At 37.1% G+C, this 56,427-nt stretch overlaps 8 protein-coding genes across 10 annotated transcripts; 3 read left to right on the top strand and 5 right to left on the bottom strand.

The window, feature by feature from the left end:
* Positions 1-3,377: 3,377 nt before the first annotated feature.
* LOC141445558 (uncharacterized) lies at positions 3,378-5,705 on the bottom strand. Its single transcript, XM_074111394.1, has 2 exons — positions 5,673-5,705; positions 3,378-5,348 (listed from the first exon to the last, which is right to left on the bottom strand). The coding sequence occupies exons 1-2, from the start codon at positions 5,703-5,705 to the stop codon at positions 4,743-4,745; spliced, it is 639 nt and encodes a 212-aa protein (XP_073967495.1). The 3' UTR covers positions 3,378-4,742.
* A 749-nt stretch (positions 5,706-6,454) lies between these two features.
* Positions 6,455-8,724, bottom strand: LOC141445560 (uncharacterized). The gene is made up of 2 exons (XM_074111395.1): positions 8,620-8,724; positions 6,455-7,327 (listed from the first exon to the last, which is right to left on the bottom strand). Exons 1-2 carry the CDS (start codon positions 8,650-8,652, stop codon positions 6,725-6,727), a joined length of 636 nt encoding a protein of 211 aa, XP_073967496.1. The 5' UTR covers positions 8,653-8,724; the 3' UTR covers positions 6,455-6,724.
* A 1,835-nt stretch (positions 8,725-10,559) lies between these two features.
* LOC141444732 (uncharacterized) lies at positions 10,560-13,619 on the top strand. The gene is made up of 2 exons (XM_074110352.1): positions 10,560-10,751; positions 12,619-13,619. The coding sequence occupies exons 1-2, from the start codon at positions 10,716-10,718 to the stop codon at positions 13,138-13,140; spliced, it is 558 nt and encodes a 185-aa protein (XP_073966453.1). The 5' UTR covers positions 10,560-10,715; the 3' UTR covers positions 13,141-13,619.
* A 1,747-nt stretch (positions 13,620-15,366) lies between these two features.
* On the top strand, positions 15,367-29,729 carry LOC141444695 (small ribosomal subunit protein mS39). Its single transcript, XM_074110287.1, has 16 exons — positions 15,367-15,517; positions 15,604-15,786; positions 15,868-16,096; positions 16,444-16,667; positions 17,018-17,114; positions 18,823-18,984; positions 19,423-19,597; positions 20,101-20,231; positions 20,774-20,892; positions 22,225-22,309; positions 23,245-23,386; positions 23,823-23,931; positions 24,990-25,188; positions 27,588-27,766; positions 28,394-28,492; positions 29,645-29,729. The coding sequence occupies exons 1-15, from the start codon at positions 15,492-15,494 to the stop codon at positions 28,476-28,478; spliced, it is 2,145 nt and encodes a 714-aa protein (XP_073966388.1). The 5' UTR covers positions 15,367-15,491; the 3' UTR covers positions 28,479-28,492; positions 29,645-29,729.
* Positions 29,730-30,494: 765 nt separating this feature from the next.
* Positions 30,495-39,252, bottom strand: LOC141444687 (uncharacterized). Its single transcript, XM_074110279.1, has 3 exons — positions 39,020-39,252; positions 31,287-38,398; positions 30,495-31,140 (listed from the first exon to the last, which is right to left on the bottom strand). The coding sequence occupies exons 1-3, from the start codon at positions 39,065-39,067 to the stop codon at positions 30,738-30,740; spliced, it is 7,563 nt and encodes a 2,520-aa protein (XP_073966380.1). The 5' UTR covers positions 39,068-39,252; the 3' UTR covers positions 30,495-30,737.
* Positions 39,253-40,759: 1,507 nt separating this feature from the next.
* Positions 40,760-45,473, bottom strand: LOC141444703 (uncharacterized). The gene is made up of 5 exons (XM_074110299.1): positions 45,115-45,473; positions 43,004-43,127; positions 42,593-42,745; positions 41,322-42,518; positions 40,760-41,232 (listed from the first exon to the last, which is right to left on the bottom strand). Exons 1-5 carry the CDS (start codon positions 45,184-45,186, stop codon positions 40,886-40,888), a joined length of 1,893 nt encoding a protein of 630 aa, XP_073966400.1. The 5' UTR covers positions 45,187-45,473; the 3' UTR covers positions 40,760-40,885.
* A 1,773-nt stretch (positions 45,474-47,246) lies between these two features.
* On the top strand, positions 47,247-50,099 carry LOC141444708 (uncharacterized). 2 transcript variants are annotated; one of them, XM_074110318.1, is made up of 6 exons: positions 47,247-47,374; positions 47,692-47,767; positions 47,879-48,030; positions 48,344-48,513; positions 48,696-48,955; positions 49,983-50,099. In XM_074110318.1, exons 1-6 carry the CDS (start codon positions 47,321-47,323, stop codon positions 50,069-50,071), a joined length of 801 nt encoding a protein of 266 aa, XP_073966419.1. In that variant the 5' UTR covers positions 47,247-47,320; the 3' UTR covers positions 50,072-50,099. The 2 variants fall into 2 exon arrangements, with proteins under 2 accessions (XP_073966419.1, XP_073966410.1); XM_074110309.1 differs by having other exon boundaries at positions 47,333-47,767.
* Positions 50,090-53,029, bottom strand: stas (Transmembrane protein stas). 2 transcript variants are annotated; one of them, XM_074110332.1, is made up of 5 exons: positions 52,654-53,029; positions 52,438-52,567; positions 51,814-51,942; positions 50,874-51,211; positions 50,090-50,593 (listed from the first exon to the last, which is right to left on the bottom strand). In XM_074110332.1, exons 1-5 carry the CDS (start codon positions 52,811-52,813, stop codon positions 50,424-50,426), a joined length of 927 nt encoding a protein of 308 aa, XP_073966433.1. In that variant the 5' UTR covers positions 52,814-53,029; the 3' UTR covers positions 50,090-50,423. The 2 variants fall into 2 exon arrangements, with proteins under 2 accessions (XP_073966433.1, XP_073966441.1); XM_074110340.1 differs by having other exon boundaries at positions 52,774-53,027.
* Positions 53,030-56,427: the final 3,398 nt, after the last annotated feature.

The following is a 56,427-nucleotide window of genomic DNA, read 5'->3' on the forward strand; positions in this document are numbered from 1 at the left end:
TATAGGGTTGGATGAGAAAAAAAAAACACCCCCACTTTACGTCTATGGGAGGTACCCAAAAAAAATTTTTTTTTAGTTTTTTTGTTGTACTATTTAGTCGGCATATTTTACATATATATCCATGCAAAATTACAGCTTTCTAGCATTGATAGTCCCTGAGCAAAGCCGCGGACGGACGGACAGACAGACAGACATGGCGAAACTATAAGGGTTCAATTTTTGCCATTTTGGCTCCGGAACCCTAAAAACGATCCATAATGTATGCCTAAACAATAAACTTTATTTAACAGCAAAACATTTTTTTACACGGTAACCTGTAGTACCTACTAATTGACGTTTTGTAATAAATTAAAAAACAATGTACTTTTCTAACTACGTGGATCCCGTAATCCCGCTTCATATCCATCTAGCATACTACATTAGACAAACTATGAATGTCATTTGCCTCCAGCGAATACCTACCACTGGTCTTCAAATAGAGGTAGATAACTATAATACCTACATGAAACAAATATGAATCTGCATTCGGGGTGCACCTCACCAGATCGAGCGCAATCGACCTACATCACGCAAGAAAGCACGTCGTCTCTATTCATGTACCAGTACGGCTTTGAAATCATTGTTTACGAGGCAGCTTCGTGTTATTATTCCGATTGCATTGATTGCGTAAAACTACGCAGTTGCAATGAAATAGCTGGTCAGGACAACCTTCGATGAAAATTAATCCGAAATACAGGCTGTTACCCTTATTAGGGCTACTGATTACTAATACGATACAAGCCGGAAAAAAAAAAAAGTTTTGTATGGAAGTTGAGTCACAAGAAGACTTTATCTCCGTACAATATAAAAAAATAACCGAATTTCAATGTTTTTCCACCTGTATCGTAGGTATTAGTTTTTTTTTTCATAGATGATTTAATTTAATTTATTAATAAAACTTGTATTTGTATATTGTATTGTAAATTATATTTTAACCAACTTCATATTTGTTTGCGTACATATGGCAAATAAATTATTATGATTATGAGTAATCACTAATCAGTAGCCCTAATATGGGTTACATTACAGTACATTATACATAGTACAGGTTTTTTTTTAACATCCTATATTTCAGCAACAGGTGGGTTAGTTCTGTAGCAAATGTTTATCAGGATTTTCAATAGGCTAGTCACTAGCCGCTAGTGTCTTCAAAAAAAACATCTAGTCCGTCAGCCAGGTTAGGTCAATTGAAAAATAAATAATGAAGATATAGCCAGCTAAGGTTCAATGTTACGCCCAATTTTTCGACACTTTTTAGCAGGATGTGACATCACTGGCCCCACTACCGAACTTTGACGTGCTTCTTCTTTGTCATTTTTTGTTTAGTTGACGAAAGAAAAAACACTTGTCCATTTTTTTCTGATAATCTACGGACTAAATAGAATAACATTTTTTTTGGCTTATTCATTTTATCCACCCTAAAACAGCCACCCTAAGGTTCGGAAACGCGTGTCCGTCTATCCACCCCGTAATGGGAATTCACATAATAATTCCGATTATCCACCCCGTTGACCCACGTCCTTTTAAAACTAAAGTCATAACTCCCTTGGGGAGAAAACCTATACGTAAATCCATAGTTGCTGCGGGAACAATTGAGGCCATTGTCCTTTAGTATACTGGAATGGAAACATCATCGACGAGCTAGTGTGATGAAAAATAATGTAAGCTTGAAAATAGTAATATATCAATAGTTCTTGCAGGAAGTGGGATCTTGAGATAAAACCAGACCTTTTTGTGTGATTTGATCACACGGTATCCCCATATCACACGGTGCAGATTGCAAACCTTTGCTACCAAAAGTGCCCCATATTAAAAATAAGTGTTTCAACATTTATTCACGTAACGGTAGATTTATTCGCGTAGTAGTTTATAGTGCAAATGGTCAGACACACAACGAAGTGACAAAGAAGAATAAAATAATAAATTAAAAAAAAAACCCGACTGCCTTAAAAAATACTAAAAAGAAGAAAACAAGTCTAGTGGGCTATGTACCCAGTGTCACTCGCGTCATCAAGACAAATCCAATGACGTATCATTTATCAAAATCGGTTCAGCCATTGAGTAGTTACGAGAGGACATGGGAATAGACATACATACGCGTCAAACATATAACCCTCCTTCTAAGCAGTCGGGTAAAAAGTGAAATGATAAAAGTTTCGTTTTGTCGTTCCGATGTACGGAACTCTAAAAGAGTGCTTTTTGCTTCCAAGAATCAACACGATTCTTAGAAGCAAAAAGCACTCTCCTCTCGTGTCACGAGTTCTACAGGCACTCAATTTTTTCAGATTTTTTTTTTGTTGCCCTAAAGTTCTTTTGGTCAACGATAGGTACTGTTCAAGTTAATTGCCTTATCCTAATTACTTTCACATAATGAGATACCTTACTACATGAAAAGACTTGAACGTTCGTTTTATATTTATAAAATATATAATTGGTTGTGAATTTGGTATTGACTGATCTAGGTTACTTCAGGCTCTAAGCAAATGAAAGCGTAGGTTAATCACACGATGCAAGTGCCGGTGCAAAGTGGATAGCGATTACGGTAGAGTAGCTGTGATGTTATGAATAATTTTATTTTGTTTAAGAATATTATTCGGTTTCGTTTTTCACGATTAGTGCAATCTAAGTCTCAAAGTTTGTTTGCATCATTTTGTACATTTTAATTTACGCCGATTTTTTATCCATAACCTACTCAATAACATTTTGTTTGTCAAATATCTCAGATTCGATGCATATAAATGTAAGTGATGTCACCAAGAACCAGGAAAGGTATAGTAAAAATTATACATTTGTAAGTAGAAGTACGTCGGATACAGATTCTTTAAAACCCTTTACCGTCCTCTTGTTTACCTGTTACAATTCTAGTTATTTTTAAGTATTTAGACATGCTCACAGGTAACTACTATTTAAGAAAGTGCACATTATTGCTACGATACTATTGCAACCAAGAGCCAACTCTGTGTATTTACTGTTCCATAAAGCGGAAGTAGCAATTAAACAGCGTGTTCTCGGTGGCATTGAAAACAATACCGCCACCGGGAACACTCTCAGGCTCTTTCCCCAACACCGACCTAAGAAACACCCGTCTTGATCGTCAAATACCAAACCTAACACCATTTAACAAAACTCATTATAGTGTTTAATGTTCGCGGAAGCTCGTAAGTGTATTTGGATGATTTGCTTGACAAATTTGACCTTGATTCCGCGCTGACTCTCAAGATTCATTGTATGGTCTTCATTCACTTTTTTCTTGCCGATACGATCTTGCTCATGGGGAATGAATATAACTACGTGAAATGCTGATAATTGATGTGTAGGTAATAAGTTAGACGAGAAAATTTAATCAGTTTATTATTATTTATTTAGATTAAAATTTTATTATTTCAATTTTTATCAGCAGCCATTGGTATTATTTGCGTTTTGGAGACCAAAATGTTTAGTTTTGATTATGTTTCCATACAAGTAGGTATTTACAAAAGAAAGTGACGAAAAACCTACTGTAAAATATAAATACGCGTTTTTATACAGTCGCTTTCGTAAATATCGAGGCTGTCTCGGTGCTATGTTTTTTTTTCTCTCGTCTACTATGATGTCCTATTTGGCCTATTTCATGTCCAAACTGTTTTTATTCAATGACATATCTCAATTAAATATGCATGTTTACTTCCGACCAGCATTACTGTCAATCCCAAATGATTGATGATTGCAAGCACTATAAAAACTATTTTACTCAATTATTGTATAATACTTTACCTCAGTAAATTTGCAGTCGGTGTTAAAACATTTCAAGTGCGTCGCATCAATGATTCTACTTTCGTGGTGACCAGTTTACCAGAATTCGACTATGACAACTACAAAAACATGATTAATTTTAAAACAACTAAAGGGAAATCGTTGTCTTTTAACGACGAAACCTTTGAAGAGTACGACTTGACCACTATCCCTATCGGTGAAAAAAGAAACAAAGCTAAAGTGCCATCGTTGTACATAAACAAAATAAGAGATAATTATTTCAAACATTTTTATGCCACTTTGAAGAAATCCAATAAAACCACCAGCTCATTGACACCTAGCTCTGTTACCGATAAGCCCATTCTGGCTAATAGTACTGCTATTGCTTTGAAAAATACTAATTCTGGCTTAAGCGCGAATATTGAAAAAGCAAGGAGGCTTGCTTCTGTGTTGATTGGGGAAGGTCAGTATTACACGTATGCCAGTAACAGGATCAAAGTGAAGATGGATGGTGCAAGAACAAAAAAGCAACGTAAAGTTCGAAAAGTTACTCCTGTGTTCAGCATGAAGCGCAAAAATAGTTGAGGTATTCCAATGAATTGACAACACCACACTTTCATACATTTATCTATATTCAGTAAACCATTGTTCGACTATGTTCTGGTGTTTGCTTTCTTTTAAAGAGCGTTATCTGTTATTCAATTTACTATGTCCGCATGATTAAAATGTCGTCTATTCTATTGTTTTATACATGCATCTAACAACAATTATACATGCTATTTGTTTAATAAGTATCTAATAAAATAATCAACAATAAGTTACCTACGTCTATAGACGCATTTAAATTGAATTCACTAATTATAACGCATTTTCCCTAACCGTCTAGAAATGCTTACATAAAGACTTACATTTATAATTATGATCCTTTTTCAAAGCAAATTCAGGGTTTTCATATGACGCTGAACATTTCGTTAAGACGTTGTACAAGTATAGCTGGTTGTGCATACAGCGCTAGATGGATTAAACACTGACGTGGAAGGGCAGGTATACTCATACTGCAGATAAGTTCCATTAGATTCCGAAACGCAGTAGTAGTAAGTCTGGCAGGTAGTGTCTGCAGAATTAGCAAATCTTCCTGCAGAACTGCAAGTAAAAGTGGAGCTTGAAGTGCAGTTATAGTCGGATTCGCAGAGAGTCGTGTTCGGGTCAAAGTATGTATCATCAGGGCAGGTATATGTCGTTTCTGTATACGATCCATCAATTTCAACACATTCGATATAAGAACTGCAGTTAGTCGAGCTGGGATCAGCTATGTATCCATCCGATGTACAGACAGAAGTATTTGTCGTGGTGGTTGTTACATTGCATACATAGTTAGTGGAAGCTGTGCATTGGGCTGAGTTTGGGTTGAAGACTGAGGTGGTCGGGCAGACGTAGTTGTAGGATAGGTAAGTGCCAGTACTGCTGTCGTATACGCAGTAGGTGTAATTCTTGCAAGTTGTGTCGTCTGGGTCTGCAAAGCGGCCTGCTGAAGTGCAGTTCACTGCAGCGTGAACTTGCCATGCACAACACAGCATCTAAAATAAGCATAAGAGCAAATAGGGGGATTAGATGTCAAATATTTTACTTACATAGAAAAATATACCTCTGACGAATTAAATCATTTGAACGTGATATTTTGTCAAAAGCTTTCTAACACTGAAGTCCGTTTCCATATATCAATTATTTAATCGGTTATAAAAACATTCTGACATAAAATTAAGTAATTATTGTAGTTACTACTGATGTAGTGTAGTAGTAATGTGGCGAGAATATATGTGTAGTAAGTTTTAATTTGAATATATAAATCAATTAAAAACAAAATAAAACAATAACGGAGGAGGAAAGTAGCTATAACTTACAAGGAATACTGCAACCCCTGTCCTGTGATCCATTTTGCGAGTCTTAATAAAATCGTGAGAGTTTTCGCATTATATACTATCGCGAACTATAAAGTTGATATCCCTAATTTCCAAGATACCGTAAATGGCTTCAAAATTGATGTTGTAATCCCCCATCACACACTATTTAGCTGACCAATAAACTGACTAACGTATACAAAATTATGTCATCAAATGTGGCATTATGCTGGCTTTACTGGACTGGAAATAGATTTTTCCTCAACATTTCTCCCCAGCCCAGGCCAGGCCAGGCCCTAAAATGATTCCTCTTCTTCTGCATACCTAATATGATATGTATCGGTATCTGATGTTCTAATGCCAGCCAAGATGTAGGGTGTCAACCTACAGTGTGCTCTCTGAACCGTGTGTCACTAAAGAACCTTCACATTCTGTCTGCCATTGTGCTACGACTGTAGAGTCGTAGTACCGTAGTACCTATGTGCCCAACCAATTACATTTTCAAATTCAATTTTTCAGCCTTAAATGGCTTCGATCTTGCTACTGTTTTCCTTATTTCTGATTATCATTACTATCATGTCATCGAAAAAAAATCTGACTGACTTAAACCTCGTCTCGTTAGTATAATCATACAAGTTTACTCAGCACTAGCCACCATATCTCGCGCGACTGAAAAACTGGACAGGATTTGTTGGGTTTCATGGGGTCATTTGTTTACGATTCGATAAAATAATCCCACAGATATCAAATTGAATTACCTATTGAGGCAGAAAAGGTGTTTAAAGTAAACTGTCAATATCATTTATTTATAATATTTATTTCATATTCTATATTATTATTTTTACAAGTAAACACAAATCTAGCATGAATTTGACTTTTATAAAATATGTCACATAGAATAAACCAACCACCTTCACATCCTTTTGTAAATTGTAGTGTAACACAATCATTGTAAATACAATAAATTCCTTAATTGTTTTAGGTAAACAACTTAAATTCTAAGAATCTGTTTCCTATAAAATTGTATGTATTTAATGTAGGTACGAGTATGTACACTAGTTACAGGTGTAGCTTGATGAACATATTTTTGAAACAGGATTAAATAGAGCTGGCGACGTGCATTTCATTTTTGTGCTCACATAGGTATCATTAGATGTCAATACACAGAAGTAATAAGTCTCACACGTCGTATCCTCAGGGTCGGTAAACCTTCCTACCGATGGACAAGTAAACGTGGTTGGACAAGTATAGTCCAACACACAGTTATTTGTAGCTGGATCGAACAACGTACCGTCAGGGCAAAAGTACGTAGTTTCTATAAACGTCCCACCATCTGCAACACATTCGATATAAGAGCTACAGTTATCAGTGCCTGGGTCAGCTATAAAACCTTCTGATGCGCAGACGGAAATTGGCATGTCACTTGACGTTGTGGTTAAATTGCATATGTAGTTAGTAGAGGCTGTGCATTGGCGACTATTAGGGTTAAAGACTGAGGTTGTGGGACAATGGTAGTAGTAAGAAATGTAGTTGCCGCTGGAGCTGTTGTAGACACAGAGGGTATAATTCTGGCATGTGGTATCCGTGATGTCTGCGAAGCGGCCTGCGGCTGTGCAGTTGACAGATTGCGCGTGAATTTGCCAAGCGCAGCATAGCACCTAAGAAAAAGAAAACTAATGATTATGGTTGTTACAATAAATATAATAACTTAACGCTGTAACATGTCTGGCAGTTCACCGTTTCTCCGGTAAGCCATACCTAAAAGCCATCAGGGGCTAACAGCAAAAGTCCGACCGAAAAAAAAACTGCAAGAATCTACGCCCAGCAGTAGATACTTAGCTACGTTATGGAAAGAATTGCATTACTACGAATATGGCCTCCAGGGGCGTACGGGCGTGTAGGGGGGAGCTTCTGGCTCAGGGGAAACAAGTCACATTTTTTTTTAGGTTGAATCCTCGTTGGGTTTGTATGACTTGTGTGTGTTCTTACAGTGTGGAGGTGGAGGAACTGCATGAACACGCATATTTTGCATAAGCTTAGCTATCGTAAGGTCGCGGGTGAGCAAGGAAATTATTTTAGTTCATTGAATCCTCGTGCTTGTTTTCTCGTTCACACAACATGGCTTGCGAGGTTTTTTATAAATTAATGTATAGTACATATTGTAAGACACACAATGTCCAGGGGGGCAGCTGCCCCCCCGGGTACGCCCATGATGGCCTCTTAAAAAACGAATAACGTTACAGATAAAAAAATACGTCATCAATTCAAGCTTTTTTGCTGACCGTAGGTACTTACTTTGAGATCCCATTTAGCCATTCTCTATACCTAATGTTATGTAATACCTATACCACTTATGTCTACCAGTGGAAGTGGTAAATATTCGACTTGTAATACTTATTTATCCTGAATATCTTCTATCTAATGAAATTAAGGAAAAGCTTGTAAAAAAAAATGTTGATGTCGTTATCAAAACGATTTATTTTAGAATTGTTCTTGTCAAAACGCTTACATATTATTTGAACTATCTAATACGCCTATCACGCACTCATTCTAGCTAGCTTAACATAATGTGTGCTTTGCCAGATAGGTGCGCGATGATGCATCGGAGATTCAGAGGAAATTCATAGAAGTTAATAAATAATAATAAAGCAATTGTTATTAGAAAAAATGTACCTAATTGTGAAAAAGTGCACATTTTTCAACTCTTCGAGCTTTTGGCAATATTTTTGTTAGTTATTTAGGTACTTTTATCAGGCTACCATATGGCACCGGCTGCACGTGTCTCAGCTTTTGACAAAATGCAATGAATGCCACTCATGTAAAGCCTTACTCTTAGATGATAATGCTTAAGTAAATTAAATTTGAGAAAGGCACAAAGATCCTAAAGTTCGCCATGGATTTATCTTGGGAACAGCTAATTTCACCAAATTAATAAAGAAAGCCAACTCACAAAACACACTGCAACTATTGCTCTGCCGTCCATGTTGCTTTTGATAAAACTGAACTGGAAGTGTATATATACCCCAGGAAACTGCAAATAGTGATATCCAATAAAAGGAAGGATTATTGCTCTGAATGCTATCAATATTGATGTGAATCCATCGTCAAACAATCAGTTTATGTGATGTCTAGCTAATGTGGGTCAATTACTGCAATTGAATAATCTGTGACCTGGATACGGATCGACTTTGTTTGTTTCAATGTTGGTAATATGATTTCACCAATTTCGGGCATGTTTTTGCCGTCTTAGAACTACTTCAAGATTCGGGAGACGTGAGCACCGACCCAACACCCTCAGATATTGATAATCATCGTTCACATTCATATTTAAATATCTAGGTAAAACTCCTATACTTTTAATTGCAGAGTGACCAATTGACTATGCACGAACTGAATCGGGTAGGGTAAGTCCTGCTCACGTCTCCCGAATCAACTGTATAGCTTGCTCATATATACTCTATGAGCAGTCCACTGCTGGGCCTAGGCCTCCCCCAATGAGCGCCATTGTTTTCTGTTCTCGGCTAGACGCATCTAGCTTCTACCGGCAGCCTTTCGCAGATCGTCACTCCACCTGGACGGAGGGCGTCCTACACTACGTTTGCCAAGACGCGGTCTCCACTCAAGAACTCGTTTACTCCAGCTACTCTTTCATAAGCACACGTCAATTATTCTGATTTTGGAAGAAGTTTAATTTGCTGTTCTCTCAATTACATTCTAATTTCCTTTTTTCGTTGCGAAAGTTATCACAAAACATGGCGCATGTAATGTATGTGTTTTTTGTAAAGTGAGAACCTAATAGATATTCTATGCAAAGCTAGACGAAGGGCAATATTGGCTTCAACACATAATCAATTTATTTCATTATTTGTGGAATCTAGGTGAATTTGAAGTGTATCTAAACTCAATTATCATCTCGTAGTGTTGTACTGTTTTATTCATATGTTTTAGCAGACAAGTATTCAATAAAACCATTAAACAGTGGCGCATGTAATGTATGTGTTTTTTGTAAAGTTGCTAAGATGTACCTAATAGAAAATAAAATATTCTATGCAAAGCTAGACGAAGGGCAATATTGGCTTCAACACATAATCTCACTTATTTTTTATTTATTTCATTATTGTGTGGAATCTAGGTGAGACTTGTTGAAGTTGTATCTAAACAAAACAATTATCTCCTATCTTGTGTGCGTAGTGTTGTACTGTTGTCGATATTCATATGTTTTAGCAGACAAGTATTCAATAAAACCATTAAAGATTAAGTAAGTAGGTATACATCCAGAGCATGGTACAATCACCTGCATTAATATCTGCCACATCGGTCCGTGCAAATTGTAGATTGTTCAACAAGGGACTAAAACAAGCCGTAAAGACACGAGATGTTTCGCCAGCGAGGGTGCCTATATAGTTCGAGTGTCATTATGGTTGCTTAGTCTCGGATTAAACACTCTACCTTTCACTTTGAATGCGAGGGAAAAAACGACGTTCTGTTCAAAATTACAATATTACTTTTTTAAAAACGTATGCTGTTTGTTTTCTTTGAATAGACGGAGACGGCATCACACTTATCCGTCAGTTAAAATTAATCAATGGGTGGTGAAACAGCCCCTAAGTTTAATATGTCAATGTACAGTCAACGTCATAAATAAGTGATCATTTCTGTACCTTGTCGCTTTCAATCGTTACACAATTTCGTATGGCTTATCAACATGACGTTAAAGTGACAAGGTACAAAAGTGATCACTTATTTGTGACGTTGACTGTACTTAATAAAGAACCAAAAATCACACATGTAAGGTTTGGAAACACTACTAACCTAAGTATGACTATTTATCGACATTTAAGTCATCGAATTTCTCTCGCCCTTTGTAAGGCTTAGGTGGTACTAAAGAGGCCCTCCCAGTATTCGTTTATATCTCGCTAGAGATAAATGAAACAGTGTGACGCCTATGCAAATGTATCCAATTATAAAACTAAGCTGGCATTAAACTGAATAGTGTCTTCCGAGTTACACGACTCGTTGTAATACACGCCTCGCCGTGTCCTAAATATGGCACAAATATGGATTTTCACGGTGTTTCTAATTGTGAGTACAGACCAATATCTATTGGAACAAATGCTGTTGTTTAGTTAGTCAGTGTGACAAAAGAAGGTGCTGTTAGTACCTACAGTGCCCATCTGCTTATTTTCAATTTCCTTAGATGACTTACGGCATCATATCATATTGTAACTATGTATAAATTTTCTATTATACTGTTATTTTTACGTAACTATAGTCCATTCAGGATAACATTGGACTCTAGAAGGTCACAGAAGAAGAGATTCTAAACATTTTTTGTTAAGTCGTAATAATGATGATGATGATGATGATGATGATGAATAAAAGAAGTAATAAGATGAAGTCATAATTTTGTTTACTTTGTAAGTAGATTAAATACATAATTTCCTTACAAAATAACACAATATTAATACGTAATTTTCTACATAATATTAATTCGATTTATCATAATTTCATACCTAACTGTGTTTCGTTGACTCATGCGCTCTCATTTCCTGTTTAAAAATATTGTACCTACTCGTAGTTTCTGCTATAAAGCGCAAGCTTTTTTCAATTCCAAATTTCATCAAATTTGGTGCAGTGCTTTAGTTGTGAAAAGATATGTATGATTAAAGTATATTCGTATATGATTAAAGGTCATCACATTTTGATCCAAACTGGCGATTAAAAACTATAAATAATGTACAGAATATTTCTTGAGTCAGAATATTATAAACGTTCCGATTCTTGCAGAATGTTCTTTACCTCTGCCTCTTTAGACATTTTATAGGAAGACGTTTCTGTTTTTAACAAAATAGGTTTTTTTTATTGTATTTAAATTATTATATGAAAAATAGCAAAGTTCATCTCACTAATATTCATTATAATTGCGAAAGATTGTAAGTATGTATGTATGTTTGTTTGTTACCTGCCACTTCACGTCTTAGCCGCTGAACCAATTTAGGTGAAATTCGGTATACAGATAGTACAAGTCCCGGGGAAGCACATAGAATCCTAGTCTTTACCCCGGAAAATTGCATAGTTCCATAGTGAACGGAGTCGCGGGCAACAGTTAGTTAATGAACTAATATTGACGTCTTCGATATTTTAATTAGAATTAAGTTTAGACTGTTTATTAAAAAAATGAAATTTATTAAATGACTTCCTAAAGCGTGCATTATAAAGAACCTATTTTTCTTCTGTCCATTCCTATATTGAACAGACTGTAGGTATATACAAAGATCCAATTTCTGACGGAGTTAATTATAAGATAATGGGAATCGTATCATAGTATGTTTATATTATATTACTTCGCATTCATATAAACAAATGATATTAAAAACATAAAAATATTCGGCCACAAGGCCCTTGAGCTTTTTAAGGAGCTGGGTTGACGATTGAGGGAGAAGGGCAACGACCCCGCTCAGGGTCCTGGTTAGTTCAGCAGGTCTCCATTGCTATTCAGCGGGGCAACGCTGCTGGTGTAATGGGGACCTTTGGGTTTGGCAGGACACGGGGGATCATATATGTTAAAATTTGTTGTGTTTTTTGTTTATATGTATAGTTTATAAGGTTTGACGAGGCTTGTTGCGGATGTATCAATGTGTTATTTCTTTATTTTATTTTTTATTAACGAAGCATGTGGCTGAACGTATGATATTGGTAACTTCGCATTATCTTATAATGAACTCAGCCAGAAATTGGAACTTAGTATATACTTACCTAACATTACAAACAAGTTGTTTAGTCACAGAAGGAGCCATAACAGTGCTACAGAAACCTAGTTACTCGGTTTTTTTTTTCCTGTAATAAAACGATAAACAAACTAAAACTTTTATAAGCCGCGTAAAGATGCGCTGACTTTAAGACCTGATATAAACTGTGTTGTTGATAAGAGATAACATCTCAATTACAGGGATTTTGGCGCGGTGTGAGCGAGGCGAGCGTGTGTACTGCTCGAGGAAGGTTCCCGAACGACAACGTGGCCGACTGCAAAGGCTACACCATGTGCCTGAGCGGCGCTCCGGGAGTCTACACGCAATACGACCTCTCCTGCCCTGATACCTTCATCTACAGTCACATCGACAATCAGTGTACCAACATAACCAGCTATCAGTGCTATCCGCAGTACAATTGCAGCAGTCTTGGCGACTTTAGAAACGAGAACGATCTTAACTGCACAACATACATTGCATGCATTCATGGATTGAACGAGATCGCTACTGCAAGGCTAGTAGAGTGTCCGGAGGGTACACTTTTCAGTTCTTTAAATGGTACCTGTGTTAACAGCACGCAGGTTGTCTGCATCAGTGACGATAAACCACCGATTATTCTAGATCCTCTACCAAGCCAAGAATCTAAACCCAAATCTAACAATGCAATTAATCTTTGCTCTCAATATGTGTTGCTCATAATACTGTTAATAATAAAAATGTAAGTAGTTTTAATAAAGATTTTAATTTGGATAAAATTGGTCTACTTACAGAAACATTTACCCTGTCTGACATTGTATTTATTAAGAGAGTAAAATCGTAAAATTAGATGTCATGTTATTAAAAAAAACTGATATAAAATAAAATTAAAATCAAAAATTAGTGAATGTATCCAGCTGAGGGAAAATACCAATATTAGAATTTATTGTTTTTCTTGCAACATTCAACAGGTAAACGTTTATTTAACTGTTGCAGTAGTTTCTGAAAGTTGAGTTTGGACATTTCCTGTATAATTTACAGACCCTTAAATATTATATCGAATGTAGTGTAGGCCTGTCAGAATGACGAACATACCTACCTACGTGTCCTTTGTTATTTTTTATAAAGTTTTCAATCACAGTCAAAAACTGGACAAGTAGAGTCTGGTGTATTCGGGGTCTAGACCAAAACCTAGCGCTGCATAGCGCCACTCAAAATCCACCATCATAATTTGCTTTGCTTGTCACCACACTTCGGCAGCTCTCATCACGAGACGCGCAAGCGCCTCTACGTATTCCACACGCTCTACCCTCTGGCTGTCTCTGTGCGGACTCCACTTTGATGACAGAAATTTGATCCTAAGAACTTATGTAGGACGTAGTATCTAACTAAAGGATAAAAAAGTAAAGCGATACCTATCTACAGGTACGAATCCCTAACCAGTGAGCGTATATGTGAAATCAGCTAATGCTAATGTTTTAAGTATGTCTGCGATTAACGCCTGCTTAATACCTACTCGTAGGTCAGTTATGTAGAGCTGCTGAATTTTCGCCAAAAAAACTAATATACCACATTCGATTCATATAGTTTTTAGGGTTTCGCAGTGCTCTCTATTATAAAATAACTAGATTTTGCCCGCGGCTCCGCCCGCAAGGTATTCGGTTATCGCGCGCTGTTCCCTCGGGAACTGTGCATTTTTTTCAGGATAAAAAGTAGCCTATGTCACTCTCGAGCCCATAAACTATCTCTATACCAAAAATCACGTCGATCCGTCGCTCCGTTACGGCGTGAAAGATGGACAAACACACAAACATACAAACACACTTTCGCATTTATAATATTAAGTATGGATATAGCTATGCTGTTTGAGCTTAATGGAATCGTTGTGAGATGCACTTTGGCTACAAATCACTAAAAAATATGAAAAAAAAAATAACAAAAAATTGAACCGACTGTGATTAAAGCCAAATACATATGTAGGTGAGGTAGACGACTATAGTTCCACTCCTGCTGGCTCGTGCTGAGGCACCGACTTCAAACTAGTAGAAAAATATCTTCAAGGCTTTTGAAGTCGATTCCTTTTTTTTTTAAAATTTTTTGGAGGCTTTATTGCACCTGTGTCAACTAGTGAACCCAGTAGGTACTTTAATTATTACATTTTCGTGTAAAACCAGAAGGAACTTTACTAAAGTACTTTATAAAGTTCCAAAAACGGTTTACTAATGTTTCGACGAATAACGTTTGGCAACCTGTTTCATTTCGCAACTTTTCATTTCCCAACTGTTTAATATTTCTGAAACTGTAAATATTTCAGATTTTTTATAAAGCTAACCTAACCTAACCTAAAGGGTTCCACACGATGACCCTGAAATAAATCCTGAAATATTTACAGTTTTAGAGTTTGCGAAATGAAAAGTTGCGAAATGAAACAGGTTGCCAAACGTTACGTAGCGAAAAGGCAGTACTCGTCCAAAAACCCAGCAAGGCTACTACGAAACTCTAAACTCGAAGTTCGTGTCGTGCGGTCCCTCTAACACTTATACTATTTAATACGAGAGCGAGAGGGACCGCACGACACGAACTTCGAGTTTCGTAGTAGCCCTGCAGCTATTTTCGCGCGATCCGAAAATCCTTCGAGTATTCCAACTTACGCAGCTTAATAATAATAATAATAATAATAATTTTATTTATTCAGACAACTTGATCCAAAAATTTTGTTAGTATTTCCTTACGACTATGTTAGTAGTTATAGCTAGCCAGTGAAAGGGTATTTTTAAATTGCTACGTATTTATTTCAGGTTTTAATCGGTCTGTAAATAGCGTACACCGAACTCAAAACGTAAAAATATCTGACAGATGTATTTTTCTAATTATATAGAAATGTTATGATTTTTTCAGGCACACCAACAATGCCAACCAAAATCATATTTTCCTTTTTGTTTCTTTATCTGTGAAATGAAACTAAACGTCAATGTCAAGTTGACAACTCGGTCCGGCAAAGTTATGATATGATTACGTTCTTAACAGATTTAATTAAATAACAACGGAGTCGATTATTTTCAACTAATAGTCTACTATAACAACAAAACAATAAAATATGTATTCCAACATTATACTTCAAAGGTTTGTATTATAATTTAGTTGAAGATGTTCAACTTATAGGTTATGTTTCGCGTATCTATTTACTAATTCGAAACTTAATTTCCCAGGCAATGGTCAAAGCTTGCGTGTCTGTGTCGTTATTCTTCAGTCGTTGAGAGTCAGAAGGTTCCTCAGAGCAGTGCGTCCAGCGATGGTATTTCACCGCCGCCGCGTATTCCGAGAGGACCGACCGATATTCTGCAAGCCTTAGCGGCCACAGTTGGTCCCGATCCGACTGCAGCACATTACAAGTAAGATTGTCCTATTATTAGTAATTCCACAAACAAGAATAGTTGTGAACAAATTATTAACCTATCCTTTTTAATACCTAGATACCATGATGACCCATATCTCATTCCTCTGTCAAACTACCGGAAGAGAGCTTACGCTTTATCAGCTGAAGCGGGTCGTAAAGCTGCAGCGTGGATCAGGGATCAGCACTCTGACTTGTTTACCACCCGCCAGTGGGATCCCCCCGGCAAGATGACAACTCCTTACTTTAATGCAGATCCTAAAATTGAGGCTTTTGCACCAAAGCCTATTTATACAGATGATAGCAAGGTAAGCAGGGAAATGTACATACTGAAAACTGAAATTTAATCCCATTTTAAAACTTAATATAACTAATGCACTTTAAAATTCATTTTGCTTAATTAGCACAGCAATAAAAACTGTTTGGGAACTAAAACCATTATAGTAAATAAATGCTAGGTTCAATCTAAAATATCACTCACTAATTGTCCTGAAACTAGTGCTAGCTGAAGGACTATGTTTACCCATAATTAATTACACAAAATTCTGTGATTAAGTGCCTTTTACACAAAGAAACATTTTATAATATTTTTAACTACTTCATGAGTTGAATATCCAATATTTTGAACGTCACCCTTATTATTAACCTGTTGTAGGTAACAGAAGAAGATTTAAAATACACAATTCAACATGCCCTTCTAGAGGATTCTGTAAAGGTCTTCCAATTATTAGGAGGAGCTGAGGGTGTGAGTGAGGAATTGAAGTTGGCTTTTCTTCAATTGCTCTGCTTCTATAATGAGAAAGAGCCGGAGTCAACAGAGTGGCTTGAGGAAAGGTGGTTCTCAGCCAATGCTAGAGACAGACAGGCTGCTACTTGGAGGTAACGCTTGCTTTCTTTAGTGTCACATAGGACTGCTTGTTCTAACTTTTTTTTATGTGCCATTGCTGTTGTGTTAGCCTCTGTTGGCTTTTACAATTTTCATAGCGGTGGCACTCTGCTGCAGCATTAACTACCAACCCTACCCTGGGTACCCTACCCTGGGTACCCTACTCTGCGTACCCTGCACTTGACCCAATGCATGCCAATGCCCCTACCGGAATGAGGGTCAGCTGCCACACGGGCCACTTAGCATAGGGATTGTCCAAACATATTATTTTTACTGAAAAATTATTTTGTGTCTTGCAACACTTCTCGTGATCATTGATTTATTTCAATACTCTTTTTATCAGGTTGGGAGGTTTAGCAGACAAGATATTTGAATCATTGGAGCCTAAAAGCCCTGAAGCATATTGTGCAATCATTCAAGGCATGGCTAAGTATTATCAGGTAAGTGTATTCTTAAATTGACTCACTTTTATATAATAATTCATTCCCCTTCTTCACCTGACTGCTCGAAGAATGGTTGTGTTTTTCGAGTATATATGTATGTATGTATGTCTATTTTTTTGGTACTCTCTATAGCCTAAACAGCTGCACGTTCTCGACATTTGAGGTGTCATTACATTCATGAAAACTGTGAGAGTGGTAGTCGCTGGGTGCAAAGTAGGAAATGGGGAACAATGAATCGATCGCCAAACAAGGAACTTTTCGGCAGACCAATTGTCACTATTTACTGGTGAAATATTTTCGTATTTGTACGAAACCTGCTGCGTAGTTAACTATAAGAACAATGGCAAAAACAATGATTACAAATTCTATAAATTTCAACAAGAAAGATGTTTTGTATGGGGTTGATGCCGCTGAAGTTTGACGAATTACACAAGCTTCAATGGTGCGGCTCATTATGAATTTATGATCTTCACATGTAGTTTCTTTTACATCTTGGACATATGATTGAGCCAAAACTAATTGTTTTCCTTTTATTGTGGTTTGTGTGTGGTTGGAAAGCGATGTTGTATAGTGTACTCGGAATCCAGTTTTAATAATTAATTTGGCAATGTTTAACTGAAAAAAAAATACACAAAAAGTCTGCATTACTAACAACCTACTACAGTCATTAATAATCGTCTACAATGTATAATGAAATCCGTTATTCGATTAAATTTGTTTATTTTATTACTCCTCGTGAAGACAGTCATGAGAAAGTAATTGATTGTGCCATTTTAGACGGAAAAAAAAAGGTCAACGTTGTTATCGACACTATAGATTTACATGATCGAATAGAATATGTAAATTACGATATTTCATTGAAATTATTTGTTAATGATAGCCAGCCATTTGATATTTCAAAGTCTGCCGTAATTGTAATCGCTAGTTGGCGCTCTCATCGCGCACCCAGCGAATAGGGTATAGGTATAATATTTCAAAATTGTGTCTGCAAAAAAATATGGAGGAGGAGGGAGGAGGTATCGAAAATAGTGCTCTACTCATTAATGTCTGCTTTTTGAAGTGAGATTGTTCAGTGTTGGTTTTTGGTACAGAAAAAATGAAGAATGAAAAAAATTGTATCATATACATATCATTTAATAATATTGTAAATCTGTTTTAAAAAATATATATATATATACCTCGTTGAGTTTCTTGCCGGATTCTTCTCAGCAGAGGTTTTTCCGAACCGGTGGTAGATTTTTTTTGACATTCATAAGTGCTTGTTATAGCCTAAATTGAATAAAGATATTTTGACTTTGACTTTGACTTTGATTGTTTTTTTTTTAATTTTATTTTTTCATGTGATCCCCAAGCATTCTACTATCCTAGCATGAAGTAAAGTAACTTTTGCTTTGCAATGGCTAATGTTGACGATTCATCATCATCATAATCAGCCTACAGCAGTCCACTGCTGGACATAGCTAGGCCTCTTCCATGGAGCGCCACAACACTGTCTTCAGCCCTTCGCATCCATCCGCTGCCAGCGACTCTCTTAAGGTCGTCCGTCCACCGTGCCTCAGGGTGCCCTACACTACGTTTTCCCGTCCGTGGTCTCCATTCGAAGACTCGTCTGCTCCACCATACATCGTTCAAGTTGACGACTATGGAGCTTGTTTGTGTATGCATGAAGAAAAATATTTTTTTACTTTTTTTTATCATACTACAGGCTGAGCGGGCTCACATGTTATACGTCGAGGCGCAAGAGAAAGGCATCCCTCTCTCAACTGATGTGTTCAACTGCCTATTAAGCTGTGTTGGATTTCTACGAGAGGGCTCTACACTCCGTATGGACGCTCTCAAAGATCTACTGAGGCAAATGGCTGAAATGGTAATAAAAAAAATATTAATAAACTTCTATTGCATTTAATTGCAACCCCCTTCAGAAATAGTTTACAGTAAAAGGTCGAAGTTCTCTTTGAATCAGTAAAAGATGCTATAGCATGCAATATAATATAATAAATTAATATTTTTTTTTTGTAATATGAAAAAATCATAGGTATACATTTTTTATTCGGCAATACGGAATGTAACGATGTACAGTCACCAGCACCAATAATCTGGCATAATAAAGCGTGCATAAATATCTGACATAACTCTATTTATTGGGCCGGTAGGATGTGTCAGCTATTGTTGTACTCTCTACTGTGACAAATCATTTTAACGTAAAAACAACACTTTTTTGAACATTACTGCGCTGATATGATCACATTCCAACTTTTTATATTAGAAATTCTAGACATTATACACTTATTCCTTATATTTTTAGGGAATATCCCCAAATGAAGGAACTCTCACATCATGCTTGCGATCAGTTTCGGCGTGGGGGGCTGGAAAACCCCTGCAGACACTAGCTTTACAAATTGTGGCCGAATTCAAGCAGATAGGTATACAGCCCGGTCTTTCAGCGTACTACTATCTGTTGTGCCTTTTCTGCAAAGAACGTGAGTACCAAATTAATCCATTTTAACACTGCGTTCTTGTTCTCGTAAGCTGGTTACCGACATTCCTAAGCCCCGTTCACAGTGTCCACTACAGCAGGTTTTTTCTCTATCTTCCATTGACCCATAGGGCTTACTATGACAAACAATGCCCTGCCCACTACTGCTCTGTGTAGTTTTAATATGTCGATTTGTCTTGTTCTCCTGCAGATTTCAGTATTACAGACCTAATCCTGAAGAGAAATTCCCAACATAGCTCTTTCCATAGCCCTTTAGGTCACTTAAAATAGGGTAAGCATGAAATACAAATTTCCTCTGAAGTATCATGATACAAAACTGGTAAATCTTCGCAGTCGGGTAAAAAATACTTGCATACTTCTTATTGGTGGAAGAGCTACCTAGTCAGCGTCAAAGTATTAGCTCAATATAACATCACTGGCCTGTTTATCGTCAATTTTACTGCACTAATGTCTTGACGATGATTCTTGACTGCGATATGGTTTCAGGTGGACCTCGTACAGACATTCTGTCTGCTATTCTTAATGATTTGGAGAAACGGGAAAATTTAAACGCAAGAGAAGCAACTGATACCAACTTCTTCATAACTGCGATGGGAGTGTGCAATGAACATTTACAGGTGAAAATATCAGTAATTTATATCAGTACCTATAAATCGTAGTTTTTTTTTAAACAATTTTTAAAAATTGACAGATAAATAGTTTTTTCGTAGTAAAAACCTTCTAAATATATTAGGTACCGTAAGGTCGGGGTACTTCAGCCCATTGGGGCCATTGGCCCATACGAAAACCACATAAAGAAGGATCCAATAAAAACATAAAAACGTGATCAATCAATTAACACCAACCACATGGCAAAGAGCCATATTCTCAAACCAATAATAAAAAAACAAGCCAAGAGCGTGTCGGACACGCCCAAAATAGGGTTCCGTAGCCATTACAAAAAAAATTAAGTACCTAATATTTTTCTAATGATTTCGTATTTTATACGGAATCTTCCAAGTTTAGGTATATTTTATACCTTAGGCTGCTTAACTCATAAACTACTAATAATTCTCAAGCAAACTTAGCCGTTATAGTTTTCCTTGAAAGTTTGATATAATTACTACCATCCTAATTTTTTTTTATTGCACTGAAAATAATATTTTTTAATTTTTTGCAGGATATAAATATGGCTGAAAGAGTACATGCCCTTCTTATGAAAGGTGATAACTACAAACTGGTTGGTGACGCTTACAAAGAAAGTATTTACTACCGGCACTTTGTCACAGTAGCCTGCAGGTAACCAGTCTCTTTCAAGGCGTGGTAAGCGCTTGCTAAGCTAACTTTTCAATTCCTTTTTCAATAGTTCCATCGATAAAGACAACAACTTATGTATGTTTATTTTTATTTGTCACTGTGGCGTTTCCTTTGCCAGATACGGTGAAGATTATTCATTTTTCTATAACACGTCTGCTAGCGCCTAGCGCTATCTAGTTGTGAACTAGAGAAACTGCTACGAGTAAATTCTACATCGCACTATCAAAGTTTCTTAACTCGGATGCGCAAACACAAAATTCAACTTTCTGCCTCCGGACTTCGGTCCCCAGTCTTATAACTGCCATCATCATTATCAATTTGGCACCTACCTAGAGATAGCTGTCTAATGTGGCTTCCCCCTCAGCGACAGTGGTAAGCCACTATCACTCGGCACACTAATGCGATTCGAACTTGAAAAGGCTGCGAGGATGCGTTGCGAGAAATGCGTTTATAATTGATTTTTTGGAGTCTTTTTGTATTTTTTATTTCAACTCCAAATTTTGTTACTTTTACGGGTATCCCGTGAAACCATATCGTAAATACAAACTGAGACATGGATGCAAAAAATCAATCATAATTTGATTGCTTAGTAGCGACATCTCTTGTCTGGGTGAGCGGTTAGTTCCGAAAGAATGTGACGTCTGTCGACGCAACGTAGATGTCGCTAGTGCTGCTGCTTAAGTAGCATAGTAGAGGCAAGCAACCTGAGATAATTATGTATGCATGGGAAAAATTCGTGTCTAGATTCCTGTCCAGCAGTGGTGTAGGGGTTATAGCACGCAGCACGGAATGCTGAGGACCCAGGTTCGATTCCCAGTGCTGGTCTCATTTTCTGGTTTTTCTGTGCATCCATGTCTCAGTTTGTATTTACGATAGAAATGCGTTTTCATTTACCTACCTATCCTCGCTCCGCTGAGCTGTTTCCACTAGAGCTGCCCTGAGCAAGGATAAGTAAGTGAAGCGTTTCTATTCGTTCATGACAAACACATTTCTCGCATCGCATTCTTGTATATCTCTGGTGGGAACGCATTGCAGCCGTAAAGCGCTGGGCCGTAAGCGTTTGACGCAGGTCTAATCTAACCAAACATGCGTTTGCCGCTGCGCTCACCGCGTAAGACAATGTTAGGTAACTAAATTATCTGGTGCAAATTGATGTGCGTCAATCACATTGCGTTTAACGCAGCGTTTAGCGCATAAACAACCGAGGGCTTAAGAGTATCTTTGGCGTAAAAAGCGCGATCGCTTCTCTTCTGAAAGGCTCACACACTTTATTATTATATTGATATTGTATTAATGAAATGCTTTCTGCCATAGACACGCACCGTTTGAGAGAACAGCAACCCTTCTGGACACATTGGTTCCAAATGTGTACGTGCCTGAGCCATCTGTTATGGAGGAGGTTTGTTTCAACTTGTATTTAATCTTTTTGTGATGCGTACTTATACGTATCATTCAACCATTCTTTTCATTTGTGCCAGCTTTTGTGAATCTATATAATTTGTAATATAAGATTTTTTGCTTACTGTATGTTTTGTGACTATCTTTTTGCATTTTTATCTCATCTACATGATCGTATTGGGAGGGTGCGAAGTACTAGGTGGGGGTAATGAAATCTATCGCAGCGCTCATGGTGGCCAAAAGTAGAAATAGTTCTGGCTCTGTCATCTGTCATACTCATATGAATCTGTCATTAACAAAGAAATTTGTATAGACTTTAACTACCTAATTTTAGTAATGTTGTGTTATGACGCGAGCTTGAATTATTGAACACTGTCCCTGTTTTGTTCTTAATTCCTCTACATCTCGGACATGTCAAGCAACAATTTTCCTTATGAAACGGTTTGTGGTTGAAATTTTATATTGAGTGATACTCACAAAACCGGTCTTCAAAATGATACTCATTTTGATCTGAAAACGATATTTAATTTATTACTAGCGATATAAGAACAATTATATAATTTTACTATTATTCAAAGAAACCAATAAGATAGCTTTATCTTTTCGTTTCACAGTAAAAATACAACTAAACATGAAGTAAACAAACTCTGACATAACGAAAATAAAACAAACTTTTTGAATAAATTTTACTTACCTCATTTAATTTTAATGACCAAAAATGAATTCACAACCTTTTTTCCACCCAAATCACGGTATCACAGTAATTTTGTATTATAAATTAATACGTTATAGGTTTGATTTTTGTCACAATGTCGCGATGAAATTTCAAAACGTCAGAGCATCAGAGCCAAAAAAGTTGCGGACGCTAGGTGGCGCTAATGTCGTGCACAGAGCCAATACGCTGTAGTATTTTTTTTAAACTGTTTCTTTTACCAGATAATCAAAACACTGGAAGTGGGTGGTGCGGGTGCAAGGCTAGCACAAGCGTGGTCGCAGCTAGTTGTGTTTGGACTGGCCAAGCGTGCTAAACTCGTGGAGCGACTACTAGATGCCATGTGCAACTGCTATCAGTACCAGGGTAAGCTAGTCAACTACTCTCATGAGATATTAGAGGCCATAGCCAGGAAGCATTATATGAGAAAGCGCGAGTATAAGGCCGCCGAAAATTTTTAGAAAACGAAAAATAGCGATGGCCGTCGCAAAAAAGAGGGATGCTATAAATTTGACGCCAATGTCTGTTTGCCTGTCTGTAGCATCATAGCTCAAACGGATCAATTTCTATGCGGTTTTTTTTTCACGTGAAAGTGATTTTCGTTGTGGTGGTTGTTAGTTATATTTAATTAAAATCGGTACCTACAGCCGTTTTGGAGATATTGAACATTAAAATGACAGTGTCGGGGATTTTTCAACAAGTTAGGTTGTCATATGAATATCCACTGTCAAATTAGCGTCTACATATTGAAGACTTTTCTCACGGATCTTTATCCGTAACATAATATTTATATATCTTTTAGAGGATGAAGTGAAAGCTCAAATGCGGGCTGCTGCCGTCGATGTACTCAAGTTCGGCAAAGTGTCAGAAGAACAGCAGGAAACTAAGGACTTGCGATCTCCTGTACAGAAGTAAGCTATAATATACCTAATATCCGTTTATTACTACCTACAGCTGTCAGTGTGGTGTCAGCGGCGGTGGTGGTAAAATTCCATAATAAATAATAATATATTTCACAGTTTTGTCGCACCTACCATTCGGACTTCTTGTATGCTATAGTTTTTTAAAACCTAAACAAGAGGGCGGCAAAATTTTCTTCCGCCCCGGGCGGCTGATACCCTCGCTACACCACTGACAGCTGTCACATTCTTATTGGAAGTTCCTTCAAAATGTTTAGTCCCCTCGACTCGGCTCAGCCTTAGGGAACAATATCCCGCTAAGGGTCTGTTTCACCATCCATTGATTAGTGTTAACTGGCGGTTAGGTGTGATGCCGTCTCTATTTATTTTGTTCGAATAGACGGAGACGGCATCACATTTAACCGTCGGTTAACGCTAATCAATGCATGGTGAAACAGCCCCTAAATATTATAAATGCGAAAATTTGTAAGTCTGTTTGTTACTTCATCATGCTAAACCGCTGAACCGATTTAGATGAAATTCAGTATACACATAGTTTGCGTCTCGGAGAAGGACATAGAATAGTTTTTATCGTGGAAAAATGCATAGTTCCCGCGGGTTAGCGAGAACCGAACCGGACGGAGTCGCGGGTAACGGCTAGTCTTTAAATAAAATCTTCACTATATAATATGATTATTTTTTATTACAAAAATTTCAGTTATGAATAAACCAACTCCCATATTTTAACAATTTAAAGAATATATTGCAAATTCCTTTATGTACTTACAGTCAACTACAGATCTACATATGCTCGTTTGCCAGCTGTTCGATAAAAAAAACGATACGGCGAAAGCAACAAATGTTAAATCAATTATGTCGTAGGTAGACTGTACGTCAAGGGCCATAGTATGGTCCTTGATTTACATTAAACCTCCGTTTTTGTGTCACAGAACCACATGTGTACTAAATTTCTATGTTATTGGTCTGTCAAATTCACACCTAGTGGCTGTGACAAACGTTAAGTAGGACAGACAAACAAGTAAACTTATACAATCTGTATTATTTCCCAGATTATCAGCCACAGCTCTCTGCAATATAATCGAGTTGTGTTCCGACGTCGCTGACAAGTCGGACCCGATGTGGGACTCTGTGCTGGAGACGTTGGACCGGCTGCGGCGCGACGAGGCCGTCGGTGTGCCGGCGAAGCCTGAGGCGTTGGCGGAGGTGGCCAAACGAGCGGCTACCGTGGGGAAACCGGCTATTGCTGCTGTGAGTAATTCATGCTATTCAAAGCACTTCAAAGTTCAATATTTTGATAAAACATGTCTAAAAACTATCGTTAGAAAACCTGCTTTCACCGAGCGCACCGAGGGCTATGTTAAAAATATTTTTATTATATGATGTAACTAAAAATTTACGGCTTTCGCAATTTTTACTTTATCTGCTATAAGACGTTGCTTCGTACCAAATATCAAGATTCTGAGTTCACGGCTCTAAGGGACAGTGTAGACCTCAGTATTTAATATAAATTTCAGCTTGATACCTCCACGCGTTTCTGAGAAAAAGGGTCTTGACAGATGGACGGACGGACAACAAAGTGATCCTATAAGGGTTCCGTTTTTTCCTTTCGAGGTATGGAACCCAAAAAAACTGCATTCAAATCGGTTCACCCGTTTAAGAGCTACGGTGCCACAGACAGACACACAGACATACATAGCGGTCAAATAACACCCCTCTTTTTGAATCGGGGGTTAAAAACAAAAGGACATTGCACAAGCAAAAAAGCACCCCCCTTCCCCGCTGGAAATTGTATGCCTTACCAACCTAAGCCAAAAGGCGGTATCTAAAAAAATCATCGTATCAGCCGTAGGACGTCCACTGTTGGACATAGGGCTCCCCCATATACCTATTGTGGCCTCGGTTGGAAGCGGCCTGCATCCACCGTGAACCCACGACTTTAACCAGGTCATCCGTCCATCTAATTGGCAGACGTCCTACGCTGCGGTTGCCGAGGCGCGGTCTCAACAAAAAAAAACACGGGAACAAAAAAAAATACTTATCAGTTATTTTTATACCATGTGATGTAGAATGTCTTAAGCTACACAATAGTATTAATATTTACCTCGAAAGAACAGTACAGTACAGTGCAGTACCTCGTTTGTAATTCCTTATTTACCGCCCTTAAGACACAATGTACTATTAATAAAAAGTTGCCGATACCGCTGACTACGCTCTTGGCAGCGCCAGCTCCCCGCCGCCCCACCCCACGTAGCATGTGTCCGACCTGCGCGCGCCGCGCTACTGCACGCCATGCAGTATCACACTCATTTACCGACCTTGGGCTTCATGACAACAAAATTAGTACGGGCAATGACTCATTTACCGACCACGGGTTTCATGACAAGCACATTAAGGTCGAGGGTTTTATTTGGGGGGTTGCAACCAAGGTAGCCTGCATGTTACGACACTGTTTACTAGACATGGGTAATCTCAACTCCGCGAAGTGATCTGACTCACTAGATCCAGCTCCGGTGTCGGTACCGAATCCGCTTATTGAATCCGACTCCTTTATTGACTCCGGTTCTTTCGAGCGATTATTAATTTGTCTATGGCCGATCCGGCCCGGCTCGGTTCGGTCGGTACCAAGGTCAAGGTACTGAACTGAAGTAACGATTCGTTTCGTCTTTTTAATGTTGAAAAATTCTAAATTGTGTATTTTTTAAAGAACTATGCGCTACTTTGAGTACCTACTAGTTTTCTGTTTGAAGCTTGAAAACAGTGTTAAAATGGCAGTGTGTGCTGATATTTTCAAAATAAATACATACATACATACGTGCTGGCTTTATACCAAGCGAGCGATTATTTGTTTTGTAGCTATAATAGCCTGCCTGCCTAGTGATTCGAAACAATATTATGATTGAAAGTCTGTGCCATAAGACCTATTTTTCGCTGCCATTTTTGCATAATATTTCGTGAAATTAAGCGTCGCCCGCTCCGGTCATTTTTATAATTGTGTTTTAATTCTATCTCATTTCTTTCCAATATAACCGAGCGAGTAGACCGAGTATCGACGTAGGTACCGGGTCACTCAGCGCCCGGCCAAACGTAATAAGATCCGATCCGATCCGAGCCGAGAGCGAAAGCGAGCGAGTGAGTGTGACGGCGATCACGAGCCGCTCGATCCGGCCGGACTTGGTCGGAGTTAGTAACTCCGGTGTCGATAAGATTTGAAAGGAGTCATTAAGGGATTCGGATCCGCTTGAGGATCTGACTCTTTTGAGTCTTCAGATCCGGATTTACCCATCTCTACTGTTTACGAGCAAGTGTGATGAAAATTTTTAACCAGCAACTCATGATGGGTTCTCCAATTTTTCGCCGAAAATAAGTTTCCCAAATGATTCATCTCCCAACTGTTAAATATGGACGAACGTTTTTTTTTTAACTTAGTATTTCAGGATTGTTATAAAACTAACCTTACCTATATATAGGGTTCTACAAGATAGTCCTGAAATATATACTGTAATAGTAGTAATGGTTTACAATTTCGGAAAAAAATCGTGCGTCCATATTAAACAGACAGGAAATAAATCATTTGCGAAAAATATTTCCTGCGAATAGCTAGGATGAACATTTATCCAAGTGAACACTTTTCCGTCGTTTTCCACCAGACGGCAGTGACGTACCTAGCGGAGTGCGGGTTCGAAGAAGCATCAGCAGCGTCCGTGGACACGCTGGCAGTAATGCTGAATCGTACGCAAGATGAGGTGGTCGAGTTGCTCCAGAAACCGCGGGAATCCTTGCTGGCGCTACATCCTTCCGCGGTCGTCGCCGCTGAAGCTTACCATTTGTGGGTATAATTCGACATGTCATTTTAAGTTTGTAAGATACAATTAGCGTTTTCTGCTATAAAAAAAGCTTTATTCGGGCCCAATAGTGTTAGCGATTTTGTATTGAAATTCAATAATACTATTTGCTTGTACAGTCAAGTGCAAAGATTTAGACACAGCCAAAGTTACAAAAATATGTATACACGACTTTATGCACTGAACATTAAGGCTTTGGCCGTGTCGATATCTTGACTGTAATTTGTTATGCAATTGGGCCCTAGTTGTAAAAAAAACTACTTACTTAAGATTTTAATTTTAATGTACTTACTACCAACTAGTTTAGAAAGGAAATTCCTTAAATTCATATAAAGTTTTATTTTTTGGCAAAAAAAACCTCCCATGGTGTCCTACGAAAAAAAATATGTACCTAAACAGAAGGGTTCCATTTTTTTTATCGGTTAATCATTTTTGATTGTGAAGTAAATTAAAAATTCAATTTTAAATGACAATCTAGGATACGATTAAAATTTTTGCAAAAATCTATTTAAAAAGACGCGGGATTTAGGCATTCAGGGTTAACTCCCCTTAATACTGCAGTGTATCTCCTGAACTTCTTGTTATTCAATAAAATATTTTTTCTATTTTAGGGCCAAGACCGGTGCTCCGATGAGAGACCCGGACTCAACCTCCTCATCCAGCTCTGACAGCAGCGAGTCATCCGACGACGAGTAGTGATCGTATTTAAGGTATCATTAAGTAGTTTACTCAAATAAAACGCTTAGTTTAAACCTTGTTTCATTCAACTTCTTCTGGCAAGTTTTAGAATTGCTACGCCAAATGGTTTTATTTCGTAGAAACATTTGTTAAGATACTCCAACAAACTTAAATATTTATATAGTTAAACTCGTTGCAATTTAGCAAATGAAAATAAAATAAAAATTTAAAACCTCCGACCCAAAAACCTATTTACCAAGTTTGTAACTAGAAATATCATATAAGTATAATATATTACCTTAGATTCATTACAATGGGATCAGTAGTAGTTTATCTAGAAATCCGACTCACGATTGACGGTTTTTTTTCTCTTTTTTTATCCTATATAAACCATATCACCAAAGTTTTAGTGCTTGTTAATGCTAATTCAGTAACTCAATTCCTTAGGTCTGACTCACGCTTGACCGAAACCTATTCTGGCTTGCGAACAACAATTCTTTAAAGTTTCATCGTAATTGAATCAATACTTTTGAGTACACATAGAGGACAAAAATACTTACTGGCTCAAGTTTTGCCGACACTTTCAAATGTATTTTTCTAAGAACAATACTTTAAAGATTGTTTACGAAGTCAACAACACAATGAGCGGCGACATTTGAGCTACTGACACGGACCCATTTCTCCACACGCCGCTAACAGTGCTAATTGCCCTCGAACTGAAGAGTTTTGAAGAAAGCAAGTGACAATTCGTGCGTTAGTCACTCACTGGACTTTACGAAGGAACTTTGACAGCAAATTTTATTCGTTAAAATGTTTAATTTAAAAGTTTTCGTGAAACTAGCGATCGTTGCGGTAAGTGCAATTAATACTTAGATACTTAATTAAATTTTTCTTAACCTCCGCTGCAATACATTTTTCTACAAACAAAACGTTTGCCTACTCTAATCTCTAATGATATCCATATCAACAGTGCCATCAGCGTATTACAATAAGAATCAACGTGAAACACATGAGTAATTCGCATTATAAGATTCTTGTATCAACTATATTATCTACCCGTAAGTCTTGCCCTAGATATTCTAGAACGGAAATACCAGTTAGTTAAACTAGGCTGCTTGAGCCGTTGACACAACACTCGTCCTTATTATTTGTTGCAATCTAGTTCAAGGTTTGTTTTGTTACAGATATTCAGCGGCGTTTCGGGTAATCCCTATCCGTATTACAACAACAGGAACTTTGAATGCGGCCCATACGGTTTCATTTGCGAAGGAAATACTAAGCTCCGTCTCTGTGAAGGAACTAACTTATTCGGGCCATCGTTCCTTTGCCCTCCTGAAACCATATGCAACGAGGATTCCAGTGACGTCTGTGAGAACACAATCAATTACATCGAACCGTCGCTTAGTAGGACGATACGCTGCCGTCGGAATGAAAGAGTAGCGGATCCCAACGTACCAGACTGCAAAGGCTACATCCTGTGCATCCCTAACAAAAATCGATTCCAAGGCATCAAATTCAAATGCTCAGGAACAACAATATTCAACGGTTACACACGCACGTGCTCCGCGCCCGATAAGTACAAGTGCCCATTGGTAAATACCACCCACAGCAATGAGTTCTTTATTGAAAGTAACAGGAGAATGGATAACCATCGTGACGATTATCCTTACACCCATACAGGGCCAATATTGCATCGCGAGAGACCGATCGACTGCAAGGCTTACAAGTTTACAGTGACCCAAGACAAAAGTCCGGTAAAGGCGGCATACTTTTGCCCGCCTCGCCCGGTCAGAGGCGAGAGGACCGTTCGTTGCACAGTATTCTCTAATCAATTTTGTATAACTCTGGAAAGATATGAAGAAGATCAGTTTATTGAAAGCTCGCGAGCAGCTTATCGAAAGCCACGACAAGACATCTTGATAACACAAACATAATTTGGTATATTCGAGATTTCTTAGGCATTAGGTTAAACGGTATTATAAGTTTTAGCTCTGCCTTCAATGTTGATGTTTTAATTAAAAAAAAAACTACAACTGTATCAAATTGTTTTATTATTAATAATAAACCTACTTGGTCATTTACTACCTTTAACCAATGTAAAACAACAAAAGAAACAAATTAAATAAAATGCCTAATAAATTATATCGAGATGATTACATAAGTCTACGAAATGATTATGTATATTGTAATATCTATATTAGTCTTGCAGTTACTTTTTGTAATAAATACATATTGTGGTTATTTAGACGCATGGACATTGATGGTCATACCATTTGGTTAGCATTCGTAACTATCAGCGTCTACGCACTTTTTCTTGGCCTTGTGGAACACTTCGTCTGACTCGCATTTCTTAATCTTTCTACGATAGTCCGACTTTCTGTTTTTCTTACACAAGTAATAACGTTTACAGTCGTTACGAATTGGGAATTTGCCTTCTTTTTCACATTCGAAAATTTCGTCTTCTTCGTCTCCTTTGCCTTCGGGTTTCTCTTTACTTTCTTTCTTTTCTTGCTTGCAGTCACCAGAAACTGGAAATATACCACATTTGAATACTTCTTGGTCGTCATCTTCATCTTCCTTTCCTGCGGGCTTTCCTTTTTTCTCTTTACGTTGTTTGCTATTTGAAGGGCGTCGATCATCATTACTGTCGCTGTCACTACTTTCGCTGCTGTTCTTGTTGCTGTTGAAACAAATAAAATTAAGATATTTTATATTGATAAATGTCTACAAATGATTATTTATTATCTACATTATTCTGTATTAATTAGGTGCGTTATGTCAAGGAAAAAAATATGTTAGCACTCGTAACTATCAGCATCCACGCACTTTTTCTTGCCCTTATGGAACACTTCTCCTGACTGGCACTTTTTAATCTTCCGCCGATACTCCGATTTTCCATTTTTCTTGCACAGGTAATAACGTTTACAGTCGTTACGAACTGGAAATTTGCCTTCTTTTTCACATTCGAAAACTTCGTCTTCTTCGTCTCCTTCTTTGTCTTCGGGTTTCTCTTTACTTTCTTTCTTTTCTTTCCTTTTTGAAGAGCTACTGTCCCTGTTACTGCTGCTGTTACCATTACTATCACCACTGCTGCTGTCGTTACTACTGCTGCTACTACTACTATCACTGCTCGTGCTCGTACTGCTACTACTACCGGAACTACTGGCACTACTGATGCTGCTGGTACTGGTTTTAATACTTCCATCATTGCTGTTTTGACTCAGCGAAATGGAAACAGGTTGATTTGATTTAATTTTTCTATTTTCTTCACAATTTATTGTAGTCTTATTGAGCGTAAAACCTATTTGACATTGTAATTTAAATCTGTACAAATGAGTTTTGTAGCTTACGCAAATGTAGTAGACGTTAACTTTTGTCACGTCGCTGAATCTGCCTGCTACTGGACATTTGAATTCATTCTCTCTTATGCAATGTGATAGATTCTTTGTACACAATTTGGAAATGTCACTAAACACCGTATTAGCAGGGCAGTTCCCAACGATTGGTTGACTATTGCCAAAACAGATGTAGAATTTCCTACAATCGTCTTTATCAGAATACCGGCCTCTTATTCCATTGATGCATCCGAAATTTGCAAGAGCAGTCTTTGGGATTTGTTTGCTTGGACTCTCAGTTGTAGTTATAGAGACAACCGGTCTTGGTGTTATTTTTTTAATAGGGGCTTGTGAAGTAGTTATTACTGAATGTATTTTATTTTGTTTAGTTGACATTGGCTCAACTTGTGCTAGATTGTGCTCTGTTGAATGTGTTATGGTTTTTGGTGGTGATTTTGGTGTATTAAATTTGGTAGTGTTAGTTGCATTTCGTGATAATGATAGCCCATTTTTAGTGATATCTTGTGACACATTCTTCGATGGTATAACTGTTATTGTAGAATGTCCAAACGAACTATTGTTTTGAAGCTTATTTTCTTTAGCCGCACTGTTTAAATCTTTATTAGTATTCGTCGCTAACACTTTTTCAGTAACTTGATTTGTAGCAATCGTAAAATTCGAGTGTGACTTAGAGGGGCTCTGTTTGTCAGCAGCATTCGACAAATTGTTAGATGATTTGAAGTCTGTATATTCTGTAGCTATCGTTAATTTGCTCCCAAAATTAGCTGCATCAGCGTAAAATGAACTGTTGTATTGAGATTTGTTTGGGTTAACCAAATTTTTCTCGTTGATTTGCCCAGACAAACTCTTAGCTACTGTCTTAAATGAATTAACACTTTGTTGAGATGATACAGTAGCCTCTGGGAAAATATTGACAGAGCTACCATTACTTTTAGAAGAAGTACTAGTATCGCTTTTTTCTGTAACATATTGATAGTTATTCATTGCACTGGTAACATATTTTCTTGGATAATACGTTGCAGAGTTGTCAAGCTCTTGTAATGTTTTGGACTCACTCGTTTTAGTGCCGTGAGATGCAATTGGTATAGGTTTATTTATATTGGAGGTATTTATTTCTATATTGTAGTCAGGCACAGGTACAGCCGCTGAAATCACGGGTTTGTTCAAAGCAATATTTCCTTCAACTTGGTTTTTACTTGATTCAGTAGTCATTTCTATTTTGGTTGTTTTGGTGGAGTAACCACTGTAAGTTACATTTGGTTTAAGGTTGTTAACAGGTGGAACCGGACCAAGTTTACTAACACGTGAATCATAATTGTCCTTGGTTCCATATAATGAAGATTCTGTGTTATACATGCTGGAACTCGTTTTTGTACTAAAATCATGTGGTGAAAGTATAGGGTTAATGGCCCCATTTCCTTTTTCCTTAAAACTTTCTGGGGTAGATGTTTCTGATGGTGTGTTGAAATAACTTTCTATTGTTTTATAAACATTTTTGACGCTCTCCTTTATTGAAAATTCTGTTGTACTGTCTGTCTTAGGTACTGCAGATGTTGTCATAGCATTTCCACCGTTTAAAAACAAATCTTCTTTGGTGATAAAAGTTTCTTTGAGAATCGTTTCAGTTTGAATGATAGAGAGATTCTCAGTCTTCGCTATACTTGCAGGATACTTCGCTTTGTGAAGATCCCCAGCTACCGATAGGCTATCAAGTGAACTTGAAGGTAAGTTATCGTTTGTTCTAACTATTGGAATAGAAGGTTGGATTGTCACACCATTAGCATTCTGCATTTGTGGAAGCTGTGTGGAGCCGTTATCTATTTCCGAGTAAGTGCCAAATGACAAAATGCCCATACTGTTGATATTTCCATTATTCTTGATCCGAAATGACGTACTACTTTCAGTTACAGGACTAACTGCTTCATTTATTTTATCAAGTAAAATGTTAGACAGTGGATTGTAAAGTAAGTTATTCGTATTTTTATTAGATTCAATAGTTTGCATCGGCTGTCGAGTACTGAATATTTGTGTAGTTATTTCGACGTGTTGATCCATTTCATTTTTAGTAGATACATGAGATTCATAATCTATGCCGCCGATCGTTGTTGATTGTTGTGTGAAAGCAGTCTCTGTATTTTCAACAACTCTTGGTATTGATGTGAAATAATCGACTTCATTATTTGGGTAATTTATGAGGCTAGTTTCGTGTGCTTCATTTTCGCTTACTGTGGTCAATTTTGGAATTTGGTTGCTCGCTATATTACCATGAAGACTCGCTATTTCTTCTGTTGTAAAACTTACGTATGAATTATCTTGTGTATTCAAATTAGTCAGAGTTTTATAAATGTTTCCATTTTCTTTTAAAATTGAGTTGCTTTCCGTTGCCGTAGTAAATGAACTTGCCTCTTCTGCTAAATTGTCTACCACAGTATTAGTAATTTCTGTAGTTACTTGATTATTTGATGTCAAATGTTTGTTCTTCTGAGAGCTCATGCTATTTGAATTTAGCGATGGGGTAAAGTTTTCTGTCACTGTTGTTTCAGATGTGGCTTCTGCGGTGCTGGTAAGCTGATCTGAATACACTGAATTAGTACTTTTCGATTGATTCTTAATAACCTTCTGTAAATTTAAATCTATTGAGTTTATTACATGATTTAAATTTAATGTCGAAATCGATTCCAGATCAGTCGTTGCAGGCGTTTCAGCCGTCGGTAATTGACCAGCAATGTTTTCACCTGGAATCAAATTGACTCGTTCTGTTGTGTGAAGTTCACTATTCACTTTGACTGTTTTGCTCGTGTCCTCATTTATAACTACGTTGTTAGATATTGCTACGTCACTAGCATCGACATTATTATGAATCTTAGTTTGTTCTGTGGTAAATGCTGTTTCAGTAACTTGAAAATTATTTTTAGTTGTATGTTGGTTTTTATCCACAATTTCACCTACACTTTGAGGCTCTTGCGTTGGTTTTACTGTGTTTGGGCTTAAGTCCTTGACTTCATTTATGATATTAAATGATGTATCTATAGTTAGTCCATTCGACATATCTGTTTCATCAATGTTTGTGTATATTTGATGTCCGTTACTTAAGTTTGGCGTAGATTTTGCAGTTGCAGTTTCATTATCTTTTTTAATATTCACAGTTTGTACTGTTATTGGTATTATACCAGCTACTGTATCAGCCGTAACTTCAGGTGTGTTTTGATTTGGTTGTTCATCGGTACTATTATGAATTATTTGAACGTTATCAACTGGTAATTCGTTTAATACGTCACTGTCGCTTGCTTTTACAATACTAGTAAAAGCTGTTGTTTCCCCTTTAATTTTATCTTCAGCTAGTTTTATAGTTGTTGGTTCAGTAGTAGTAGCAGTGATTGTATTAATTGACTGAACGATTGTTGTTCCGGTTACTTTGGCATTAGAAGATATGTTATTATGAAATTTATCAATATTAGAAATAGTGGTATCTGGCACAATATTATCTACCAATGCAGTTATTATCGGTTGTTCAGTGACACCAAGACTCTGCACAGCCACACCTTCTGTAGTTATTATAGCAAACGAATTGGTATCAGTTGTCAAACCTTCCTGCTTTTGTTTTTCTGTTTCAATATCGTAATTACTTAATCCCAGTGTTACTTCTTCTTGAATCTGTATTGTTGGCTTGTTAGGTCCCGTAGCAGTATCAATTAATATCTCTGTTGTTACCTTTATGTCGGTCGCTTGGTCATTCTTAATAGTAATTGGTAGTTCAGTGCTCATGGATACCGACTTTGGTGTTGCCATAATAGAAACATTTGCCTTTTCAAAATTCACATCAACATCAGTTGCTTTTGTGGTTAGAGTGCTCATATAGGTAGGCGTTTGAATTTCAATACTTAAAACACTATTTTCAGTTATCGTATCAGTCGCTGTGCTTTGCGTTCTTGTTATTGGTTGCTCTGTACCTATATAAATGGGTTTTTGTGCTTCTGTAGTGAAGTCACTGGTTTTATTAACTATCGCATAGTTATCAAATGATAAGTAATTTTTATTTGTGGTTGTGTTTTTTGTACCAACAAAAATTGGTTTTTCTTCTTCTATAATTTGTTTTGTTGGTTCATGTGTAACAGTGGTATAAACACCCGCTTTTTCAGTTTTTTTATCGATATCACTTAATAAATCACTTCTAGTTGTAGTTATTAGCTCCGTGCTCAAATAGACTGACTGTTGTGTTACTGTAGTAAAAGCACTAACAATCTCAGTCGGCGAGCTGGTTGTATTGATTTTCCGTTGTTCAACAACATTATAAGTTAGTGTTTGTGCTTCCAAAGATAAATCACTTGCTTCAGTTAACACGTCGTTACCAGTCAATGTCGTTAGTGTAACCCTTAATTGTTTTGGTGTTTCCGTAGCAAATTCACTGGGATTTTTAGTTATTGTGTCGTTGTCCGTGGCTAAGCTTTGTGTACTAAATTTTGATTGTTGAATGCCTTTCTCGGTTGGTTTTTGTGCTCCCTTAGGTAAAACAATTACTTCAGCTGCCACATTGTTATCAGCCGTTGTGATATTTTTATTTGTTATTATTTGTTCATTCCCTTGTTTATGTTGCGTTGGCGTAGCTAAATCGCTGAGTTTCTCTGTTATGATGTCAGGGTCAGTAGCTAATCTTTTTCCACTTGATTTTGGCGATTCAATAATCGAGTCGTTCAGCTTTTGCACTTGTTCTATTGCTGAATTATTTTTATTTATTTTAGGTAGTTCGGTAACAAGTAATTTTTGTATTTCCGTAGTAAATACAATAGGATTCTCAGTCAACGCGTCGTTTTCAGTGGTTAAGCTTTGTGTATTATCTTTTGATTGTTGAACGCCTTTATCGAGTAGTTTTTGTGCTTCAATAAGTAAAACACTTACTCCAGCTGCAGCATCGCTACCAGTAGTTGTGGTATTTTTAGTACTTATTATTTGTTCATTCCTTTGTTTCTCTTGTGTTTCCGTAGCTAAATCAGTGGATTTCTCTGTTATGATGTCAGGGTCAGTAGCTCTTTTTTCACTTAATTTTTGGGATTCAATGCCTGTATCGATTAGCTTTTGTACTTGTTCTGTTACTGGAATATCTTTATTTATTTTAAGTTGGTCTGTGACAGGTAGCTTTTGTGTTTCTGTAGTAATGTCAACCAGTTGCTCAGTTTTTACATCAATATTAGTTGGTAAAATATTTATATCTGTTGTTGATTGTTCATTGTTCCGGTAGACAATTGTGTCGTCAATTAATTTTGTCGGTACTTGATCTGACTTACTAAAATTTTGTGTATCTAATTTTCTATCTGTAGAAATAATTAAAGGTGCTTCTGTTGTGTAAATATCATGATCGATATAATGTGTCGATAGGTTCACAGTTGTTGGTTGTTCTGAGGCAATTATTGTTTCGACAGTTACTCCATTTTTCACATCCATTTTGGTGACAGTAGTCACAGTCGATTGATATGTTGTTATTGGTAACTGATCCGGTACATTTTGTGCAACGTCTGGATTCAAAATATTTGATTGCTCTTTTTCAGAATTTTGGACAGATGTGGTAGTAAAATTTTCTTCGAAACCAGTTATTTGAAATTGTTCTTTATCAAGAGTGTGTTGAATTAGTGCAGGTTCGGGTGTTGTGGTTTGGATGTTCATATTTGCTACATTTTGTAATTCATCTGTAGAAACCAATGTTTGCGCTGTCGTTACCGGTAGATTGACACCTGTGACAAAGCTTTCATCGGTAATTAATGTCAGTGGTCGTTCTGTTGTAGTAGTAGTATCTATCATCGATGGATCTGCCGTTACGATAGCACCACTTATATTTCTACTAGTAAAATTATATGATGGACTTGTAGATGTAATGTCTTTTACTTCTCTTACGGAATCGTTTTGTACAAAGATGTAATTATTGTTCAACGTAACTATTGGTTCCGTATTAGACAATGTTAATGTTACATTATCTCCTATTGTTTCGTTTGTAACATTTTGTATTTGGTGAAGTGGTATTAGTGGTATATGTGGCATAGCGGTAATGACCTCTGCATTACCAGTTACAATATTATCAGATACAATATTAGTTATTCCATCAAATCGAGTTGTCACTTCATAACTCGGAGATATCGATATGAGCTCAGGTATATTTGAATTACTATTCACATCGCTCGAAGAAAATGCCTCAGCAGTGACATCAACCGTCGTATCCGTCGTTAGATTGTCCTCTGCGACAGACGTTATGCTCACTGTATTCATATATTTTTCAGAATACTCTTTAGTAGTACTCGTGTTCTTTGGTGGTGAGTTAGTAGTCACTACGATTTCTTCCCAAGGCTCAGTCGTATCACTTATAACATTACTAAGTGTAGTGGATGGAGTAGTCACAGCGGGATACTCGCATTCAAAGTGATTGTTACCCTGACACACTGTCGGAGGTGGACAGGGTATAAGAAAGTCATCGATGGATTGAGACACGCCTCCTCCCAAGTCGACGCATATCATAAAATGAGTAGAGTTGACGCAATGGAAAGATTTCCCGAAGCAGTCGACAGCTGACGCCGTTGATAACAGTGCGGACAGTACCTGCGTAGAAAGATGAGAATCAGAATCAATATTTGTTTTATTTGTGGTACGGTGACCAAAACCACTGATGAAAAATGATAACTCAATAATTTGACAGGGAACAAGCTGTTAACCCATATGCAAAAGCAGGTAAGCCTGCAACTGCTGCTACTATACAGTCTACAGAGCGTGCTGAGCTATGCAAAAATCTTCTTGGGTTATAAAAACTAAAATCCTCCTCATCCTTCCTCGATACATTTTCACAATCGCTTGTTTAATACAAAGAATTTGTTACAGCTCTTGCTTTTTTTAATTTGACATCTTACTTTGGATTAGCAATGAATGAGATAATGATTAGATCAAAAAACGTCCTAAAAATACAGACATCTCAAACATTAAATCATTCAAGTAAAAATATTTAAATATGAAGCATAACGTCACTACTCTGAAAAAATCTCGTATCTCAATCAATACGTCAACAAAATTGACCCTTAAAATAATGTTCATAAAGTTCGCTTAAGAAAAATTATAGATTTTGAGGTAAGTACGAGCTTTTTTAAAAGTAGTGAATACTGCTACTACGCGATGAATATTGCATTTAGCTTTTTTATATACAACCAATACAACTCGAAGGGTACTTACCAACACTGTTCCGAAAATTTCGTTTATATTTTTGGTCCTGAAAGCCATTGCCGCGCCTCATCACCGTTCTGTCTAATCTCAGGCTATGGTTAGCATTCAGTCGTTTAGCACTATTCGTTTTGGTCGTATCTAGTCGAATGAAGGTGCTCTGCTCTGCTTAGATAATTTCAAAGGCGTTATTTACATAGCCCGAATCATTTGCATTAAGATTACAGTGACGCTGGGCAAATAAAGACGTGACACCGGATTTCCTGCGGTGAAACTATTTTCCACGGCGTGCTTAATAGTTGGAATGGTGACTAATTACAAGAAATTGTTGAGATTATTTTTCATTTGAAATGTATTACATGTAATAATTAATCGATGATTATAAGTGCCCTCTCACAACAACTACGGGACATTAATAATATTGCATGCTTGCAAACACGTTGAGTTGCTGTACTTTCACCTGCATTAATTTGCCACAGCGAAGCGTGCAAAAAATATTTGACACGTCCTACCGTCCCTAGAAATAGAATCGTATCAGATAATAAAATATGCAAGCTTTGTTGTGTCAGATATTGATGCTGGTGAATGTACAGCTGCTTGGAGCATATTGCCTCGCAAAGGTCTGCTTATAATCCTGAAAATTTAAAATTAATTAGAAGTATTTGTATTTAGTTTAAAGCTCTAAAATTATACCAAAAGGATCTTAATCTTGGGTGATGTTTTAGCCATCTATATGAATAACATGCAATCATTAATAGTTAAGACAAGATTTTCTGTAGGTACATATGTGGTAAATCGGGTGTACTGCCGTTTCGGCAAATATTTTTCGCCAAATTTCACCTCCCAAAAAACTTATCGCAGTAGTTTGATTTCCCAAACGAATCTTTAGCATAATAACATTTCGAATTTTATTTATTTGATCAAATTATCATTTGGCATAATTTTACATTGTCAAGTTTTATTATGACAAACGTAAGCAAATGTTTTCTTTTGTCTAATATTATATTCCAAAAAAAAATTTTTGTTCAAAATGACACTTCGCACACGAACCAACCACAGAAACCAACTGCTACCAGAAAAGTAGGTTATTATGCCATGCAATATTTTGGGAAGAATTCTTTATGCCAAACGATACATTTGACTAAATAATTCTTGGTAATATGAAACATGACTAAGTAATTATTTTTAAAACAATAATTTGCCAAAAAAAAATATTGACTGTAAAATTGCGATAAGTTGTTTTAGCAAATGATTTTTTGCCAAATGATAATTTGAGTAAAATATTTTGGGATGTGATACTTTGGGAAAACTTTTTTGCCCATACATTAGTAATCCGGTAAATCGTAAATAACATAACATACACACTCCATAACTGTTATAAACTGTGTGTACGAACAGTAATAAATACTTTATTTATAGTGTTATGTCACGTTATCTCATTGATGTGATTACTTCATCCTCATTTCCTCAGGGAAAATTTGTAGATCTTAACAAATATAATTAGATCACATCTGTTATTGTAGATTTTTCCACATCATTAAACCACCTTTATTGATGCAATTAACGCGGATTACGAGCAAGTAGGTAGTATTTGCTTAAAGAAATTGTTACTTACTTTAATTTGTGTAACAACCTTGTTTTTATTCAGCAAATAAATACCTACCTACTGTTTTTTTGGATAATTGCGAAGTTTTAAGTAGGTTGCCAGGTCGAATATATATATTTTTTTGTAAAAATAATTTATTTACGACGTATTTCTAAACATATCACAATCATCACTTGGTGTAGGTATAGCTTTTAAAAGTAGCATGAGTTCGGTTTGCATCACGTCAAAATGTTTCCCAAAAATAAACATTCATTAACTATAGTTAACATTAATCAAATTATACGTCTGCTGAGCATTAAAGATCTAATTTTAGTATTGTAAATCGACACCGCAACTATGATCGTCCATGTCATAGTAACAACGGAAAGTATGACGCCTAAGATAAACATACACATCTGTAAGTCACTTTCTAAGTTTGTAAACAAGCTTATACATGTATAAAACGTGACGATGAGTACAGCAGATAGTGATTCCAAAGTACTTTGCAGTTTAGGCCACTTTCTAACGCCGATGAAGTCTTGTACGGTGCACTCCCAGCAAGAACTAATGGCGCCAAAACCGAGCCCGGCCACGACGCAGCCGATGGAAAACAAGTCTTGGTTGTCTGACGCAGCCAATACTGAAACCAGGAATATAGTTGTCAATACATACAGAATATTAAACGGAAGCTAATCATGTCAATACATTTGGATGACGAATTTGACTTACCAAAGCATGCTACGGTGGATATCATCAGACCGAGAACTGCGACGTATTTAAAGTTTCTCTTCGGAGTTTGTGCGAGCCACGGCGTGCTCAACAAAAAACAAAGCCAGGTAAATCCGTGAAGTGACATAAGAAAATTGGACTCTGTCATTGATATCTTTGGGCGTACATGTGATGCTATCATCGGCAATAACACCAAAGATATCGAAGTTAAGCTCAATTTGGAAAAACTGAGCAACAATGCTGGATAAAATCTCCACGAGGATAGCGACCTCGTCAAAGGTTTGATAAAAGTATCATTGATAGTATACATTGCAAATACCAACCGCCTCCGTAGCCGGTATACTCTATACGATGGCATCCAAAATCGCCTCCTCATGCTAGCATAAGCAGATTGACAGCGGAAACTAAAGGATTTCATTATCTTCTCTCTTTGAATATCTGTAATTGGTGAAATATTATCGTACGTCACTTCAATTTCAGAAAATTCTCTATTTTCACTGCCTTCGCGCTCACTCTCTGAGTCTCTTCTAACTTGTTTGGCTATGTACTCGTCAAAATTATCACCTAAGGTGCTCAGTCTCTTGATTGCTGCACTGAACCTTTTCTTATTCGTACTTGTATTGGTTTGATTAACATTATAACTGTCTTCGTCTTCTTCGTCACTTTCTTCCGTTTCTTCTGGTATATCAGGAAGTATGTCGATTCCGAATAAATTTCTTCTCTTTTCTTCTGGACTAGGAGGCGGTGTTATTGTCGTAGTAAAATACTCCTCACCAGAGTCAATCCTCATCACTTCTTCTCTGTGCAAGTTGTCATCAGATGGACTTTTCCAGCATTTTTTGCTCATGTCATGTAATGGCAATTCGTTTGTGTAGTAATCACTGTCAGCAGCATTACTATAAACTGCATAAGTTTTAGATAAATCACTGTATCTTGAATATGAAACTGGCCTTTTTATGTTATCATCTATTTTGAGTAGCATGATAGCTGGCAAGGTTTGGAGCATGATTCCACTAAGAACTATGTGGGCATATGAGTATCCATATTGATCGATTAAGGCTGCAATAATATGAGGGAAAAGGGATTGTCCGACAGCTTGCCCCGTGAGACAGACCCCTCGAATTATGCCGAGCCGCGAATCATACGTGTCGAAAATGATAGCTTCAACTTGTGCTGATATTAGCGACGATCCAAGACCTGAAACATTATAAATCAAATTAAGTGTAACCTGGTCTACATTTTTATTTTTGGTTCTTGGCGGATTAACATACCTCCAATGATGCCATAAACAAATGGTTGTACTTTCAATGGCACGAATCCACAGATCAATAAACTGGAAACTTGAAGGAGAAGACCAAAAGCCGCCATCAGGCGATATCCGACCGGGCCGCCCCAAGAATCTGCTGCTTCGCGACACCAGCATTCTGAAATCAAATGTCAATCACAGGGTCACGATTATATTATATCTAACTTTTTAAATAAACGTCGCACGAATTGAGGATTCTGGTCAAAGAAAATTGTGCCAATTGCAACAGGTACCCACGACCCACGGCTAGCTACTATGTAAGTAGCTATCAATCGATCCAACCATATCAAGATCGCGGTGCGTTGTAAAAAATTGCTACCTACCTACTTGCACAATTTTTCTTCAAAAAACGCACATTTTTGTAAAATAACCTTACGTGTTATGCCGAAGGTTAGTATACAGAGAACAGGGGCAGACAATCCGAGCCATGTTGGAACTCCCAGCTGGAATGAGTGTAGTAACAGCACGCCGTACGACAGCACTAGATTAGGCAAGAAAATCTGCAACAGAACAGGACGTATTAAGTGTTTTCAATATGAAAAAAGTTAGATGATGATGATAGAGAATGAAGATACCAAACATTTGAAATTTCGTTAGTTTTTAAGACTTCGGGAGAGACCTGAGTTCAACGCGTAAATAAAAACTCAATAATCTCAGAAGTTAGATTTAGATATAGACGATCCGAGACATCTTCGAGCACAAAGTATCTTGCAGGTTTATCATTACGTGTGTTTGTTTTGCACACTGAAAAAAAATCACGATCGACAAGAGACTGACTAAAGATAAGAACGGGTCTGATTTTTTTATATGCTCAATCAGTAGCCATCACGGAAATGATTATTGTTGATCAATGTCAACAAATCCAATCGGTTATCTGAAGTGAAAAGCACATGATTCAATGTCGTTTACATTCTGCTGATACGCACGCATTTTCTGTTTTGTGCTAATTTATGAACAGCATTTATTTTGTGATTTCCTCTTACCGCTTCTTTTGAACAAAGTAGGTAAGACTTATGTACCTATTGATACCTACTTATTTACTGCAATTTATTTATCCATCGATTTTTGAAGCATTGAGTCAATTCAATATGTACACCTAAGTAGATAGGTATAAGTACATTGTTACCGCCGAGAAACTATTTATGTAGTATCACGGTAAAGAACGCAAGAAGTTTAAAACTGGCGCCAGTTCATATATGTAGTAGAAGCGAGAATAAGTGAGAATTGAGATACTTTACATAGTTTAGCATGCACTTATGAAAAGTGATGAATATTTTTTTTTCTCATATGTTTATAGGTACCTACAAACCGAAACCGACATCGACATGAATTAACGAGGAGTAATGTCAAGTAGAGTCCTTGACTGATGAAGACGCAACTTCACTCACAGTCTTATAAGTAATTCGAGATTGACATCAAACTGCTGAGGTCAAAATTTCTGTTGCGTATGCAAACGCCACACATTTAGGTAGTACATGTATCCGTAATGTAGAGATAAAATACCTAGATTGTAGTCAAACATTACTACCTAAGTTCTAAATAGAAATGTGACGTCATATCATGACCACTGATAAAACGATTCCAAACAAAATGCACTATCCGCCTTACTAAGAGACGATTATTTTTAATAGTACACACTTAACACGTTTTATTTTCAAATGTATAGAAAATCCACATTTATAAACGAGTAGGTACCTAGGTACATTAAATATAAACATTTTCCATGATACTTCGATTTTTAATGCGCAACATTATGCAAATAAGCAGGTAGGTATAGTCGGTAATCACGTTAGGTACATAACGTGCAACTCTTCACACAAGGTTCATTGAAGATTGCGTTTGTCTGCAATATATCACAACCAGTGGCCGGTTCACATAATTGTGCTGGGAGTCGATTCAAAATTTAATGTGTGTACATTTAAGAATTTGAAATACTAAAAGTACTAGCTTTTGCCAGCGGCTTCGCCCGCGTGGAATTCGGTTATCGCGCGCTGTTCCGTCGGGAACTGTGCATTTTTCCAGGGTAAAAAGTAGCCTATGTCAGTATGTCACTCTCAGGCCCATAAACTATCTCTATGCCAAAAATCACGTCAATCCGTGGCTCCGTTTCGACGTGAAAGACGGACAAACATATACACAAACACACACTTTGGCATATAATATTAGTAAGTATGGATTAAATTATATTGACCCGGATAACTCAGTCTTAAATCGAGTTTAGTTCGACATGTTTTCGGGCTAATTCGTAGACCTTCCTCTTAGGAGCAACGCGACTCGGCGGCTGCTTAAATATTATAAGTACCTACTGTTGACTGATTCAAGCAAGGTCCTGAAATTTTATGAACTACGACCTTTCTAACTAACTTAGGTACTCCTCCGCTACCAACCCCCTTCCCCCCTTTGCTAGCGGTAGTAAAATAACAAGGTATAGAGCAAAGGGAAGAGGTAGGTAGTTCATGAAAATATTATATCTAAGTAAATACATACGTTTAAAACCACAACAGAGAACAGAAGAGACCAGCGCCACGCTGCGCCCCGAGTTGTTGCTTCAATGTCCATCTAATTTGTTATTTTCTTGCATCTTCATAAAACCCTAACACTGCCTAACGATGCCAACCTTGCTCACTTCACTATTACGTCATTATGGATCACCTAAAGCACTATTTACAGGGTACCTATTTAATTATTTGAAATGATTACAGAGAGCATGTTGACGTATTGACAGCGCTGCTGTCCTGTTATCGAAATGCCGAACACGTAGGAAGGTACTTAGACTTTATCTTATCTAAGAGCAAGAACCCGACTTTACTTCAAGTAAATTGCGTTTTCTGTTTTCGTCAGTAAACTTGTTTTGTGGTGAAAAACATATGGCGTGTTTAAATATAGTATAGATACTGCCCTCCTAAGCCAAAAGGCGCTATCTCAAAAACAACACTTGAGTTATTATTATTAATACTATTGTGTAGTTTAAAACATTCTGCATCAAATGGTGTAAATGACAGAAAAGCGTTTTTTTTTTGAGATAGCGCCTTTTGGCTTAGGAGGGCAGTACTTATAGTAACTGTGAGCAGGCCCCTCTTCCCCACTGGGCACACTGGGCACGTGCCTACGGCCCCGCGATGCATTGGGCCCCCCTAGTCCCTACTCCATTACCAAACGATAACCGATAGCTACTCCACTCTCGCCTGAAAATCAGGCTTACCGAATGTAGCATGTTGTGTCCAATGCCTCTAATAGGTGAAAGACGGCCCTGACTGTGAGGTAGCACTAACCTCGGAGTATTAATAATCTACTATCAGCGTTTATGAGAGTTAATTCTTTAAAGCTCTACCCTATCAAGAAAGATATACATAGATACTTACTGATTGGCTTGGTGACAACGACCGATTTTATAAGTCATAATTTTACCAGAAATTGGATAGGAAGATACGGTCGAGGACATTAAATTACCTATGTTATGTTATACATTAGGTAACATTAGGTATACCTAGGTATATATATTATAACATTAGGTATAAGTACCTAGGTATTCGTACACCTAAAACATTTTATTCGCCTTGTCAAAATAGAACAAGGTTTAACTTTCGTGATTTTAACCCCCGACGCAAAAAGAGGGGTGTTATAAGTTTGACCGCTATGTGTGTCTGTCTGTGGCACCGTTGCTCTTAAATGAGTGGACCGACTTGAATGCAGTTTTTTTTTATTTGAAATCAGGTTTTCTAGCGATGGTTCTTAGACATACCTATTTCATCAAAATCGGTTTAGCCGTTTTTGAGATATTGAACTGAAGTGGCAAAGTCGGGGGCTTTCCAACTTTTCGTCACTCATAGTTATAGTTAAATACATACTAGTCTACTCGTAATCACGGCCACTGCTCTCTGGCCGAAACGTTCAGGTAAATATTATTCGCGTGTCGTGATAAGACCCGTTTATGGTATTTAACTAGAATGAGGTGCAAAATAATAGTTCCTATGTTTTCCGCTTAGGTAGGTACGTAATTTATGCAGCTGCTATGGATATTTTCATCGTTAGATATGGCGCCGATTAAGATTTTTTTGATCGTGTCCAATTCCCGAGTTTTGGTCAGTATTCAGTATTTATTTATTGCATCACCTTATACAAAAAATTATAAAAAAATTATGCCCTGTTGGGGCGTGGCAATTTTAAAATTAATTACTGTAATTATTATTAATACAAGTATCATACGAACACTAAATAGCCTGGTTAAGTGTGGAAAATGGTGAATGAGTGTGGAAAGTGGAAAATGCCCCCCATCATAAATCCAGTCTTGTTCGAGGAAACATGGTCAAGTATCATTATAAACACTAAATAGCCTTGTTAAGTGTGGAAAATGGTGAATGAGTGTGGAAAATGCCCCCCATAAATCCAGTCTTGTTCCAGGAAACAGGGTGTGGGATTCTCCCACATAGGGCACTCCACTAAAAAGCTCACGTGTTTCCTCGTTAGCGTTGAGTGTGGATGGCACGGGGGCATAAAGTGATTACCGCGACGCCCGCTGGCCGTCTCGGGATGATAGTAGCATAGAAACAAGGTAAATGTAGTATACGTAGTTCATTATCACGAAAAGTATTTTTCGATTGATCTTACGGTTTAATTAATTCCGATCTAATTCGGACCGAATTTTGTGAAGAAAATCACGCTCTCTATTTGTCAATGTCACTGTCACTAACTAATGTCAGTAATTCTTTCATTCACCATTTACTTACGATTTACGCGCAACAAAAAAGTAGATATTATATTTATAAAACCCTGTATTTTTACTTTAGCTAATGCATTATGGTTAACGAAGCATTGTTGCAAGAATACTCTAGCTCCGTTGAAAGACTTAAAAAGCAATGTATGGAGGCAGGCATGACCGAAGACGAATTTCGCCGATTATATTTCGAATCTCTTGACTCTCTAGAAAACCGTAGTCCCAGGATAATATCTACTCGGTGGAAATATATCACAAAATACCGTATTGTTCTAATTGGACTATTTGTAACACTTTGCATTGTATACAATTTTAAATCAATATACAGTACCCTAGTTTGCAATTTACAGGAATATATATATCCTGGTTTGAGGCTACTCAGGCGTATATCGATTCCTTTCATATCTTTATTCCCTGGATTAACGGGTGAGCTTGTATGTAGTAGAAAATAAACTAACATTAATACATACCTACTTTCAAAATAATTCAATACAAACATTTACAACATGAAGATAATAATGCATTTTTTTTCTTCAGATCTGTATCATGAAACATGTTTAATTCAAAACCCATTTTTCACGGTGGTTGATATGGACTGCTGGCCATGCAGCTCTGTTACTAATGTCAGAGAACTATATGATCCCAAAATAATATCAAACCAACAACATTCCACCCCTTTTATTTATGAGGCAAGTGTCTATAGTCATCCACCTCAGAGGGCCTACTCCGAAATCCGAAAATCGAAGTTTGTATTGTACCGTTTCTCTCACTCTCATATTAAATAGTATAAGCATCAGAGGGATGGAACAACACAAACTTCGATTTTCAAATTTCATAGTTGCCCTGCTGTACCTATGTAATAAATTTATCAGCAAAGCAGTCATGTTTAAATTTGATTTGGTCAAGGACTGGCTTTCTTTTCAGTCAAAACCTGTGAGCAACTTCAGGTTTTATGTTTATTTTTTAACCTTCCATTTAATGATTAAACAATTTCTTACACAGACTGAGCAGCAGGTGATTAATTTGAAAGCACTGAAAGAATTATACATCAGAAATAAAGAACTGTTTAACCAAGAATCACCAAAAGTTTTAGTCAATAGCAAATATTATTTAAAACCCAATGAAGTATTTAATACCCCAGAAGTATTAGCTGACAAAAATTTTTTTGTTTGGTAAGTTTTGCATAAATTTCTAGCCAATTTAATTGAATAAAAATTTATTTGTTAGCAGTTTAACACAAAAATCCTCCTACACTTCTGACCTTGCTTGTTTAAAATATATGTAGGTAACTTTTAATGGGTCAATTATTATGTATTATCACGTATTATTAAATATACACTTCTTTTACTTTTAGGAAATTCAACACAATGAATATTGCCAGAGTATTACGTCAAGCAATACCCAGGCCCAAAGTGGTTCCCAAGTTTGGACAGAGTACAGAACGATTTCTAATAATGGACTCCAGGCAAGAGCTCTTCCATGTTCCTGACACAGAATGCAGTTTCTCATTCCTCTTAGTGTTAAGTGGGAGTCGAACTGTGGATTTAAAACCAGCTGAAGAATGCAAACATCAGTGCAGATCATTGAGGGTGGAATTAAAGGAGACTTATTTGTGTTAGTATCACTAGTAGTAAGGCTCACAAGCATTTTGCCCTCCTGTTCTAGTGTGTTATGAATATTGATGCATACAATAACTATTCGCGTCAACTTCTGATATAAGTAGTTTCTCTTTAAGTAAAGTATTCATTCATTCATCAAAATGCATAACACACTGGAACGGGCGGGCAAAATGCTTTGTGAGCCTTACCACATTACCTACATTACCCACATTACCTTAATACATTTGGGTAAATATTCAGCGTTTTTGTGGCGTTTTTTTTTTCGTTATTACTGCTTTATTATTATCTGCCATCAGTCGCAAGACTATAATCAGATCTTTGGAGGGAGAAGGTGGCGTTTGTAGAGAGGTGGGCCATCAACCAGCTCTCACGTCTTCAAGGGAATACATTTGCCTTTTTTAGTTTTTTTTGTATTGCAAGGTCGCAGCAGCACTTTTGCAAGCGAATTTGGATGTTGTGAAAGGCGCTCTCTATATGACTTTTTGAATAGCTCTATTTCCGAGATTATGGTTGGCATTTCTAGATAGGAGCATTATTAAAATAGATTATGCTAAGGGTAAAATTTTCGCGACTTGTCCTTCCATTGTGGTAATCAACGTGGGATGGTACCTAATGACGTTTAATGGAGCTGTCAAAACGCTCAAATATTCGATTAGTTTTTTGGAGTCTTTTTGTATTTTTTATTTCAACTCCAAATTTGTTACTTTTACGGGCATCCCGTGAAACCATATCGAAAATACAAACTGACACATGGATGCACAGAAAAACCAGAAAAAGAGACCAGCGCTGGGAATCAAACCCAGGTCCTCAGCAATCCGTGCTGCGTGCTATAACCCCTACACCACCGCTGGACAGGAACCTAGACACGAATTTTTCCTATGCATACATATCTCAGGTTGCTTATTTCTACTACGCTACTTATGCAGCAGCACTAGCGACATCTATGTTCCCAAATATTCACCCATTTAGATATTGTAAAAATGTTCATAGTGATTTCTTTGAACTGTTTTTTTTTATTTCAGTATGGTACAACTGGTGGTACTGGAGACCTGTGGTACAGCCTTCATTAGGAAACAACACCCTGATTGCCCATGTGGGCTCCTACTGTTAAATAAAATTAAAACCTGAGTACCAGCAAAGTCCATTTATTAACATCAATCATAAAATTAAATAATAACTCTTAAATAAATTTGCTAAAAAACGAAAGAAAGTCCAGTCAGAGGACTGCCCACACAATATTGTGCTATGACTATTAGGCTATGTACACATTCTATGGTTAGCTGCGCGGTTTTAGCATACCTACCCTCTTCAAAGTATCGCTTGAGAAAGAGATGACGCGCTCGAGAAACCACACTGTTAGCCGTATCATGCATACATAGCCTTATGTTAATACTAATGGTATGTCATTATTTCCTTGAGGTGGCATGGCTAATCACAACTGTCTTTTCTGTTTAATCTGGTGATTAATCAAACTTCTCTCTAAGCTGTTTTTTGAGCAATACTGGTATAAGTGAGACTGAAGCGAAGACAGTCAGGACAAGAATGGATGTCCAAGACCAAGCCTCACTGGTGGAGGTGAGGGTGTGCAGTGTTTGCCCCGCTTGGATTGCCACAAATGATGGTGGGGCCACACCTGAAAAATATAGGTTTTTTTTTAAATCTCTTTTACCAGCTCTGCAAAGCAACAATACAGCTTTATGACTTATTTTTGTCTGCATATGTGCAAGTTCTCAAAGCTCTGATGAAACATTACAATTATTGACCTTTAAAATTTCTTTAGTCACTACCAATGACTTTAGTTCACTTGGTAAGCTTAACCTAGAATTCTAAATTATCTTAATATATGGCTGAATGAACTGATATAAAAAAATATAAATGGCTAAACTAATAAAAGGACAAACAATAAATCTCACCAATAAAAGTTCCTAAAGCAAATGGCACTAGAGGCACACCAATCACAGGTGCTGACATATTAATAAACCAGTTAGGTAAAAAGGGGGTGACCCTCAAAAATATAATGTAGTTCAGCAAATTGTTCTGGTGTTTTTTTACTGCCTTTGCCCACTGAGCAGCTCTTGCAGGGAAGAACCTCTTCACTAACTTCTTCCCGAGAAGGTTAGACAGGAAGAAGCAGAGACTTGCTCCGATTGCTGAACAACAGCAGACTAAAAGCAGAGCTAGGTAAAATGGAAATAGGAACCCTGAGAGTATACTCAGGAATATTGATCCAGGTATTGCAAATGTTTGCAAACTGAATAATTATTGTTAAGGATTTTTTATTAATTTTTATTTATTTATTTATTTAATAAAACATTACACCATAATATTGATGGCATAATGGCATCTAAAAAGTATTTATAAAACAAATAAAATATAAAACATGTCATGTTACTCCAGTAACTTTATTAAAAAGTTCAACAAAAGAAAGAGGTTCTCAGATCATCAGAATCTTTTTTCTTTCAAAAATTTACTTCATATATTGCCTATACTAAAGCAACATAGCAAATAACATTTAAAATGTAATTTTTGCAAGAAAAAAAATATTTTTAATTTGTGTTGCTTTTGTATTTAAGCAGCAATATGATGGATGCATGAACAAACACCTGTTCCAATTCTAGTCGTAACTAAATCAATTCACCTTCTTTGTTGCAGTAATATTCAAAATGTATGAGTTTAGAAATATACCCACTTGCTTGTTTGCCATCCAGTAGATAAAAAAAAAACTACTATTGTCTTAGACCCAGCCCAGATCCACCCATGTGGGTGTAAAATGACTTGCCACCACAATCATTAGGTTAATTGATCCAACTATAAAAATCACCATATTTTTATAGAGTTGTATAAAAAGGATACAATATGTAAATGAGGAAAACTCCACACATTACTTCATAGAAATACTTTTCTTTATACCGGTCCAATACTAGACCCAGTTGTTTGGCGTCATCCAGGTCCCATGGTAACTTAATATGCTTTTTTTCATGCCTAGAAACAAAACATCAAATAAGGGGCTGTTTCAACATCCTTTGATTAGTGTTAACTGACGGTTAAATGTGATGCCGACTCCGTCTATTTGAACAAAACAAATAGAGACGGCACCACATTTAACCGTCAGTTAACACTAATCAATGGATGGTGAAACAGCCCCTTAATATGTTACAGAGTTTGTATTTATCTTGCCTCCTCAACTAGCTTCAGTAAGCTAGTTAAGAAAGCAAGATAAACTCAAGATAATACAAACTTTTTCATGAAAATATAATTACAATTTCAAAGCATTCACTACATCCATACATTTTTTTTTACTTCTGATATTTTAACGAGGCTTTAGCACACCAGATGTGACTATGTCAGCCTCATGGGGAGCCTCATCTATACAATTATATTATCAAACTTCTGTAAGTACTAAGAAATATTGAAATTTTTGCCAATGTAAAATGAAAGTCAGATAGCAAGGTTGGAATGTCCTACTTAACAACTTACTCTTCCAAATCCGGAAATTGTCTATACAGAAGTCCCAAAGCCAGCAGTGAAGAGATGAAAATAATGACCACTAATACTAAAGCATTGGATGTCGATAAATCACTTGTACTACTTGTATTGGCAACGGCATCTGTAACAGGATACAATGGTCGTTTGAAACATTTAATGTTTTAACGAAACAAGGGCAGGACTTGAATGAAAACAAGGAACAGGTACTTGAGAAGCGAGTGCGGGTGCGAGGATGAGGTGCAGTGTTCTCAGTTGTTATTTGCTCAGAGCCTAGCTGGGAGATCTCAAAGGATGTGGTTGATATGGACGGGTCTTGAACATTTTCACCTTTATTCCTAGACGAGCGTCTACTGTCAACTGCGCTCATGTTTTCTGGTCCAGCCAAAACTAGCCCTCCTGAAACTTGTTAGTAATTACGAGACAAAATAACAAATGAAAACTTAACACCTTTTTATCATAACATATTACTACTTATATACTCATTATCATACGAATTCTATAAAATAAATAATCGAAGGAAGCGAGAAAACGCTTCTTTCAGTTCAATGCAATGACAATGACAACGTGATGACAACCTTCCTTAAACTGACATCTTTGACATTGACATCTGAGGATGACAGTAAAGCAACAGTTAAAAAGTTGTTTAAGTGACAAGTTTAAAAGCCACAAAGGAGATTAAATAAATATCGGAGATCTCGGGAACGGCTTTAACGATTTCGATGAAATTTGGTATGTAAGGGTTTTCGAGGACCAACAATCGATCCCGGGTTGCTCTTATCTCTGGGAAAACGAATGTTTTTGAGTTTTGACTCGCCCATACTGGTTTTGTTAGTCTTTGACGATGATTCCCTTGGTATAGGTACTTGCGCTACTAAAGAACTCGAAGAGCGACATCACTCGAATTTTTTCGAAGGCTTACATTACGAGTATTATTCACTATAATATACCATATTAGTTAACATTACATACCTAATTACTGCCAGTAGGACCACAAACATGACAGGATCACTTATGATATGATGAAGTGGAGAAAGTGAAAAACAATAATTTCACAACTAAAAAAATATCCCCACTGCTTGAAGTTTTTTAGGGCACCGTACATACGACTTATAATACAAACCATTTTCTTCTGTTATTGGCACCGTCCCTCAATAAAACGGAACCAGTCTTCCAGCTACCACTATTTCCCCAGGAATGTCATGGAATATTTAATTACAGAAAGCGCGTCTTGTTGTGATTAATATCAAACACTGGGGTTAGCTCTCAGCTGTTGTGTCTCAGACAGTGGTGGCGCAGTACCGTAACTTGGTGTAAGATATATTTTGCAAGGCGATGGCGCTCCACACATTATAATAGAAGACGGATTTTTAAACGACCAAAAATAACGAGAAACTTTCGAGGCGCGAGGCCTCTCAGACCGCCATCGTGCCGTATATAATTATGGTCTACGTCACCTCCGCCTAGGGCCTAGACTAGACCTAGAGCCGACTCTGACGAGACTCTGAAGTTCGAAAATCGAAGTTCGCATCGTACCGTCCCTCTCGCTCTCGTATAAATAGTATAAGTGTCACAGGGACCGAAAGACACGAACTTCGAATTTCGTAGTAGCCCTGCTGCTCTCAAAATCAATAATGTATTTTCGATTTTCGTCTATCAATAAAGTAACGAAAAGTGGCATCTTGTGTGTATTCTAAAAAAACATTACTTGCCAAAAATATCAGAAATAATAAATAATTAAGAATAAATGATAACTTACTCTTTTCTTACACGGACAAGATAACCCATCCGACAAGTCCAACAGTCAGCAGTGAAACAACCAAAACAACAATCGGCATTAAACGTTCTGAAGCATCACTGCTGCAAAGAATTCTGTCGAAGACGGGATCTGTAAATTTGATTGTAGTTAGGTACTTAAACTTTTAAAACTAAATATTACTAGTTGCATAGCAAAGCGAATTCGCTCGTCGAAATGGCAATGGGCAGGCCATAACTGAGAACAGATGGCCGTGAGGCCGAAAAGTTCTCGGATGGAGACAGCGGATCAGCAAGCACAACGTAGGACGTCCACCAACGACACAGAATAACTAATATATAGTACTACCGTACTAACGAGAAGGAAGGATATGACCTGGTTAAAGCCGCGGGTTCACTGTGGATGCAGGCCGCTTCCAACCGAAGCATCTGGAGGTCTATGTCCAACAGTGGGCGTCCTACGGCTGATATAAATGACGATGATTAGTCAGAAAATGCAATATATACGAAGAGGTAAACGTGGGTACTTTGGGAGTCAAAGTTCACTGGGCGAGAGCGTATCATCTCAGGTGTTGGATGCCACGTGCCTAGCTGGGACATCTCAAAAGACGTGGACGACACGGACGGGTCTTGCACATTGTTCCTTGTTAAGCGTCTTCGTGTGTTGTGGTTTTCCATATTTTCTGGGCTAGTCAAATTATAACCAGCTCAAAAAAAACCTCAGAAACTTGTTCGTTATTACAAATTGATCAAATTAAAATAACTTTTTTGGACTATATTCGTTGTGAACTGAATAGAATTTTGTTGATGATGATAAATATTGTGTAGGTAAACACAATTTCCCTTCAAAGAATGACATGACAACCTAAAACAATTAAAAATAAAAATTGATAGTGCAGCCTGTCACTACTATCGGCTGGTTTTTTGCCAATCGATACCTAAAGAAGTATAGATTTAGATTACCCTATTAGTTAGTACCTATACCTTCTTTCGTAAGTGCAGCACCGGCACCAGGGTTGGAAAATCAGCCGGCGGCGTCTCTACTTCTGCCAGCAAACAAACATTCAAAAGTCAACACAAAAATACCTAGGTAACGTAACTGGTCTACTGATAATTGTTTGGGATACGAACGTTACAGCCACTCAAACTGCTTATTAGCTTCCTATAGCAGCTATACCTACCCTATAATTGTAAAGGTTTAAGGTATACGAGTATTATACTATCTTAGGAGCGCAAAATTAAGTAGCCAGATGCTTGCAATGGGGTTAAAAAAAAAAACAAATTTATAAGGCACGTTCTTTAACAGAATATTTTCAGTGCGCGAGTCCAAGTCCAACTCGCACTTGACCGGTTTTGTCAATGCGATTCAATTTCTTGTGGTCACAAGGCATAAAATTAAATAACGGCGTAACGTATTTACGAGTAGGTATGGACGTTAGAGGGAAGGAGTACGAAAAGCAGCAGTCGAAAAGTAATTAAATAGGAGGCGCAGCAAGGGAGTAAATATACCTATATCTGGGTATACTAATATTATAAAGAGAAAAGATTTGGATTTTTGTATGTTTGTGTTTTTGGATGTTTGTTAAGAATCAAAAACTACTACTTAGACCGATTTTAAAAATTCTTTCACAATTAGAATGCTAAATTATTCTAAAGTGCCAGGGTTTCGTAATAAAACTTCAATAATGTGTCTCAAAGTGTAAAAAAAGTTGCCATAAAACATCTTTCATTCATCGCATGCGCTGTGGAAACTATTGATGAGAGAACAAAAAAATGTTCTACTATATATATTAAACAATATATCAATATCTACAAAAAACTTCGCAATACCATATGTCCAACTATTGTAATTATGTCACTACAATACTTTTTACGTTTTAAAAGTTGATTGTAATGCCGACTAAAATCAGACCATGTTATACATACCTTTGTATTAATCCTTATCGAAATAAATAGTTTCATATTCAAGATGGTTTCAACACCTGTAAATTAATTTTTGAATTATTCAAATCGGACATTCCATTCAAAAGATATTACGAATTTAAAAATATCAATCTAACCAAAAAATGCATTTACCTAACTACGTGGACGCGCCCCGGTTTCGCGCGGGTCGGGTGTTGTTTTTGGGAAATGGAGCTGAAAAATGTGTGTGAAGTGCCCTCGATAAGAGACCTTTTTAGAGTTCTGTGCCCAAAGGGTAATAAAAACGGGACCCTATTACTAAGACTT

This window comes from Choristoneura fumiferana, chromosome 2, assembly GCF_025370935.1.
Source record: "Choristoneura fumiferana chromosome 2, NRCan_CFum_1, whole genome shotgun sequence".
NCBI classification, from domain to species: Eukaryota; Metazoa; Arthropoda; class Insecta; order Lepidoptera; family Tortricidae; genus Choristoneura; species Choristoneura fumiferana.

Excerpts from the sequence above, each read along its gene's own strand:
- LOC141445558 (XM_074111394.1), bottom strand. The coding sequence starts at position 5,705 with ATGGATCACAGGACAGGGGTTGCAGTATTCCTT. Across the intron at positions 5,349-5,672 it reads CAGGGGTTGCAGTATTCCTT|ATGCTGTGTTGTGCATGGCA; the intron begins GTAAGTTATAGC and ends TGCTTATTTTAG.
- LOC141444695 (XM_074110287.1), top strand. The coding sequence starts at position 15,492 with ATGTATTCCAACATTATACTTCAAAG. Across the intron at positions 23,387-23,822 it reads CAACTGCTATCAGTACCAGG|AGGATGAAGTGAAAGCTCAA; the intron begins GTAAGCTAGTCA and ends TATATCTTTTAG. Across the intron at positions 27,767-28,393 it reads GCCGCTGAAGCTTACCATTT|GGCCAAGACCGGTGCTCCGA; the intron begins GTGGGTATAATT and ends TTTCTATTTTAG.
- LOC141444687 (XM_074110279.1), bottom strand. The coding sequence starts at position 39,067 with ATGGCTTTCAGGACCAAAAATATAAACGAAATTTTCGGAACAGTGTTG. Across the intron at positions 38,399-39,019 it reads AAATTTTCGGAACAGTGTTG|GTACTGTCCGCACTGTTATC; the intron begins GTAAGTACCCTT and ends CTTTCTACGCAG. Across the intron at positions 31,141-31,286 it reads TTCCATAAGGGCAAGAAAAA|CAACAAGAACAGCAGCGAAA; the intron begins GTGCGTGGATGC and ends TTGTTTCAACAG.
- stas (XM_074110332.1), bottom strand. The coding sequence starts at position 52,813 with ATGAGCGCAGTTGACAGTAGACGCTCGTCTAGGAATAAAGGTGAAAAT. Across the intron at positions 51,943-52,437 it reads CAATTTCCGGATTTGGAAGA|GCATGAAAAAAAGCATATTA; the intron begins GTAAGTTGTTAA and ends TTTTGTTTCTAG. Across the intron at positions 50,594-50,873 it reads TGCTTTAGGAACTTTTATTG|GTGTGGCCCCACCATCATTT; the intron begins GTGAGATTTATT and ends TATATTTTTCAG.
- LOC141444703 (XM_074110299.1), bottom strand. The coding sequence starts at position 45,186 with ATGGACATTGAAGCAACAACTCGGGGCGCAGCGTGGCGCTGGTCTCTT. Across the intron at positions 42,519-42,592 it reads TGTTTATGGCATCATTGGAG|GTCTTGGATCGTCGCTAATA; the intron begins GTATGTTAATCC and ends ATAATGTTTCAG. Across the intron at positions 41,233-41,321 it reads ATCCACCGTAGCATGCTTTG|TATTGGCTGCGTCAGACAAC; the intron begins GTAAGTCAAATT and ends TCCTGGTTTCAG.
- LOC141444732 (XM_074110352.1), top strand. The coding sequence starts at position 10,716 with ATGGCACAAATATGGATTTTCACGGTGTTTCTAATT. Across the intron at positions 10,752-12,618 it reads TTTTCACGGTGTTTCTAATT|GGATTTTGGCGCGGTGTGAG; the intron begins GTGAGTACAGAC and ends TCTCAATTACAG.
- LOC141445560 (XM_074111395.1), bottom strand. The coding sequence starts at position 8,652 with ATGGACGGCAGAGCAATAGTTGCAGTGTGTTTT. Across the intron at positions 7,328-8,619 it reads CAATAGTTGCAGTGTGTTTT|GTGCTATGCTGCGCTTGGCA; the intron begins GTGAGTTGGCTT and ends TCTTTTTCTTAG.
- LOC141444708 (XM_074110309.1), top strand. The coding sequence starts at position 47,425 with ATGGTTAACGAAGCATTGTTGCAAGAATACTCTAGCTCCGTTGAAAGA. Across the intron at positions 47,768-47,878 it reads TTTATTCCCTGGATTAACGG|ATCTGTATCATGAAACATGT; the intron begins GTGAGCTTGTAT and ends TTTTTTCTTCAG. Across the intron at positions 48,514-48,695 it reads GACAAAAATTTTTTTGTTTG|GAAATTCAACACAATGAATA; the intron begins GTAAGTTTTGCA and ends TTTTACTTTTAG.